Source organism: Cyprinodon tularosa, unplaced genomic scaffold (genome assembly GCF_016077235.1).
Source record: "Cyprinodon tularosa strain WSP-4 unplaced genomic scaffold, ASM1607723v1 ctg280, whole genome shotgun sequence".
NCBI lineage: Eukaryota > Metazoa > Chordata > Actinopteri > Cyprinodontiformes > Cyprinodontidae > Cyprinodon > Cyprinodon tularosa.
In genome coordinates, this window is record NW_024038986.1 from 543546 (window position 1) to 615634 (window position 72089).

Below are 72089 nucleotides of genomic sequence, written 5' to 3' on the forward strand. Positions count from 1 at the left end.
GCAGGTGGGAGTGTAGGTGGTCTCCCCCAAGCACTCTCTTCACAGTGCATATGCACATACAGCTGCAACACACACAGGAACACTGCTTGCATGTGCTGCTGCCGTTTCACTCCTTACTAAGCTGCTAACATTGATTTGATCTGAGGAAGTCTGCTGTTTTCCTGCCGGTTTATGTGTGATCCCCTACTGTGGGACTTTTCTTTCTTGTCTTTATCATGTTAGTATCCAGGACACTCTCAGTTGAGTTTACTGTAGACAAGCATTTATTTTTCTATCTCAGTCTGAAGACAGCATCTTTTTAAGGCGCTGTTAACTTTCTCTTGTGCTGTGACTAAGAGCAAGAGCAACACTCCCATCCCAGTGGCGTTCTGAAACAACGATGCGGTTCCTGTCTCTTTCAAAGTATCTTCATTCATCTGTTTGAAATGCGACAATGTTCTGAGAGCCAGTTGAGGAAAAGCTTAAGCGAAAACCTGACCGTCATCAGCGTAACCAGTTGCTGTTCTTCTTGATTCAGTCACAAAAGCCTGATAACTTGCTCGTAAACTCAGGTCTAACGGTTTCACACTTTTAGCATTTTTTCCTTCTGCATATACAAGGCATACACATATTGAAACTATAAAATTTTGATGCATTAAACCACATAAACTTCTTCAGTTTTTTTGTTGTTGTTGTTGTTGTTTTTGTTTTTTTTGTTTTACATTAGTTATAGACTGAGAAACAGGAATGCATTACAGTTGGGTGTAATACATTTAAAGCTGCAGTCTGTAACATTGAGAAGAGAGCAGACTTCGACTGAAAATTTGAAGAAAAACAGGTTTCACGCCACTCCCCCACCCTCTCTGCTTCACTCATGCCCCACCTCCAAGCTCCGGCCCTCTCAAAGCATCTGCGCGGCTACCGCATGCGACCAGAAGCGTCCAAGCAGCGTACGCGGCATGGAGTGTGAACCGGTAAGAGCGATAACACTCACCTCCAAGCAGCTAGATATAAGATGCTGGTTATACTGAAGTTTGCCGTGTAAGCAGTTGTCGGCAGGGGCAGTAAGGGCAGTTTCTCTTTCGCTGGTGGCTGTCGCTCCGGCATGACTTCCACGCGCGTCCTCCTGACTGTGGCAGCCGGGCGCTGCGGCAGGTTAAGCGGTTGGGGGGGGGGGGGGGGGGTGATTGGTACTCCTCTGGCTGTGATTGGTTGTTTTGACTCGTCCCGAATTATTATTTCCAGATTGAAATACAGGCAGTAGGGGGGACCAATTGAAGCAGTTTTTCACAGGTTACATATCACATGTACTGCTGTCTGGGCATAGGGACAGTTTTAGCCAATATGACAAAAAAGTGATTTTTAAAAACTTACAGAACTCAGCTTTAATCTTTGTGGTATAATTCTACCAGCTTTGCACATCTAGAAAGGTTTTTTTTTAATCCGGGATTGCCCTATTTTTAGCACAGTCCAGCTCACTCTCTCTGCAGAAGAAAAGCATCCCCACAGCATGATACTGCCTCCACCCAGTGGGGGCTCCAGATCAAATTTACCAGGGGACTAAGAGTGGGTTCAGTGTTCTTTCACGGAGGCACAGAGCATAGAGAAACATAAAAAAAAGCGCAATGCTTCATCGTTAAATAGATTAAGTGAGCCACAAAGCCAAATTTCCTCTTGAAACTTTTGAGCTGCAGATTGCAGACCCCTGGATTATCAGAGGAAAAATGTCTATCTCCAATTGGCTGTAGCTAAATGTGCAACTCACTGATTTTCAAATCATTGTTAAAGTTGTAGGGAAATCATATTTAAATGTCAAAACATTCTGGCTTAAACATGTATATAAATGTACTCTTTATCAGACGATAATTTCCCAAAAAAAAATTCCTTAAAATCTGTGGGTTTTTTTTCGTTTTCTTAGTCAGGCCAGTTAGTTATATGTTAGCTTCTACACATAAATTCGGCCAATCATATATCAACGGTCATCTGTCAATCAAAATTTTTTCGGTCATAGCATCTTGATTCTTATGTCGCAGCTAATATACGCAACGGTTGAAATAAGAAATAAGAATCATTAATTACTAAACCGTTGAGTTATGTCCCAGTGCTACGACACAAACTCTCCTCCTCTTGCATGTTTCCGCTGTCCATAGCGTTTCTTGACAGTGTCGTTTCAAATACCCCATTTACACTACCCTTGAAAAACCGATCCATGCCGAGACCGTCCGAGCTTGGATCAATTAACCAGGTCGAGCTCGGTTCTGACGACCGTTTACACATCACGCTATCTCTACTCCTCGCCTCCTAGTGACGATCTGCGGTATTACTACCAGTATTGAAGGAGGAAATCAAGCAGTTGGTGGCGGTAATGCACCGAAAGTTGTTTGCCAACCGCCATAAAACACAAGAAGAAGAAGACGAAGAAGGAGGGAATCAAGCAAATCAAAATGGCGGCGCCCGTCACAGTCAGAAAGTTGTGCTTGATTATTATTGCTGTACTTCAGTGTTATTATTTAAAATGCCATTATTTAAAATGTTGCGTGGAGAAGATTTTGATTGTTATTTATAGTTGTTGTTCTTCTTCTGTTTTGTGTTGGTTGGCAAGCAACTTCCGGAGGGGCATTACCGCCAACTACTGGAATGGAGTGTGAATCGCGATGTGCAGCAAGACGGAGATGAGGCGTTCTGCTCATGCACTCTTGTTATCAGAGAACCGAGCCAGGGAAAAATGGAGCCGAGCCCTCTTCTGGAATTGGTCTGCAGTTAGCTCAGTTCGGTTGTGTCTAGCTCGGTTCAGTTCAGTTTGCTTTCCATTTACACACGATAAGTTAACTCAGTTACTGAGCTTGGACCGGTCTCGGCACGGTTTTTCAAGGGTAGTGTAAATGGAGTACTGTATAAGTCACCAAGACATTTAGTGCTACTTGGTCCCAATGTAATTTCCCATTGGGAACCTACTAGCACTAAGTTGCTAACTGGTTAGCAAGATGCTTCAAAAAAATCGGCCACATCCAATCTTGCTAGCGAACCTTTCGCCACAACAACCCCTCCCTCTTGATAAATGACCAATCACATTCACTCTATTCACTCGTGTAGAGTCGTGCGCCACTCGGGAGGGTTCTGAAATGCAACGGTTAGAACAGCGGCTTCCCTACGACTTTAAGCAAAACTGTAAAAGTAAGAATTGAAATTAGTCCAAGCAAACAGTCAATTGTATGTTCCAGTGCATATTAGCATATGAAATTAATTTAATATTATGCCATCTGTTCAGTAGCCATAAAAAGGGGCCAGGGGCACTGGCATCTGTTGGGCCCTGTCTAGAAACGCCCATGCCTGTACAGGTGGATCCTGTTCACCAGATTTTTTCTGAGAAAGGTTCCACAGGATATTATTTCTAAGTACCAGAATAAAGGAAACTGGAAAAAAAGTGGACCACAACAAATTTTTATTTGTGAAAAAGCATTAGAAAAGTGTGTAAAATGAATGCACGTCATCTTGGATTGCAGCACCATTCCCAATTTGCTGTAGATTCCATAAACAATGTTCTCAGCATGATGTGTTCATTTTCTTTGTCATAAACAAATTACATCTATGTGACTCTGGATCAAACAGAGACTGAAGTGGACCCCAAAAGCTGCAGTAGTGCACTGTCACAGGGCAGAGAACTGGACTAATTTGTCAGTATTGCTTTTGTACAGTTTTTATAGCATTAGTCTGCAAAAATCCAGCCTGTAATTTACCAGCTGCTGCTTTTAATGCCAGCTCGTTAGTGAGAATGCTTCAAAATAAGAGGGAAGACAAACCTCTTTGAGAAACCATTCAATCAAAGTTGTGCAGCAGCTGCCAAAGTAGGCAAAGAGATCAAAGACGTCTGCAACGGCCCCACAGGAACATTGGCAAATGAATCTATCCCTTCCATTAATTGATCATCTTATCTCTGAAGTGGGAAACAGAGTGTTTGGCACTCCCACGAATAAAAGGCCAGCGTCTTATACAAGATACGCTGTCAGAATTATTCAGCCAAGTGTTTTGCAAGAGACGAAAACAGTGATGCCCGATCTGGATCATGCAGATGCTGAATTGAAGCTGTGGAATAAAGCTCATAATGAATACAACAAAAATGAGATTTGTCAACACTTAAAAGAATCAGTGCACTTTTCATTTGCACACCGTACGAAAAGCTTTTGTAATTACGCCACTCTCCACTGCCATAGTAGAGTGACAGCAGTGACAGCTGCAGGTAGGACACCTCTGCTCCCTCAATGGAAAAAAAACCCTTTTACAACTGCTAAAAGACCAAGGAGCAAAAAACGATTCAATTCAGTTTATTTATATAGCGCTAATTCACAACACATGTCATCTCAAGGCACTTTACATTTCACCAGATCATCCAGTCATATTGATTTTTCTGTCTAAGGAAAACCAATTGATTGCATTGACTGATTGACTTGAATGCAATCCCTCACACTAAGCATGATTGTAGAAACAGTGGAGAGGAAAAACTCCCTTTTAACAGGAAGAAACCTCCAGCAGAACCAGGCTCAGTGTGAGCGGCCATCTGCCGAGACCGACTGGGGTTCAAGGAGACAGAAGCAGAGATACAAAAGCATCTGTAAAAGGCAGCCGAGTCCAGGAAAAACACAGCCAGGCAGACGAGCTCCGAGCCAGCTCCCATGTTAGGGGCTGAAGAGAGCACATCCAGCCAGTCACAGTCAGAGAAAAACAGGACTACACTACACATTAACATCTATAAACAAAGATGTTAATGGCAGCAGCACAGCTGATATTTCTCTCCAGGATGGTGTCACAGCCAAACAAACGAGGCAAAGCTACTATGAGAAAAAGCAGAGAGAGCATAACGTTAGAAATTGAATGATGAAAAAGGGGTCCCTATATGTCCACATGCAGTCTAAGCCTATATCAACATAACTATAGAGATAGCTCAGGATAACCTGAGCCACTCTAACTATAAGCTTTATCAAAAAGGAAAGTTTTAGGCCTATCCTTAAAAGTAGACAGGGTGTCTGCCTCACGGACTAAAACTGGTAGTTGGTTCCACAGGAGAGAAGCCTGATAACTAAAAGATCTGCCTCCCATTCTACTTTTAGAAATTCTAGGAACCACTAGTAAACCTGCAGATTGAGAGCGAAGTGCTCTGTTTGGAACGTAAGGAACAATCGTATCTCTGATATAAGATGGAGCTTTGCCATTTAAGGCTTTATATGTGAGAAGGAGGATTTTAAATTCTATTCTGGATTTAACAGGAAGCCAATGAAGAGAAGCCAGGATAGGAGAGATATGATCTCTCTTTTTAATTTTCATCAGAACTCTGGCTGCAGCATTTTGGATCAGCTGAAGGCTTTTAACTACAGTTTGTGGACTTCCTGATAGTAAAGAATTACAATAGTCCAGCCTTGAAGTAACAAATGCATGGACTAGTTTCTCAGCATGACCCCTGGACAGGATATTTCTAATTTTTTGCAATATTCCACAGATGAATAAAGGAAATTCTAGAAATCTCTTTGATATGGGATTTAAATGACAGGTCCTGTCATTTAAATCCCATATAAACACCAAGATTTTTTACTTTATTACCTGAAATCAGTTTATTTAAAATTAAATGACTGACTAATTAGCTTCTTTCTCAAAGACTCTGCTCCAAAGACTATACCTTCTGTTTTGTCTGCACTCAGGAGCAGAAAGTTAAAAGTCATCCAGGTTTTTATGTCTTCAAGACATGCCTGTAATCTATGTAATGGGTTAGCTTCATTCTTCACAGATATAGCTGGGTATCATCAGCATAACAGTGGAAATTAATCCCATGCTGTCTAATAATTCTACCGATTGGGAGCATACATATATTAAAGAGCACTGATCCCTGTGGTACTCCACAGGTAACTCTTGAGCATGAGGAGGATTTCCATCAGTTAGATCGATTAGAACATAAATAATCATAAAAAATTATATCAAGACGGACTAAATTATATTGACCATGAACCACAAATTCATAACAATGAAACATGATAGAGGTCGTGTGATAATATGGGCTTGATTCCACATAGACAAGCATTAATAATTAGCTAATTTCAAAGGTCCCTCTTCAGTCAGATAAACCAAAACAAAAACATGATCATCAAACTCAAGCACCGAAGTTACTCTTTAGTACTAAAAAGTCAGAAAGAGCAGTTTAGAGGTCAGGTTATCTGAGTAAATCCAAACAAATCCCAGAGTTGAATTCATTCTCCCTCATTAAGCACTGGATTTACAGATTTTCCAGTGCGATGAGTTGGAAACTTTCATATTTACATATATTACTCAATGAATAAAGCCCACCACCTTTGAACATGCATACTTGCTTTTCAATTTGAATCGCCCTTTGATTCATTTTGTTTTTCCTCTCCTCAGTTTTCCGTTCCCACAAGTCGCCCATAACGAGACATGTTTACAACACGCACCTGTACTTCCCCCTCCAAATGAACAGCCCGAGCGCTATACTCTAGTCAATCAAACGGATAGCATAACCGCTTACCCCCCCATCACTCATAGCCTTGATCACAGGTACCCCGTGCTTTTAACCTCATCCATGCACAGCAGGAGCAGCGCATCAGGCTGATGCTTCGTGACTGTGGACCATTAAACCAGGCCTTTAAAAAGCCACATGCCGCCAACAGGTGCTTCTTCTCTGCATATACCAAACCTCTTTATTCCCTCATGCTCCTTCCCCCTTTCCCTTGCAAGCATGCCTCAGCCATTCACCAACATGTGTGTATCAATTAATAAGGATCACAGAGCAGAGCAATGGACTGAGGCCAATCATCTGCAGCCGCAAGCCGAACCCCATAAGTTAGCACGCTTGCTCAACCCGGTAAAAGTCATGCAGTTATACATGTCAGGGCTTTCTAATGTTCCCTGATTGCTTGGATGCAAAACAATAGATTTATAAAATTCTAATAACTTTGACGTCAATATTAGCAGCAACTTCATTTTGGGCTCAACTGTCTGTGTCAACCCACCTCAACCCTCAGTCCTTCCTCACAGACGTGACTTCCTGTTCTTCTGCGATAGTAAGGTTTTCACACAGGATGTTGGGGGGGGGGATAGGATGTTTGAGCACTGATCACATCCTGTAGTGGTGAGTTTCTGTGTGTGCCTCTCACCTTTATTCACCCAAAGGCACAAATGTTAGCCGACAAACGTAAATAGTGATAGAGGTAGAGATAGTGCCTAAGTTTCCTAACCTTTTTGTCAAACGCAGCTGACAGTTAACATTAGGAGGGTGTGTTGTTTTCTCACTATGACGTCAGTTTATTTTTTTATCTGCAGTTTTAGCCAAATCTTTTTTTTTTTTAAGATTATTGACTTTTGCCCTGATTGGACAAAAAAGGGGTTCATAATGGTTAATTGTAATTTGTCTCATTTTAACAGTTATGCTCTTTAATACTTTGTTTGAAGATCAAATGTGTAAAGTTTCATCTCTGAAGCTTGAGAAAACTGAAGATCTCACAATCTGAGTCTTAAAGTCGTAGGGAAAGGATTGTTCCAACCGTTGCATTTCCGATTTCTCCCTAGTGGTGCCTGACTTTACAGGAGTGAATAAAGTGAATTTGATTGGTCGATTATCAAGAGGGCGGGATTGTTGTAGTGGAAGGTCCGCAAGCAAGTTTGGTTGTGGCCGGTTTGTCGAAAGCATCTTGCTAACCAGTTAGCAACTTAGTGCTAGTAGGTTCCCAATGGGAAATTCCACTGGGACCAAGTAGCACTAAATTGGTGACTTAGAAACGACACTGTCAAGGAACGCTATGGAGAGAGGAAACATGCAAGAGGAGGAGAGTTTTGTGTCGGAGGTCATGGATGAGACTCATACATTTTTTATTTAGAGGAGGAAAGCGGGGATGAAGATGTTGTGGAAGAGGATGCCAGGGCGGCAGAAGCTTGGTTTAGTGTAGAAGGCTTACAACCGTACATGTTTGAGCCCTTGCCTCGCAACGCTGCCAGTTCTGTTAGCTCTACGCCTGCTGAAGACACAGACGTCCATCCCAGTGAACACTGGGACAGAACTCAATGGGAAAGGAATTATTCTTATTTCAACCGTTGCGTATATCAGCTGAGACATATAAATGAAGATGCTATGACTGAAAAAAAATTGATTGACAGATGACCATTGACATATGATTGGCCCAATTTAGGTGTTCAGGCTGACGTATAACTAACTGGCCTGCATAAGATAACGGAAAAAAAAAACAACACAGATTTTAGGATTCTTTCAAAAATACAAATTTTCTAACTTTTGGGACAATATGATCAAATAAAGAGCACATTTATATACATGTTTAAGCCAGAAAGATTTGACATTTAAATATGATTTCCCTACTACTTTAAATTCTGCAAAGTAAATTCAGGAAAGCAAATTTTGAACCATCCTGAGAAGTAAGGAATAATAAATAAGGAATAAGACTCTAAGGAAATCTAATTGTGTTAAATTTTGGAGCACTGAAACAGTGATATGTTTCATAAAGCTGGGGTGTCATCAAAGTCTAAGAAGTCGGTCATGAGCATCATTAGATGAATGGAAGTGTTGGAGACTGACTGTGTCTTTAGTTCTTTGATATGAATTAAAAATAAAGAAGTTTATTTTCATGGTTGTTTATACTCCAGCTAATGTTTGAGTTGGATGAGAACCCGTAACAACATCTAAATAGATACTGTCCCACCATTTTAGGTGACAGACAACAAATGATATAGTGTGCAATTCAGGTAGGCATGCAGTGAGACAGAACAAATTTAACTGTGGAAAAACAGCATCGTTTAAAACACACCAAAGCAGTGTGTTGGCAACTCATGCAAGGAAACAAAGCGACGTAGCAGCATGCGAGTCAATCCTGCGTTTTTTACATTTTACCCTCTGGAACCTGGTTTTAGGAATAATGGCTTTATGAATTCTCAAAAACACTCTATAGATTTGGATGCAACACCTAAACAACTTATAAAACTTAATACTAAATACCTAAGCTCATCTTTGTGTTGATTCTCTGTGGACTTTTAAATGTAGTCCGGTTACATACTATGGCTTTAAGAACCGCCAGAAGCCATAAGTTCATGTTAAAATGAAGGAATATGCCAAACATTTGTCCTGATCTTTTTCAAAATATCACTTCTATTTTAAAAATTAACATCCAAGATGTTAATTTTTTCTGACATAGCTAAAAATAAATTTTAAAATATGTTATTGAAACTAAAAAAAAAAATGAAGAAACATGTCCAAAAAGCTAAAGGAGAGAAATTAATTAATATTTTATTGAAAAAATTTTTTTTTTTCTTCATCTTTTTTTGTCTCCTTATTCAGTAACCATCAATGTTTATATTTTATTCCAAACTCTTATCATATCTGACCTTTATTGGCCTAAAATTATACTTTGTCTTGATCCTTTCAAACCTCATCTGAGAGTCACAGTAAACAGTAAACACAAAAAGAACTTATGTTTACAAACAAAAAGTGTAAACAAGGTGTAAAACTAATAAATAATATAATAATCTGGCATAATTTTACTGGAAATCATTTATATGCAACAGGAGAGAGATACAGGCATAAATTGTTAATAATCTGTAGAATATGGCAATCAGCCCATTATCCACCTGATTAATAGTCAATCACATCTTTTCAAAATAAGATATATACGCAGCAGCAGCTAATCGCCTGTGAGAGCTTCAGTCTGTCACTTAGATGATTTTCTTTAAATCTCTCTACATGTTAATACCACTCTAGTTATAGACCAGGGATCCAAGTCAAGTCTTAATTCTGACTCAAGTCAGTCTCAATCTCAGCTGCCATCTTTGGCAGTTAAACTGATCAGGATCCATTCTGCACTGATCAGTCAAAACACAGCAAGGGAACATTTTCTCTCTTGTTTTGCTGTCTTTTAGTGCTTTTCTTTTCTTTATTTATTTAGTTTTTTCTGTAATTGAGCCACCTTAGAATTTGAGAAATGTTACAACAGCTCTATTCAAACCTGGACTGAAATATTCTCTGCTTTATTGTGAAAGGATGTACAATACTACTAAAAACCAATAAAGACCGGGATTTGTTTCATCTTTTTTGCTGAATTCAGTATTGTGCATCATCATCATCTTTCTGGAGCTGCATTGCTTCACTTAGAATGTAGCAAACTAATAGCATAGCTATAGTTTGAGCTATTGTGATTTTTTTGGGTGAGGTTAGTTACATCCTAGTTCACTAATGGTGTGAGAAAACTGTCTGTGTAAAGGGGCTGGTAATGACGTGTGTTGTGACTTGCCGCTATATAAATAAACTCAACTGAACTGAATTAATAGAAGAATTCCCCTAGGAATACAGTATATTCTAGTATTTATTTTCTCCACTCTCTGAACCCTCCAGGGGTCTGGATCCACCAGCGACTTTCTAGAAAATCAACAATGGCTCTTCTTTACTTTGGCTAAAAATGATTAAGAGGCAGCTATTGTTTGGGAAAATGAAGTCTGAGTAATATGCTGGTTAGTATTTTCTCTGTTGACCAATTTCATTGAATTACCAAAATAAAATGACTAAATATAACAGAATTTTTTTATGTTTTAAGTGAGAAAAATATTTTTTTCTATGATTTCCTAAGATTTCAGCAACCCATTTAAAATTTATTCATTCTCTATTCAAACATTCTTTCCCCTTAATTTTAAACTTAAAAAAATCTTTAATATATATCTCTTTATAAAAAGTCACCTTATGTTTTACGCCGCTGAAAAAGTTTTATTAGCTGGATTGAAAGTAAATATGGCTCATTGGACTGTATAGGTTGCAGACCCCTGATCTACCCCAATTCAAACTCAGTTTCAATGATTCCAATTTTATCCTGCTAATGATACAATGTGAAGGAATGCGTTGGCTTCTTTTGTGTTTGCATGTTCTCTAAATGATGGTAGGTTATTTCGATGTACTGTGGCTCCATGCAATAGTCCATTAGCACAACTATTAGGATAAATCAACTGGAAACTGGTCTATTATATACCCAGGACAAGCCCTCTGCTACTGTTCAGATGTATAAAACAAAATACAGTCAAGTTCAACTGAATTTCTATTTGAAACACTCATTTGTATTTAAGTTATAATTGTTTATTAGACAGACCTGACATAGTGCTCTGTTTAAATAGCCCAACCAACAGTAACAAAGATGAGATGGGGAGGCACATGCACATTTAGTATGATTAGAATAATTCTAGTGAACTTTGTCTCTTTTTTTCCAACCACCAACAGTCCCACCTTCACTTTATCACACCTCCTTGTCAACAGTAACAAAGACAAATTTCCTCTGGTCTCTAACGTGTCACCATCGGTGGGAGTCACACAGGCTCCCCAGGACATGTCGACATCTTTTCGTTCATTTGAACCCTCTGAAGCGTTTGTCTGAACCCTGTTCATTTGTGGTGAAAAACTGTTTTGTAATCATCTGCACCTCATCCACCAACACCAGATTGCACACTGTACTGTTATCACTACGTGTTGGATACACTGTGTATGTTAACGCAGATTAACAGCAAGCCAAACTCAATTTTCATGAGCCAGGAAGATGAGCGTCTTGCTCCTTTATTACGGTCTTCTTACAATTTTGGACAATTGTGTGGGAAGCTCAATGAAAGCTTTGAGTGAAAAGCCATTGCTTTCGGAGGTTTTGGAAAAGATTGACAACACAGGAGGTGAAGTTTGCTCTGTAACAGGCAGGTTTTTTCTCTCTGTAAACACCACTTCCTTACCATTACAGCCTCTGCTACCCACAATGCAATGCTTCCTCAAGATTCGCCTTCAAAATAAAATACAGATAAACCAATACTGTAAAAGTTCTTCTTTTCAAACTAAATTATTAAGACATACCTCCAACTTCTAACCTTGGGCAGAACACTCCCCGCCTGGCATTACAGATGCCACTACTTTTTATCAGTCACTTCCGCTTCTAAGAGCATAACAACATCTGAGATGGGACGCAAATAAGTCTTAGAAACGCCCTGAGATGATGTCCTTACTTCCACCTTTCTGACTTTTCCATTATTTTTAGGAACATCTCATCTTCAAAGGATAGTGCACGCTGGTTATCGTTCTCTGTGCGCTCAAAAACCTTCTCTCCAAGCTTTTCTTCTGCTGTGTGAAGTTTTGAGCTGTGTTTAGGGAAGTTATTCTTGTGCTCCCCGCTGTAGCATGGTTTTTCTTTGAGGCTGATGCTGTTAGGACAAGGAGTAAAGAAAGATGGACGTCCGTTGGAGAGAATGTGCGTTTTGTAGACGTTGACAGTTGGCTTATGAGCGTTGAGACATACTTCCCCCACAATTACCCAACCTAGATCCAGGCACTGGGCAAAGGGAGCACTTGGGGGTCCATTTACTTGTTTTCTTGCTTTGTGGACTTGTATGATGTCTCTGCCCAGTAAAACTGCTATCTCAGCATCTGGATCATACTTTGGTATGAGAGGAGCGAGGTGTTTCAGATGAGCGTGGGCCAGAGCAACTTCGGGCGTAGGTATTTCATCCCTATTAAACACTATCTCATCACATTCAATGAGAGGAGGGAGGTCTAGACATGGGCCTCCACCTACTGGCTCTATTTGGAACCCAACTGCTTTCCTGCCACACATTTCAGTTAAACCAGCACACGTTCTCATGTGGTATGTCAGATGACTTCCCTTGATGTCAAATAGCTCAAAGAATTCGGGGCGAGCCAGCGAGCAATTACTCTGATCGTCAAGGATCACATACATCTTGACAGAGCATTCTGGTTGACCCTTAGGGAAAACTCGAACTAGACATACCTTAGAGCAAGAACGTGGGGGACAGCCTTCACCACAGATCTCCGTGCACCGTGACGTTACCTCGGGTGGCGTGCTATCTTGGAGCTGTAGCTCTGCGTCAGCTGTGCTTTCTGGCCGGGGTTGTTGAACCACATCAAAGTGCATGGCAGAGCAGTGTTTTTCACTTTGACACTCCTCACAACTGACTTTCATATCACAGTCCTTTATTGTGTGAACAGCTGCACTGAGTGTGCAGCTGTTCAGAGGATCTCCATCTGAAGTTAAGTTATTTTCTCTGTGATATCTCTGTATCTCAGTAACTCTAACTGACTACTTTAAAACATAGCACCTTCTGCTGCACTTTTCTACTGAGCACTTGTCAGTTTCACACGGTTTTATTTCTGATAGCAAGAAGTAGCTAGCCTAGGCTAGCGCTAGCTTAGCATTGCTATGGCTTCTCTCTCTCCCTCCCTTGACTCTTTTCCAACTCTTCCTTCTTCCTCTCCTCTCTCCTGCTCTCTGTGTCAGATGTTCAGTTATTCCTCTGCCTCCTTTAGTGATAATGGGATGTGTAATAAGTGTAGTATTTTTGTAGCTTTGGAGGCGAGGGTGTCAGAGTTAGAATCCAGGCTTCAGGCTGTTGAACATCCAGGAGTTAAAGTAGGCCCCCCACGTAGCTGTCCTCCAAAAGTGCCTGAGCAGCCAGGCGATTGGGTAACTGTACGCAGAAAGCGTAGTCGTGGATCTCTGCCCACTGGTCACCACCAACCCGTTCACGTTTCTAACCGGTTTTCCCCACTCAGTGACACACCCACTGAGAAGCCCACTCTGGTGATTGGCAGCTCCATAGTCAGAAACGTGGCATTAGAGACACCAGGGACCATAGTCAAATGTTTGCCGGGGGCCAGAACGGGCGACATCAAATCCTACCTGAAACTACTGGCTAAGGATAAGGTTAAATACAGTAAGATTGTTATTCACGCTGGTGGTAATGACACCCGGTTACGCCGATCGGAGGTCACTAAAATTAGTGTTGCTTCGGTGTGTAAGTTTGCCAAAAAAATGTCGGACTCCGTAATTTTCTCTGGTCCCCTCCCTGATCTGACCAGTGATGACATGTTTAGCCGCATGTCGTCATTCAACCGCTGGTTGTCTAGGTGGTGCCCTGAAAACAGGGCACCTGAAAACTTTTAGTTATCAGGCTCCTCTCCTGTGGAACCAACTACCAGTTTTAGTCCGTGAGGCAGACACCCTGTCTACTTTTAAGGCTAGGCTTAAAACTTTCATTTTTGATAAAGCTTATAGTTAGGGTGGCTCAGGTTATCCTGAGCTATCTCTATAGTTATGCTGCTATAGGCTTAGACTTTTGGAGGACATAGGGACCCCCATTTCATCATTCTGCTTCATTCTCTCTCTGTTCTCCTATTCTGCAGAATCTGTTAGTTCAATCTCTAACCTTCTGCTCTCTCTGCTTTTCCTCAGAGTAGCTTTGCCTCGTCTGTTCCTGTTTGGCTGTGACGTCATCCTGGAAAGAAACATCAGCTGTGCTGCTTCTATCAACACCCTTGTTAATAGATGTTGGAGATCGGCCTGTTTTCCAGTGTGGTCCTGTTTCTCTGACCGTGACTGAGTGGATGTGCTCTCTTCGTCCTCTGGCATGGGAGCTGCCTTGGAGCTCGTCTGCCTGGCTGTGTGTTTCCTGGACGGGGCCGCCTTTTACAGCTGCTTTTTGTATCTCTGCTTCTGTCTCCTTGAACCCCAGTCGGCCTCGGCAGATGGCCGCTCACACTGAGCCTGGTTCTGCTGGAGGTTTCTTCCTGTTAAAAGGGAGTTTTTCCTCTCCACTGTCGCTACAAGCATGCTTAGTGTGGGGGATTGTATTTGAGTCAATGAGTCAATGCAATCAACTGGTTTTCCTTAGATAGAAAACTTTGTATCAATTTGACTGTATGATCTGGTTGAACTGTAAAGTGCCTTGAGATGACATGTGTTGTGAATTTGGCGCTATATAAATAAACTGAATTGAATTGAGAACAACAACGAAAACATTGTCTGTGTTCTTTTAGTATGTTTCGTCTTTCTTGTATTGGTTTGATCCGGAAAGCTCTGCATTTCGCTAGAGGATGGGATTTCCTGTGGACTGGGCAATAACGAGTTAGATCGTCCTCTTTGGTACTAGGAAGAGTGGTTGTATTAACCTCTGTTCTGTTTACAGTTAGAGGTTTGTAGCCGATTTGTTTAAATGGTGGTCTCTCACCTCTGTTGAAAGGTTGGTTGCTGCATGTCACAAAACTTGGATCGTTTCTTGCTTTTGCTTCCTCTTGGACAAACTTCACAAAATATGAGAAGGGCGGGAATGTTACTTGATATTTTTGTTTGTATTTTGAGCCTGCTTGAAGCCATTTATCTTGCAAACTTGGAGGTAGCCTTTCCGCTATGGGCTTAACACCTCGTGGTGTGTCGAGGTAAGCGAGGCCTGGGAGATAAGTTTCGTTTTTAGCAACCTGAAGCTCTAGGAGCAAATCTCCTAGTTCCCTGAGTTTTATATTGTCTCTATTTGTAAGGCGAGGGAAGCTGTCTAGTTTTTTAAACAAAGCATTTTCTACTACTTCTGGTGTAGCATAACATTCTTCTAACCTGTCCCATGCTAACTGGAGGGCAGCTTTGGGGTTAGTGGTATAAACGGCTCTGATTCTCTTGACATGCTCTGAGGACTCTTTACCAAGCCATTTCACGAGGAGATCCAGCTCTTGACTACATGTGAGGTCAATGTCTTGAGTTGCATTCAAAAATGATGACTGCCATGCTCTAAAATTTTCAGGGGTGTCATCGAATTTAGAGAGCCCAGTTGTAATCAACTCTCTACGTGCTAGGAACTTAGCAAAGTCAGTCATAGGTGGGTAACTGTGGTGGGGATCATGGTAACTGTTTAGCCTGACATTGTCTCTTGGCGTGTCAAACGGTTCATCTTTTACATACATTTTCTTGAGCACCGGTGGAGAGAGAGTTTTAACAGATCTTCTTGGGCCGACTGATGATGTTTTTAATGCTGATTCGACGAGAGGCATTTCTTCCTTTGATGAATGTGATTTTAGCTGTTCTTGATGTTGCACGTACTCCATGGTTCGTTGTCTGACAACTTGTGGTGGGACTCCACTCTTTACACTCTCCTCCTTATTTTGTTCAGCAGCTGCGGCAGCTTCTAGAACCTCTGCTCTTGCCGTAGCAGCTGCGGCTTCCTTTTCTATTTCCAGCATTTTAAAATCATACTCTAGATTTGCTTGTTGCTTTTTAATTTCTATTTGTTTTTTATTGTAGGAAGCTTTTGCATTTTTGGCTTCGGCAGCGGCTCGTGCAAAAATGGCTGCTTCAAATACGCTGGACTTTGAGGACGACTTGTGGGATGAATGCTTAGAGCTAGAGTGTCTGGATCTTGAGCTAGCTTTAGATGATGCTTTAGCTTCAAAGTTAGACATTTCTTCTGCCTTTTCCTCATGAGCGTTATCCATCGCTGTGTCATATGTTTTATCCTCCACCAACTGCTGGTATGGCTTTTCACTGTACTGTTATCACTACGTGTTGGATACACTGTGTATGTTAACGCAGATTAACAGCAAGCCAAACTCAATTTTCATGAGCCAGGAAGATGACCGTCTTGCTCCTTTATTACGGTCTTCTTACAATTTTGGACAATTGTGTGGGAAGCTCAATGAAAGCTTTGAGTGAAAAGCCATTGCTTTCGGAGGTTTTGGAAAAGATTGACAACACAGGAGGCGAAGTTTGCTCTGTAACAGGCAGGTTTTTTCTCTCTGTAAACACCACTTCCTTACTATTACAGCCTCTGCTACCCACAATGCAATGCTTCCTCAAGATTCGCCTTCAAAATAAAATACAGATAAATCAATACTGTAAAAGTTCTTCTTTTCAAACTAAATTATTAAGACATACCTCCAACTTCTAACCTTGGGCAGAACACACACCATTGTCTGAAACTTGGGATTGCTTATGGATTTTATAAGACAAGGTTAATGCCATCTTTTCTTACTAGGCACATAACAACGGTATTTTTCCTTGATAGGTAGGAGATCTGACTCAGAAACCATAATATGTTCCACTGCACTAACAGCTTTCACAAAAAAATACGTTCATTTTAATTAGAAACAGAATTTTGGCACAAATGGCTTTGCTGAAGTTTTACAAAACAAATTAAGAAAAGCAACACGGGTCATTTTCAATGTCATTGGTTTTCTTATAGCAGTATCTTCACTAAGACCTTAGCCAAATGCAAATGTCAGCTTACATACTGTATCAGTGCTTGTGCAAATGAAGATGTTAAGTTTATATCCTACCTGAACATTTTGACACAACTATTGTAAAAAAAATAAATAAATAAATAAAAAGAAGCAAATCAAAAACTCCTTGTTGTGTAAAATATACATCCTGAACATTATTTGAGAATAAAAAAATGTTATTACAATTAAGAATTCTACAAGGTTTGGTGGAAAGAAGACACATTGCAGCGAAGAATTCCTCCTTTTTAAAATTATTTTTGCCGTTTAAAACCACTCAGACAGCAGATCATTGCTGGAGAAAGGAACATAAAGCAAACATTTGGCAATTTTTGCTAAACTGATACCTTTGCTTGCTACTGAGACTCAAGGCAGACACATACTCTGTTGTCTGTCGAGTTTGGAAGCTGAGGCAGAAGCAAATCTAGCAAAAACTGATATATTTTACGTCTTTAGATGGAGAGATAGAGCTCTGACTGTGGTGTCGTGGATGTTCTCTTCCCAACGACTTAAAAATTGAAGCTAAGTTTTATAAAAATTCAAAGTTCTCAAAAAGCAGAAAAGTCTTCAACCAGAAATCTAAAAAAAACAGGCAGAAGTTGCGGTCTTCCAGGTCCAGAGTGTTTTATTGAAAAACACAGAGCATACACACTGAGATGATCTCCGGAGAACAACTGAACATACAATGAAACAGCTTCCCTTTTATACATTTCAGGCTGTTGGGGGCTCCTCCCCCAAGCTCCTCCTTTCTTTTCATTATTTTAGATGCATTTTCTTCAGTTAAGTCTAATTAATTTTATCCTACCGGAGGAAAGTCCTTTTCAAAACATATTTTTTATATATTTAATTAAAAAACACTTTATTACAGGTCATGATTATATCTCTTATAAGTCATAATAACATATGTTGCCATTAAATCAAAAACACATCATATTCCAGTCATTATTATTTCAAAGTTTTCATTCAGTGATCATTGCAGAGCAAAGTTTTCATTCAGTGATTTATGATTATAGCATTTCACATTAAACATGGTTGGCATAATCTTGGTACTTAAACCTCCTGTGTTTCTATTCTTCAAGCATATGTCTCATGCATAGGCCTTATTTGGGCTCGGCTGTCTGTTTGCTGGACATCTGTGCACTCTTAACTTAGCCTCAGTGCAGAAGCCACTTTTAGCGGGACTTGCCAGACTCACTGTCTTGTTCTGATCTAAAGTTGCACTTAGAACCCTTAGAGCAGCATCTTACTCTGATCTAAAGTTGCACTTTGAGCAGCATGCCAGACCCTCTGTCTCTTTTCTGCAGCATACCAAACTTTTTTAGACTTTTAAAGCAAGACCTTTATTCAATGTGAAAGACATGTATATATTTTAATCATTGGTGCACATTAATTCCCTACAGTGGCAAGCCCAGCACACACATTTATACCTTACAGAATCCCAACACGCTCTCTCTCCCATGGAACCACCCCATCCCTGCATAAAGAACTTTCTCACACTCAAACATTGAAGCAACACAATTTCAGTTCATCAAGGACATTCCCTGTTAGGTTATTTATCTTTCACTGACCAGATAAACATTTCACAACAACCGTATTCTGTTCACGGCATGAGGGAGCTTTAAGCACCTTAGAGGGCATGTTATCTATATTTCACCCTTGTCTAGAGTATGGAGGCAACTGCTTTCTGTCAACCCTACCTTAAATATTCCAGCATGGAGGCTGGTACAAGATTTCTCCAACATTACTCCTATTTGGCTGAAGAAAGGCACAGTCTAATATTTCACCTCACACGTCCTTCAGGGTTGTTTACCACAGCTGTCTTATCTATTAGACGGAATAAACAGCTGACTGACATAACTTCAATCATTACAAGAAATCAGGAAAAATCAGGCACAAAAGCAAAACATGCAGATGGGAAGGAATGACTGCAGGCAAATGGAGACTTAATGTGCCACAGCCGCAAGAAAGGAAACAGGCCCACAGTAGTTCCTCTGCCAAAGTTCTATAAAGAAGGATAAATAGGAAAGAGATTAAGAAAAGACAGGAGGTCAGACAGCACTTGGACCCCAGGCTGGAACATTTAGCATAGTTTCCAATTTGAATTAACAGCATTTTTTTCCAATAGTGGCATTGTTACTGAGTGATGCCTGAACTCCATGGACAGCTTTAGTGAAAACAGAAGCAGGGTCATGTGTTCTGACAAAAACACCATTCAGTCAGAGGTGACTGTGTCGTGTTTCCTCAACATGATACCAGAGGGTTTCACAGGAATGTCAAGAACGTCTGCTTTAATGTAATCCCAGCTGCTTGCGCATTGCTAAGCGTTCCTATTGCCTCGGCATCATCCTGATTGTGTGTGGGTGGACAAATAAGCCCCCGGAATACTGTTTGGGCTGTAAATGCTGTGTTTAAAACAATCAATATCCACTCTGATTTACACACAACAAAAGAGTATGGAGTGTTTAAGAGGATTTGCTTGCAGCGCACGCACATTTATGTGTATGCGTGCACTTGCACAATAGGAGCCCTGATGTGGCGGGGTGAGTGTGCGTGAGCGGGTGTGTGGGCTGTAGGGCCACCCTCTGATCGTCTCCCTGGCAGCCACTGCACCAAAGTGCTCTCCGGGTGCTGGAGAGGCTTCCCAGAACACGAAGGAAAACACACACACATGTTACAACCTCCTTATCAGAGCTGACAGCATCTATTTCTTCTATACAGCCTTTATGCATCCCTGCAACTTTACGCCATGTGGATGTGTACACACATGGATGGCAGGATGCATGTGAGTGAATTTGCTCTCTCTCTCCGTTTCGCCCCCCCAGTGTTTGATGTGGTCTTTGGAGAGCAATGTTTAAAGAAATTCTTCTCCAGCTTTGAAGTTTCACCGTGTTTCCCGATCTCTCTCTGCACTGTTTCCTCTTTTATCTTCAGAGGGAGTGCCTGCCAGGAGGGAAACAGGCCAGTTTGGAACAAGATACTAACCCCACATCTTCTGTTTACCATGTGTTATACCCTCTTGTGCAGACATAATTATTTCTTGCAAGGTGTGCCCCACTATCACCACCTCCCAAAGATCTAGAAAAAATCAGACCGCTTCTTACAAAGAACTCCTTTATTTAAACGAAATACCTCCAAGAGACTTATTAAATAAAAACTGCATTGTGGTATGTCTGGTATGCTCTAACAGATATGCCAGGTGTCATCTTCCAGTACAAAGATCCACTTACTTCAAAGCTCTCATTTGTGGCTAATGACTCCCATCTCCACTTAGTCGTGCAAAAAAAAGAAGACAAAAAACACATTGACAAGTCGGGCTGACAGAACAAGGTGGAAAACACATCCTGCTAATGCAGACATGCACTTTATTCAGAGGCCAGAATGATGACACAGATGCTTGTTTTGGATAGGTTGGTGAGAGATTTTATGCATCATGTGAAACAGATGTTAGAACAGTGTGCTGACCGTTCTCTACTGAATGAAGCTGTGCAGATAACGTCCAAATACAACACAGTTGCAATAGCTAAATAAACTATCAGGCTATATTCAGGTAAGCTTGTAGCAAGGATTTTCATAATTTACATGGAGCAGATTTTCCTTCTAAGCAATTAACATATGTTGCAGTAGCTATCATGCTCAATAGAAATGGACTGATACACGTTTTGTTTTTTTTTTAGGCCGATGCCAACACTGGTTATAATTACCGCTACATATCAGGGATTAGTTAGACTTATCTACTTATCTTAATTATTATTTTTTTTATTAATGTTCAATACTTTTCAATATTAAAACCTAATTAAAATTATGTTTTAATCTCACTTTACCCCAATCTAATTATTCAAAATGTTTTAAACAAGTGTGCAATGGTAAACGTTACTGAAAACTTAAGGATTTCAACCTTTTAAGGCTTAATGTTTTTTTTTTTTTTTTAAATGTAACAATTATGCCTTTATTCGTGTTAGTCAGTGGTTTAAAATCCCAATAAAGACATAAAGATTACAGTTTCAATGAGACAATGCACTTCCTATGGTAGAAACTTAGAAAAATATATATCAAGAAACAGGTAGAGAAATAGCAGAGTTTAGTTCTGCAAAGATGCAAATGTATTTATGTTCCTTAGTTTAAACGCTTCTTGGTCTCCCTCTTGCTTTTGCATTTCCTTTTTCAAAGAGTTTCCACTTAGCAGCACCCAGATTCTGAGAACCAGAATTATCTGGTTTATCGGTTAACTCCCCATTCAATTTGTATCAACTTCTCTAATAACCTGTGATTTCTATATACTGTATTTTACTCATAACATTTTCTTTTCTTGTTTTTTTAAGTGCTTGAACAGTTCTTTCCTAGACTTTGTAAAATCCCTCAAAAGTTTTTCAACAGCCTGCTTTTTCTCTTATTGTTTGTGTCCATTCAATATACTTTAGCCATGAGAAAAATACCCAAGTTAATGGCATTATCCTTTCAGGACATTAACTGTCTACACAAGGTGAAGAATGTCAGGAAATACTTCCGTGAAAAGATCTGGGGAAAACAGATGTTGTGAAAGATCTATTTCATTTTGGTATTTCTATATGTTTGACAAAATTCTGTAAATAATTTTCTTTGTGACTGGGAACAAAGAGGATTTAAAGATCTGGTCTTGTTATCTAAGGGTGTAACAACTGCTACCTTTGGTCCACTTTAAACGGAACAGAGTTCCTTGACAACCTCGGTCCTGGATTTATGTGCAGGTGTGAATAAAGAACACCATGAAATTGGACCAAGCAAGTGGACCAGGCCTCACTTTATTAAGCCCCTGTCACACTTTGACTGGCAAAAACGCTGGCATATGTTGGATAAGTTACGAGCACGCAGAAGCACCATGAAACACGCTGGCAGACATTGACATACAACAAGTATTTTGAGAATGCTCAAAATTTTTTGACATATGCCAGCGTATTCCATACGTGGGCCATAAGTTACAGGTAAGTTATCTGATCGTTGACATACGTTAAGTGTAAGTTACTCATACGTCATAGCGTCTACCTTATCCAAAAGCAATGAGGTAACGTGCAAAACTTATGCGTAACTTACCAAGAACTTGTCTCAAATGCATATCAATGTATTTGATGTTTTCCAGACGACGCTAAACGTGTTTCTAACTTCCAGCTACTGCATAATGGCGTATTGGCAGTGTTTTGGTATAAAAGGGGTTCATAGGAGGAAACCATCAGTTCTTCTCCAGACTTCATGCCCATCATAGGGTGAGCCAGAAAGTGAGTGTGATGGATCCTCCCTGTGTTCACGCCAACGGCCAACAAACTTGCTAACAGACATGATGCTGAATCTGCTGCGCCTGCAACCCTTGTTTCTTATTCTTTTTTCCTTTTATTTATTGTTTTTCTGTTTGTTTTTTTGTTTGTTTTTTGTCGGGCAGTAAACAGCAGCTAGGGTAATGCCACAATAAAATCAATCTTTTTATGCAGGCCGGGTGCCTCTGTCCTCAGGACACTGGCTTGTGCAGCATTTCATGGGCACTATGCTGCCGTGCGTTATGCATTAGTTAGGCTGTCCTTTGATATAACTTCTGCACTCATTATGAATACGCTATGTATATGTCAAATGTTATTAAAATACCTAAAAAGTTCAGCGTATGCCAGCATTTTAGAAGAATCTGGGACGTAAGGCATAGGCTGGCTAAATCATCATGGTGTGACAGGGGCTTTAGGTGGCCGTGCTCTGCTTCCAAATTGACATTGGTGCTGTTAACTTTAGGTATGAATATAAACGGGCCTTGTACCAAATGCAGGAAGGACACGTTTTTTTGGTCTTTGCAAGCTTTCATAGAAATGAAAATAAATCCAAATCACACCTCTTCTAGCAATTGTCACGCATGTAGCTTTGGTATAAGTTATAGTTTGCTTTTAAAAAGTGAAATTGGAATAGAAACCAGACCTGATAAAATCAATAATAATAAAAAAAATATCCACGTTTGCTCAGGGGCCAAACAAGAGGACCAAGGGAGCTTCTGGTTTGAATACACCTTAATATGATTTAGAAAAGAAAACTATGGAAGTCTTCAACTGAGCTGATAAAGAAGCTTTTATTGAAGTTGGAATCCCATCTTTAAAATCCTTTTTATGAAGCAGAAGAAGTACCAATTACCAATTATTTTCTAACTTGCAGCTGGACCGTGGCTAGGCTGGATGTGACATAAATCCTAGGCTCTCGGTAAAATTTCAAAGTGACGGCAGCAATTATTGCAGAGATGTCTCCAGAAACTGGATGTAAAAATATTTACATCCTGTGTTTTACTTTAAAATGTAGGTTTTTTTATATTTTATATTTTCCGCTTTACATTTTAGTGGTATATTTTCTTCTCCTACCAAGAATATAGAATATTTAATGCGATGTGTAAACAGAGTCAGTTTATGTGTTAATTAATCTTAGTTTGTACATAGCTTTCTGTACATAGAGGCCCAGAGAACGTTAGTTTACAAAGGACTTTGTGAATACAAAGGAAAACAGTAAACAGGTCAGGCTGAAAGTTGTGTTGATATGAAGAGCAGGATAAATATATATAATAAAAACATCTAAACCTTTCAAATTCCTTGGGAGACATGTTTAACACTTTGTTCAAAAACTGGTAGAGCATGTTGCAAACATGACACAGATTTCCAATGACAGACAGCCAAGAGGGCCATAATAAATTTTACCATAACAAAAATGTAAAAAAAAAAGGTTAATGTTTTATTACATAAGATTAAAACCTTGATATGAAACCTGTAGTAAAATTAACTGTTCATTTTACATAAACCCAAACTGACCAATCAAGAGCTTTACTGTAGTTTCAACCTCTGTAAATGGAAAACCTTCTTCTTTTCTCTATACAGCTAGTTTGTAAGAGCAGAGAAGCTTTGTAAATGCATAACTATAAGAGGGCCAAGGCTGAGTGAGTGCTCACTTTTAAAATCAGACATAAAGCGCCCAATAAAAAAAGACAAATAACTGAGCTGCTGTATTACTCAGATAAAAGGGATGTTACCTTGGCAAACAAAAGGCACAAAACTACTCTCCGTGTATCACAGCCTCCAACATAATTGTGTTAATTCCTCGTCAAAAGGGGGAACAATGACATTCATAAACAACTAGGGCGCTACTGTTTCCGGAAGCGCTTACAAAGAGAGCCTCATGTCCACTTCAGGGGCCACTGCTATTGTAGTTAGTGAACCGCCCTCTCTAACCCGACATCACCCCTTACCCTCCCTCCATGGCAACAAAGACAGACAAACAGGAAGCAGCTGTTACCAGGGAAACAGCCAGAAGGTCTGCAGCGCTGCACGGCGGCAAAGTGTGAGCGAGGTAAGAAAAGAGAGGAAAATGTTCTGGGAAAAGCAACACCGTGGTGGTGGAATCTAATTAGACTGTGACCAAGGATAAAGAGGGATATTTACAGTTCCTATTGGCTAAATAAGAAATTCTGTCTTGGTTGTTTGTGCGTGTGCATATGTAAACACACTCCAATTTGCGCAAATACTAAAGGCTACCTGCGTCTAAGCCTGAGAATAGACTGACTGACGCACAGAATGACAGACAAGCTTTGGAGTCCTGGCAACCCTGCTATTTCTCTCTCCCGGCGCCCCCTCCTCTCGTCGCCCACCCCCACGCCTCCTTCTCATCTTGCATCCCTCTGTATCCACTCCGCCATCTCTCCTCCACGTCTGTCTTGTCCCTTGGCATAAAATGATTGCATATGGATTGTCACATAATCCGATTCTGTCACTTAGAATAGCTTTGCCTCCGCGGGGCCTCTCGTTTCCTCCACAATTTGAATTTTGATCACTTACCCAAATGAATTAATAGCAAGAGAAGCTCAGTGAGGAATTAGCTTTAATAGGAGCCGCCACGGCTTTCACCTGTTAAATGGCGTTAAAGTGGAAAGTCTGGTTTTTGGATCAGCTTTAAAGAACTTGTTTGTTTTTTTTTTTGCTCTTGGTCTTCACTCAGTGATGACACACCCAACCCCTCTGAACTAATTTTAAGGCCATCTGACTTTGATCTTGAGCCCAGAAAATAAAAAGGAATCAATCAAATGGTATAAATCTAGTCCCACAGGCATTGCCTCACGAAAGTCTTTATCACCCTTAAACTTATCTGCATTTCTCGCAGCAAAACAACAAACAACGGTTTTTCATAAAATTTTTGTGACAGGCAAAAACACAGCAGAGCATTATAATAAAGCTATAGTAAGTTTTAATCTAGTCTAAGTTTTCTATCTAAGAAGAAACAGAAAGGTAAACACTTTTACTCATTGTTGTCTCTCGTGATTTAATGTTTCCACATGTATCTATATTTAATATAAAATTAACTCTTTGCAGATTTTTTATCATTCACTTGGACCTCTGTTGCTTCTAGAAACAGTCCAAGAGCTAAAAGAGAAAAAAATAAACATTCAGCTGTTTTTTTTAAGGCGGTGAACAAAGTTTCCAACACGGCTGAGCCTGTAGGCAGCAGCTTGATACACATCTTGCTCATTTCACTACTAAACTGCTGCTCATTTACTGTTTGAAAGCTGTACAAAACGAAATTTTGCCAAAGGTTACTGGGACGGAACTCAATGGTAAAGTTAATGATTCTTATTTCAACCGTTGCGTATATTAGCTGCGACATATGAATAAAGATGCTGTGACCGAAAAAATTTGATTGACAGATGACCTTTGATATATGATTGGCTGAATTTAGGTGTTCAAGTTGACGTATAACTAACTGGCCTGCAGAAGATAATGGAAAAAGAAAAAAACAGATTTTAAGTCAGGATTTTTTTTTTTTATAGATATTTTCTAACTTTTGGGACAATATAGTCTGATAAAGAGTACATTTATATACATGTTTAAGCCAGAGTGATTTGACATTTAAATATTATTTCCCTAAGACTTTAAACTCTAACATACTGAAATGTGATGCATTCAGTTCAATTCAACTCAAAAATACTTTATTAGTCCCCAAAGGAAATTAAATGTTCCATAGGATTAACTCATATGTGTTCTAACCAGCTGTTATAGGTGTTGATAGCTGCTTCTTGTGGTAATGTCTCACCACAGGTAGGATATCTGTAGGTGTATACTGCTTCCATGAGCAGCATAAACTCTGCTGCGGTGTCATCAAACCATTGAGCTTTTATGCCATTCAGGCCCCATGTTTCCTGCTGGCTGCACTGGTATATTGCAAAGTTTGTGTAAGCCACACACCATGATGTCATTCACATCTTCTGGAAGTTTAAAGTTGAATTTTTTGCAAAAACAGCAAATCATACTAAGGAACTGAAACCAGTTTTTAACAAGAATACAAGCGGCAGAAAAAGAGGCCTAGCCAAATGAAAGAGTAGGATGTGTCTATTGTAGTTTACCAAAAGCTGTAAGGGGAAGCAGTTATCTGATCAGAGAAGCCTCCGGTGAAAAACGAACAATGCTTCCTTTAATATCCATCTCTACAGCGAATCATGGTGGTGGCATCATCATGCTGGTGGGAGGCTGTTGTTCAATAAAGACAAGAATATTGGTTAAAGTTTATAGGATTTAGCGTTTAAATTCATTCATTGGTACGATAAAAAACTTTCAGCTGTATCTCAAACCATAGGCTAAAAAAAACATAACATTCCCTTCTGATCTTTTTCCTACAACTTTATTAACTTTTTGTGGATGTATGGCATCACATGAAATCCCAATGAAACACACTATGGTTTGTGATTGCAGCACAGATAGTTGAGGGAAAAGTTAAATGTATTTAAATGTTAAGAACATCTAAGATTAAAAGAGCCTTGTCACATACTATGACTTTATGAACATTTACACCAGCAGCTGACTTGAAGGTTGCAAAGTCTTTCCAGTGAGATTGTGATAGCTCTGTTCCCTAAATATTTCTTATTAAATGTTTTTAGAAGATACAATAGTGCTCGTAGTAAGTGAAGATGGAGGGAATAGTAGAAAGTAATTCCCAGCAGAGGAAAAGAAAGAGGTAAAGTCTGAGACTAGGAGTGCAAAAACAAAAACAAAAAAATATGCTCTCCATGTTTGTGCTGTTCTCACTGCCAGCATCATTGAGGCTGTCAATCACAGCCAAGACCCCATAGGGCAGTGGCGGCTGGTGAAAAATATTTTTGGTGGGGCTGATATAGCCTAGTGTATGTCTCCAACTAATCCGGAATAAGAATTCAAATAAACAATTGGACAATACATACAATTTAACAGTAATATTTTAATTTACTATAGAATAACAGTAACAGTGATGATTTGGGTCACTGGGACGGGGTTCTTTGGCCTCCAAGAATCCAGGCATAGTCGGGTTACCGGTGTTGGTGATTTATTGTGCTCAAAAACTCAAAACAGGGTGCAAAAGAAACTAAACATATACAAGATACTCTGGGCCTCAGCCTCCCTCCAGTTACCAGCAATGTAACAAAGAAACAGAAAACAGAAATTGCCGCTTTTCTTCCCACAGCCCTCATTAAATAGTTTAAGCCCCTCACATCAGGCTCTCTTATTTCTGATTTCTTCTCATTAATCAGTTTTGTCCATATATTACCTCCACAAACAATTGATGTACAAAAACAAATAATTTTTACAACTTAATTCCTTTACACAGATTCATTGATTTATTCAATTACACCAAACTGGGTTTGAACCCAGCAAAGACGCAGCCAGACTGAAGATGACAAGTCCCCATAGCATAAACACGTACACACCCACACCCCCCACATACCCACACACACACACACACACGGCTAACCCCACTGAAATATTAAGTGTGCACCCTCAATATGCCAGCAGGTAACCAGGAACAGCTTGTGTGTTTTAAGTTCATGGAGCTACTGGGCTCAGCGCGAGTGTATTGGTCCTCACAAACACAGTATAACAGGAATGTGTGTGTGGCGCGCAAAGTTAGAGAGGTTGTTTTAAGCGACGAGGTGGATTCGTCACAGTCACAATAACCATGACATGAAATGTTCATATCCTACAACAGGGATGTTCTTCTGGCAAACGGGTAGATAAATAAGGATCTCACCGAATTTGGTGGAAGCTGCATCTCGTTCGTTACATTCGCCGTCTTCCCTCTAATTGTCTGCACCTGCGCTTGGGTGCAGAAGCCAGTTAAAGCGCAGTATTTTCAGCGCCCCAAGACCATAAAGTTCCGAGACGCTGATTGGCCATTAAATTCACCTAGCAATAGTACATGATTGACATATCCTCTGCAAATGTGGGGCTGTCTGATCAGCGCCCCCAGAACAGAGACGGTAGGAGTCTGTCTGTGGAAATCCACAAATGAATGACAGTAGATAGGGAAATGTAGTTTATATAATTTGTTTTGCTTATAGGTACACAGTCTAGAGAGTAAAACTGACATTTATGAGTTAATTTCTAAAAATATAATTTACATTTCTCTCTTCTTATCAGGGAGGGCGGTGCCCCAGCGCCCCCTATGGGCCGGCCGCCACTGCCATAGGGCCCACACCCACCTGCATATTCCTAGTCGGGCCAGCCAGACTGATACACAGTTTATTCATCTGGTAAAGAGCTGGTTCAACTGGATTTTAAAGGCGGGACTAAAGGGTTCAGTCTCATCAGGTTCTAAAAAATCAGATAAATACGGATGTGATTCAAAAACTCCAAGGGACGCATTCTGTTTTTGTAATTTGGTAGTTCCAGAAACATTTTAAGCTGTTAAAGAAACTCTCCAGTGACCAATTTCTGACATTTTTTGCCTAAAAAAGTCTGGAATACTCTGAGAAAACCTGGAATGTACATGGAAAACAGTCCAAAAAAAATCCAGCAGGAGTCCATGTTAGGATTCTTTTTTTAACCTTTATTTCACCAGGAAAAAAATCCCATTAAGATTAAAAACCTCTTTTTTAAAGGGAGTCCTGGCCAAGAGGCAGCTAATTTACATAATAAACAGAGATACATTAAATTAAATGACAGGTAGGCCTACATAAAAAAAAACATATCAAGTAAAACAATAACCTCAAATCTCATGACTTTCTACTTTTGCTGCAAGATGACAAAAATCTGTATATTACAGTTTTCCTTTGGCCTTTTTTTGCCGCACTTGATGGTAAAGTATTTCTGCTCAATGACAGACAGATGTTCTTTATCCATCAAACAATTTGTATTTAAACCCAAAGCATTTGACCTTTTTGTTCTAAAAGAAGAGGAATAAAGGTTCTAAATGTTCTTCTTGTTCTTGGCAAACTGTCTTGTTCTTCTCTTTGTATTTTTCCATTCTCTTACCCCCTCAAAAAGCAGTTTATCATTTGCTCCTTTTTTTTTTTACTCTCCGTTGTCTCATTAGAGTCTCCAAAGCTTTCACAACAGATTGAAAGGAAAATCCCAAAAAGGAGCAGCTCCCGGGGGCAAGAAGGCGAATGCGATGCACTTTGTGCTCTCAGCAGAGGAAACTGCTTTTCTCTGACTTCAGTCCTGCACAAAAATGAATCAAATATCCTGAGTCATCTCACAGGTCAACATATTTTCTTGGCAAGGCATGGCATTGGCAAATAAAAAACTACAACACAGTCTTTGGACATGTGCCTGAAGAACAACATTTCTTTCTATTTATGTTTTATATGCTAGAGAAAAAAAAAAAAAAAACAATAATTTTGTAGACCTTTAATATATGAAATTTTCAACAAGTGAATATTTATAACAATAACAAGCACCATAAAATAGAGCGTTCTGGTGATTTGTGCTTTAAACAGGATACCAGTTTACTCATTCTTTAGTTTTTGTCTTTTTTTACATTTACATGCTGTTTTGTTTCAACAAAGACTTTAATTATTAAAGGAAAACGCTGATGCAACTCAAATAAGAGTAAAAAAGGTACTGAACCCAGGCTTGATTACTGTCAGTGCTGGAGAATTAAACTGATCGTGTCTGAAAACATAAAACGGGCAGACGCATCTCATGTCCCAGTCAAAAAAAAAAAGATTAAAAAAAAGATTGATATTGACTTGTAGGGAAAAGGCCACACAAAACTTTTTATAAGACTTCTGAGATCTCACAGAACCACAGTGAGAGCAATAAATTACAAATGGAGAAAACGTGAGCCATTCATCTGGGAGGTCTGGAAATAATTCAGAATAAAACCAATCTAGAGGTTTGTGACCAAAAAAACCATACACATCAATTTCCTCTTTATCGAAAACCATTAAATTGGTCCAAAAGGAATATGGAAAGATTTTTTGTGGACCATTCAACTTACAGAGTATTCATGGCAAAAAAAAAAATGAAGTCAAACAACATGGAAAAGTGATGGTCCGCATCTGTTTTGTTGAAGATATCTGAACCGTGAATAATACTATCTACATTCTTTAGAGAATATCAGACATGCTTTAGTTTTGCAGAAGGTTGTTGATCTGAGGTACATCCACTTTTTGTCATGATGGTTTTTAAAGATCTCCCCCACATGCAGAGATTCACCCAGAGAGCCAGGGGAAAATTTAAAAGGTTTACTGAGAGGTTGACAAAAAACAGAGAGAGAGATTATATGCAGGGTTATCGCAGTGGGACTTCAGCGTCTGGTGAACCGGAACCAGAAACTGTTAGGGGAGATCACAAAGATCAGTTCAAGGCCCGTAGGGAAAATGACTGAGACTGGTGAATAACTGGAGAAGACTCACGTTAGGGAGAATTTTGGTTTCCTTTGGGTCCACTTTGTGGGGTTTAATCCAGAGATGAATGAACTCGTTGGAGGGGGGACAGGCAGAATTGCGTTGGGTTCAGAGGAGCAATGGAACGGACTGTCTCCGGGTTTTCCTGAAGTGGGCTTGAACAGATCTGGTGCAGGTTTCCCCTTGCTCAGCGTGACTCGAATTATTCCTTCCAAGGCGGGTAGAAGGACCAGGCTTATCCAGTGGATCAGGAGGGCATTCTACCGGAGAACAAAGACAAAGGCAAGGCTTAGACTAGAGTACCCAATACTGGCAAAAACTCTGGCGTCAAGGTGGTGACAGTCCGCAGCTCAAGTACTCCTCTGGTAATGACCCAACGAGCCGCAGGTGTGCAGGGAGGCCCAACGAGAACAGGGCACTGCCTGGTGGTGGGGAGAGGAAAAACACAGAAAAACAACCCACACAAACTGGAACCCTAACACTTTTGAATTAATCAAAATTAAACAAAATCTATTTTTTTTTTGGTGGCTTGGTAAAAGTCTGTCCAAAAATAAAGACAAATTCTACAAATAAAATTTGGAACAATATCATCCACAAGATGACCTTCTGTAGTAAATATGGTACTTCCTTGCAGTTAAGTTTAGGGTTCAGAAAGCAAAGCATGAACCCTTTATCTATGATATTCTCATAAAAATACCATACTGGCAGCACTATAGAAGGGAGAGACTAATGCAGACTACAGTGGTCAGATACTAAACACTGTTTGCAGCAGTGCAAGATAAACAATCCAGATAAAAATGGCTCTACAGGGCATTCTTTGGACAAGCTTTTTCTCCTTTCCGTATCAGAGTGAATCATTTTTCTGCAAATGTCAGAGTTCCTCAAAAACTGCAACCCCTGCTTTAGCCCAGACCCTGATCCACATTTCCCCTTTCTTCTCAACCTCTTTGCAATTCAGCAGTTCATATAAGTGAAGACTTTAGGCTATTTAGGAATATTAACCATGTAATATCTGATGTTAGAGACTTAAGCAAGTCTGAGTGTACTACTTCTCATTTTGCATTAACCCCACAACATGCTAGAAAGACTCAGTGAAAGTGCTGACATTTAAGGAAAGGGTTTAAAATGCAAAGCATCATTTTCTTTAAATATAAGCAAAATTTGAGGATTAAGAAACCATTTGTGATCATTCAAATTGAGGATAGTCCAGACTTTGACTTTGTGAAATGAAATAAAATGGTCCACATGAGTGCATGCAGCATCAATTAAGACAATGTAGGATGTTGAACGTGGAATATAAAACAAACAAAAGGCAAACTGAAGGGAAAATGGCACGTGGCATGATGTCATCGTTTATGAAGAGCTGCAGCTCACATGTACGCACAGAAAGACAAATTTTTTTTACATCTAATCTTAGTTTGATCTCCTAAATATTTATTTTGTTTGATGAAATAATGTATTTATGGAAGACATTAAGAGTGGCCTGGCACTCTGAATCATTTCCTTTCTATATAATTCAAACGTTAAAGGAATTTAACTTAAATAGAGCATTTCTTGTTATAACAACCACTAAAAATGCTTTTGCAGATACTTTCACCTAATTTCACCCACAGCTATGCTGATATGCAGATCAGATGGCAACCTGGTGATAAGTGCCTTGCTTGGGGGCACATAAACATGCTGGAGGGGAGAAACCCCTGAATCACACAGAAATCTCAGCGAATGCATGGCAAATATTTTAACACAATCACTCATTTTGGATCCTAAAGCAGCTAACCAATCCCAGACTATGACCCGACCCCCACTATGTTTTACTACCAGCCAGGGCTCAATGTTAACCATCGCCCGATCTCACGGGGCTAGTAGTTTGTATTGTTGGGAGAGTACAAATTTCATTGCATTTGCCCGCCGGGCAAGTGCAATGATCGCAAAAAAAAAAATTATCTATCACTCAAAATTACTTTAAAATCACAGACTGCGGGTGATTTGAAAAAGCCGGGTGATTTTGTGCCAGACGGCGTGATTTTTGTCCCCTTAGCGGTAATTTTGATGTAGTTACCAAAACGACAAACGGCTGCATTTATTTTGTCAGGGAATTGTCTTGGGATTTATCTTAAGTTTTTAACCTGTCAAGTTTTTTTTTTGAATTTTAACATTACAATTTATATTTTCCAAGCACACAGCAGTTTAAAGCAAAGTTTAGTTTGAAAAGAATGTGCAGGAAGGATTGAAAAGCATGTTAAAACGGTAATGTAGGCTTGAGTTCATTATCTGACACATGCATATACACACCGGGAACCTGGAAACTTAAAAAATACTGAATCACATTTAAAAACAAACATGTTTCATTGATATATATACAAAAATGAATATTAGGAACTATATTTATCAAATATTATACTGGGGAAGTAAAAATTGTTTCTGGGCAAATAGAATGTGAAAGTCACTTGCCCGAAGGGCAATTGGTAAAAATCCTTAACGTCAACCCCTGCCAGCATTTAGATATTTGTTCTAAACTGCTTCTGTAAATTTTCACCAGTTTGATGCAAGCCTTCTTAATCTGAAATATTTTTCCTTAAAGTCTTTGAGATCAAGGAAATGTGAAACAGCTTTGTTTTTGATGATGATGTTGTTTATATTGTTGATGTTGGCTTTGGTCTTCAGCCCTTGGTGCTAATTTCAGCCAGTACGTTGTTAAACTAGAAAAGCAGTCTGAGAGCGCAGATTATTCTTACAAAAAATCCTAAAAAAAAAAATCCTGCATCGTTATTATGATGTGGATCATCACCATTTAATGGATTGCTCCTTGAACTGATATGCACCATTATAAATATTTCATTAAAATTTTTTTGTTATCCTGTGCACAGACATACTCTGCAAAAACAATCTAGAAATGACTAAAAATATCTTAAATGAAGTGTATTTAGTCTTAATTTGTGTAGGTAAATAAGATGATCTGCCAATGGAATTAACATTTTTGCTCTTACAATAACATAATTAGATAATATGCACTTGAAATAAGACAATGCAATTGCTTTTTCCTATTTTACATTGTGTGTTCCATTGGCAAAGTGTCTCATTTACCTCCTAAATTCAAGAACAAATGCACTTAGTTTAAGAAAAATTGTCTAAATTTCGATTTTTTTACAAACATTGTAAAAAAACATAGCCTCCTTGGCAAAGGCAATGATGACTTTAACTTGGTGGAGGTTTGTTTTTGTTAAAAGGGAGTTTTCCTCTCCACCGTCGCTACAAGCATGGGTGATGTGAGGGATTGATTTTGAGTCGATGAGTCAATGCAATCAGCTGATTTTATTTCAATAGAAAACTTTGAACCAATCTGACTGGTTGATCTGGTTGAATTGTATCTAAATTGCATCGAGATGAAATATGTTTTGATTTGGTGCTATAAATGGCGCTATAAACTGAATTTAATTAAATGAATTATGACGGTTAAAGTGCTCTAAATACTGTTTGGTCATTCCACTGCAGGGAAAGTCTCCACCCTCTTCCATATTATATAGATGTTTGAAAGACTTAAAGAGGCTTTGGAAAAAGTAGAAAACAGCTGTGTTTTCTACTTCTTCACATAGCTTGCATTCTGTGCTGTGCACACACAGGGAGAAAAGACGCATGGAATATAAAAGCTCTGCGTCTAATTTCTTTGTGGAACATTTGTCCATCAAGCATAAACGAGCCTTTGGCCTACTTCATGTTGTCAGACTGGTTCTATTTGAGTGATCTTTTTGGCTTTTAAGATCTGGTATTAACCAGGCCTGGGTGTGATCAGTGAAATGAAACTTAAAGAGATAAGAACAGTAAGGTGTGAATTGCTATTTTTTTTTTACTTAAAGAAGTTAAGAAGAAAGGACCAGTTTTATGACTAAGGCAACAAAGCAAAAGCAGAATAAATCTCTAAGAGGGCAAAAAAATATATGTTTTCTTCTTGACTCCTACATAGTCTCAGCCACACATTTAAATCGCCTGACTTTAAGGGCTACTTCCGTTCGTTATCTAATTACCTTGAATCATTTTCCCTCTCAAGGAGTTGCCTGGTTTGACACACACACACCAGGAGTTCTCAAAAGCCGACTCATTAGTTTTGCAGCTACATACGTCAATGAGCAATGTTGCTCAATCATCTTGCAAACCACAACCGATGCAAGCTGTGATCTCAGCTATACGTGACCTATCATGGAAAAGGAGCTAAAAGTGTTTAAAACAGAATATATTTCTCCATCAGATGATTGAGGAGAGTGATAAGTTTGTGGTGAAAAGTCATGAGGTGTCCATGAGTGTTTATTTCCATTAGAATAAGGTAGGATTGAGGGTTGACTCAAGATACGTTTATCTGGAATTTTCCCATATTTCTTAAAAATACATTTTTTTTGTAATGATGCTATTATTGTGCATCAATCTTGTTGCAGGTAATCAAGTAATACAAATGTGTCCTTTTTATTTACTTTTTAACAATTTTGTTCTCCATAGTATAAATAATTTGATTAAAATACAGTTTGCGAGTCGTCATTTCTCTGGAAGGCGGTAGAATGATGAAGACACTGCATCGTTATCTCAACCGTTAACATATTTTCCACAAACACTGAACCTCACAACTCCCCAACACGCAAAGGTCATGAGTGGATCTGACCACAGCATGAGTTATTTTTGGTACCATCTGTGACCAAGTCTGCTAATAATAAGCCCAAAGGGAAGTGATGTCTCTGTGTTTAAGGCTCCAACGTCAGTATCAAGAGAATTTCGCAAAGGAAGCGGGACGAATGTCACGCGAATCGCAGGCGGGGTGACACATTGTACCTTCTATCAAAATCCATGCCTGGATCCTTCTCTCTAAAAAAACAAAAACAAAAAGAAAATCTCTCTGAATTTTTTTTGGCAAGCTGCTTTCTGAATGTTAGTGTTGAGCAATTATTTGCAGCAGGGCTTTAACAAATCCTGAGCATTATTAAAACTATGAATGTAAACAAGAATGACTTCTGTGACTCTCAGCAGATATAAACAGCATCCAAATGTCAGCGGTTATATTTGTGCAGCTGCCCACTCACCCATCAGGCAGGAAATCTTTGAGTTCCAGCCAGTCAGCCTCAATTAGATAGACAAAGCTTGAACTTCTTCACCGATCGTGAATCACAAATTGACATTAAAATAGCTCCACTGACATTATGAGACTGTGTTATGCATGAGTGACTTTTTGTTTACCGCTTTTCAGTTTTGTTCTAAGTAATAAGCTACCTGGCACTTCTTCTTTCTGTTTTTATTCCACTATTTATTGGTGCTCACACAATTTTCTGGTTTATAATTCACTTTAAAACATTTTCCAAAAAGAAACCTGTCCAGTTATCCTGCTGGAAGGTGAAACTTTACCGCAGTCTTCTGCAGATCTTGTAGGATTGCTCTGTAATTAGCTTTGTCTATCTGCCCATCCACCATGACCGGCTTCTTTGTCTCTGTAACGAACCTGCAGAAGAACATCATCATCCCCACACTATGATGCCTCCACCACCATGCCCCACTGCACTGCTGTGTGATGTGCATCGTTAATTTTTATCTGACCTTTAAATGTAAGCCAAAAAGCTCATTATCTAATTTAAGCTCCTTCTTCCAAGTATCTGATGTCTCCCCTGACTTGAAAAGAAAAAATGCAAATTGGTTTTGCGCTTTAGTTTTCTTTCAAAAAAATTTTTTTTATTTTTTTTGTGATTACACCATAGACCCAAGATTGTTGGACTTTATAACTATTAGTTTTTATTTAAACATATTGTCCCATATGAGCTGTGGAGGAGCAGTTTTTTTTAATTTTGTGAGTCAAAGCTTACCTTTACATCAGATATGACAAAACTCCCATGTGGGGTTCCCCAGGGGTCCATCTTAGGGCCCCATCTTTATCATATTTGCATGCTCCCTCTATCTCAGATCTTAATAAACAACAACATAGGTTACCATAATTATCCAGACGACACACAGCTGTACATTATGATGTCACCAGGTATCTATGGACCTATTCAACTTATTCTGGGTAAATGCCTTGAACTAATCAACCCATTTTCTTTTCAGGTAAATCAAAGCAAAGCTGAGGTATGTCTCAAGGTCTGCCTAAAAAGTGGATCAGTCAGCTGCAGATCCAAGATGCTGTTGCTAACATCCTCACTAAAACTAAGAAATTGGAGCACATCAGCCCAATTCTAAAGTCCTTAGAATGGCTTCCTGCATTTTAGAGAATAAACTTTAAGATACTTCTGTTTGTCTATGAATAGCTGAATGGCTTAGCTCCAAAATACATTACAGACATGTCAGTGAATCAATAACTGGCTTTAATCTACTATGCAGAACCAAAATCAGATCAACACTTAGAGAAGCAGCTTTTAGTTGTTATGCTCTTCTAATGTGGAAAAAATTCCCAGAAAGTTGTAAAAGCGTTTAAACCCCAAACGGCTTTGACTGAGGATTAAAAACCTATTAAAAACCTATTTGCACATTATCTTGCACATCTTTCTGAACATTATTAGTTTAAGTTGGTAGTCCAAGTTTATTTGCTTTTATTACTAATCTTTAAAGTATTTAGTTTGTATATAATTTCAGTACTAAAGTTATTAATCCTCATTTTTATAAGGATGAATAACGTAAGTTTATTATTTATCCTCATTAAATATTCAATCATCTTTATGCTACTGTGATGTAGGCTTCTCTGTGTTTTCCTATTTTTTGAATTTTCTTTCTGCCCAAATGTTCTATATAAATAAACTTGCTCCAGAATTACCACGGGCCTCCTAACTGCTGCTTTCATTAATGCTCCCAGTGCTGTGACAAAGACCTAGTGCTTTTACAGGAGATAAGCAGTTCCTATTCTTAAGGTTTTAATTTATAAAGACATTTAAAAAAAAAAAAAAAAACATTTTTTATTTTACTTCATATAGTTTTTTGTTGGTCTCACATTCAAATGACATACTATGAGGTTTGTGGTTTAACGTGACAAGATGTGAAAAGGGTTTATGAATAATAATAAAGATATTAAACTAAAAACTAGTTTCTTAGTTATGTCAATTTCCAGCGAACACACTCAGGCATTGTCTTAAATCTTTTGTGGTTTGTTGCAAGGAAAAACCGGCTCTACCTAAGCATAAAAATCACACTGCTATGAAAACAGAAGCATGTAAGAACAAACAGTGCTGTTGTAGACTTTGTGGTTTTAGCTTCTTTCTCAGTTGAGCAATTTCATTTCTGTTTTTTTGTTTAACACATTTAGATATTCTGCCACATTATAAAGTGTTTAGTGTGGGGAAAGTGCTGTATATCCAATTTCCCCCTTTTTTTTTTCAACAAAACCCAGAAAATTCATAGCATGATTAAAGTCTTGTTTCAGATTGGTGTGTTTTTAGTACTTTGGCCAACCACCCACAAATCTCTGTCTTTTTTTTTAGTTCCAAACTTGCTGGTTTCAGTTAATGCCAAAAGAAGGCTTATGCAAATCCACTTGCACAGCATTCAAACTTGTTGCAACCAGCAAGATGCTTTGCAGGTTTTCTTGTATCTCTGTTTGTTATGAAATTGTGCAACCATTTGGGGAAGTGAACATTGATGTTAAGGAATGAAGGAATAATGCAAAATAATTTCATCATCCACTATTAGCCAACGACTCTGTCAAAGTGTCATTGAAAAGAGAACAGTGCACACATCCACACGCCTTGCAAAAGTATCCAAACAATCTAAACTGCTTTGCATATTATCAGACAAAAAACCACAGACCATAATGTACTGGGAGGAAAGCTAATAAGATTGATCAACATAAGTATTCCACAATTCTGAAGGTTTCAAAAGTTTTTAAACTTTTGCTTCAGGAAAGAAAAACATCTGAATTGTGTGGAGTGTATTTTTTTTACCTCTCTTCCTTACTCCATATTATCTCCAAATAAAATCCAGAGCAACCAACTGCCTTTAAAAGTGATTAATAAAGAATGCCCCCCTCATTAATCTGATCCTTTTAGAGCAGGACATCATTTAGTTATGTTCTCCACAAATCATAATTTTATTGAAAAGGGACAGAGGAAAGAAACAAGAAGCATAATTTGCAAATAAATATGAAAGAAGTGGTGTTATGAAAACAAAACTTACCTTTATGCCCAACAGATGGTAGCTATACACAAACATATATAAGGGGCATCAATGAATGAAAACCTGTTAGAGAGTTCCAAAAACCTGGAAATAGGACAAAGTCTTACCTTTCAGCAGGAGGCTCAGACTTTAATACAATCAGGAATCCTGGAACAACCATCCTCCATCCGAAAGTGGCTAAAATATCAACCTTTAAAGATCATTTTATAAAGTTTTGACTGAAGAGGACTGAGTATATATGCACAGATTTTTAACAGAGATTTGTTTCCTTTTTCTGTCACTTTTCTATTATGCTGAACTACAAGATGAAGCTAAATATGTATGAAAAGGAGCAATTTACAGTCAGCAGCTACATTACATACGTTTTCTTAATTGTTGGAGCTAACTAGAGTGCTCTGAGAAAAAAATCAATGAGATACACCAGAAAAATCAAGTTAAAGATTTAGACGACAAACCTTATCTCTATGAGCATTAAAATACATGTAATACCTGAAATACCTGTGTCAGTCACTGTACATGTTTATGTCACATTTAATGTGAGATTGACGTTGAAGTCTGTCATAAAGAAATTAATCTATGTGGTTCTAATGTTTGTTAAAAATGTGATTCCCTCGTAGAAGTTACCACAATAAGAGAGGCGCTGTCTTATAAATCCAGATTCATTTTTAAAAATTAAACGAGTGGATGAGTGTCTCGGAAGGAACTGTGATAAAACAGACTGATTACTTATTCATACTGATGTGAAAGTTATGAGTGTGTGTCTCTGGTTTCCAGTATTTAACTGATATTTTTTTTTTTTTCAAATTTAAACTGACACAAACTGTATTTCTAAATTCATTTCCTGTGCTCTTGTAGACAGACGTTTCATCAAAAACATATTTTCCTTTAGGTTATGATTCAAAGCTGAATGCTTTGCTCTACGGTTGCATAGACACAAAACGGCCTTGTTAAAAAAATTGTTTTCAAATATAATTTTAAAGTTCCAGTACGAGGAAGAAAATAACCATGTCTTCTTGGTGCAGGGCAGTTTAAAAAACAAGTTCAAATTCAATTAACCACAATACATTTGATCAATAATTAGATAAATGTAGAAAACGATGCAGACTCACAAACAGGAAGCCTGTTTCATTGCATCAGGGTGTTGAATAGGCAGCAATCCCACCTCCTAAGCATAATCATGAAAACTGTTTCTCCTGAAGCTCAATTCAATTCAAATTTAAAAATACCTTATTGAACCTGAAGGGAGATGGAGTCACTGTCCTTGCTGTGTTTGTTGAAAGCAGTAAAGTGCTAGATTTAGCCATGCAGGTGCTCGATTTAGGCCTGTGAAAGAGCTGTGTTTGCACAGCAACCATAAATGTTAACTTGGATCATAGAATCCTAGCGAGACACAGTATTAGCTTTTTCTTCGTTTTGTTTCTGGTCTTTCTGGCTTGTAAGATGGCCTGGTTTCCACTGTCAGCACATGCATTCATCACTGTACAGCAGGGTCAAAGTTGAAATGTGTCTGACTTTGTGTTTGTGTGTGAGTTTGCAAAAAGGTTTGCTTGCAGTTTGCTTGACGTAGCATTAAACTGCTATTGCATGGTGCAAGCCATTGAAAACAATGGGTTTCAAAGCAAAGCAGTGAGCTCGAAAGGACAGTAGGAGCTAAGACCATACCATACCAACTTTATTTATGAAGCACTTTATGCACCGGACAGGACCAAAGTGCTGTACACAATCATAAAATACAAGTAAATACAAGTAAAACCTCTCAAATTGTGCCAAAAGCCAAGGAAAAAAGATGAGTCTTAAGAAGGGACTTAAAAACAGCGAGAGAAGAGGCCTATCTTATGCTCAGAGGCAGATCATTCCACAGCTTAGGAGCTGCCACAGAAAAAGCACGGTCTCCTTTGAGCTTGCATTTTGACTTTGGGACCCTCAGAAGCAAGCTAAGACTTGGTCTCCGGTACAAAAAACTAAAATCCCAGCTCAAACATTGACTGTGCATCCAGTTGAAAGCCCGTCCTGGAGAGAGGAGCATTTGATGCCCATTATAGATGTACATCTTGTATCTTAAATTATTTCATGCAAACTCATTATTGATCTACATCAGAACCAAATTAGGTGCAGAATTAGACCGTTTCATCAAAGAGTTTTTAAGGCCATAGCACTTGAAGGTAACTCAAAGCTTTATTGAAATGTTAAAGACTTTAACATAATCAGAAGTGCGTGATATATCCACTTGTCTTTATTTGTTAGTTAATTTAAAGCAGTTTTTTTATATAGTGTCAATCCACAGCATATGTCATCTCAAGGCACTTTACAGAGGCAATGCAATCAGAATGATAAGGAAACCAGTCAATTGCATCCAGTCATTTACTTGCAGGACATGCTCCTCATAGTTGAGCTTGCGACGACGATTTTCGCCTGCATCTTGTGGTTGACTCTTCAGCAATCCTTCACACCCAGCATGCATGACATTGGAGAGGAAAAACTCCCTTTTGAAAAGAAGAAACCTCTAGCAGAACCAGGTGCAGTGAACCAGCCTCATGCCGAGGAGATAGACGGAGACACACAGAAAGAAGAAGAGATACAAAAAGTAAATGATAACTAGCTCCACATATGAGCCTTATCCAGGAAAGACACAGCCAGGCAGACGAGCTCCGAGCCAATTCTCTTCTCAGAGAATGAGTAACTACAGTAATACCACTTCGTGAATGGCTGCCTGTTTACAGTGACCTCTTGTTTCGTGAAGACATACATTGGTTTTGATTTGATGATGAATAAGGGATGATGAATGACTTCTTATTGAAGATGGAGGCTAAGATGTAGAGCTGGTAACCTAGAGCAGCTGACCTGCTGGAAACTACACAACTTTTTAACCGCTAACAGATTCTCACCTCTGATGACAAGCTGCATTTTTTTCAAACTAAAAGTAGAGACGCAGCATGTGCACACAGGTACGAGACGGCTGTGCTGTTGTTTATAGCTGTCCCCACAGCAACACATATGACTAGTACTGTAGACAGTTTTGTCTAGACAAGGCAGTGGAAGAGCTGCCATATAAAAATATATCCTGATGCTGGTTTGAAAATCATTCAATCTCTCACTGGAGAATTTTGTACCAATAAGCCACGGCCCAGGTAGAGGGAAGACACCTCTGACGTCTCTGTCTTAGGAGAGAAATGCAACAGTTCTTGTAGTTGTACTGTCTGGAAGCTCTTCGAGCAATGAGCTCATACTTCTTGGTAACTTGGCTGTGGTTACTCTACTTGGGCATCTTTTCTGATATACTTTTTCCCTCTAAAACGATCCATTGATTCTGCAATCTGTGAAGAATCACAATTTTTAGCAAAGAGCTTTTGTCCTTTACTCTCTTATTTGGTAGACAGTGAAAAGACACCATTCTTATAGGCCAAAATATAAAATTTCTGTGTAAAAAAACTAACAAAAACCCTTACCCCTAACAAACAATTCACTTTTTGATGCCTTAAAATAATCAAGTTTAAACAATCTAACTGAATGATATAAAAACCTTCTTTTTTTTTACTGATATATGCCTCAAATCACATGAAATAACTTGTTGTCTGAGCATAAATCTGTATCCGATATTTAAACATGTTACAGGCCATTGTAGTTCTTAATTTAGTTTCAATCTGTGTGTGGCCCACATTTTCTGAGCCAATAAAAAAACTCCAGCCTCCTCTCCCTTCCTCTGAGAGGTTGTCGACCCAGTCAGTGTCTCTGTTGTTCATGACTGACCCAGAGGACCACACAGCTATCAGGCCACCGCGTTGATAATGCCAGACCACCAGAGAACTTGAAGGGAGTGAGGAATAAAATCAGTGAAAGTCAATGAAAACGAGCAACGCAGAGGGTGGTGCAGCTGAACATATATCAAATCTAGATAGAGTCAAAGGGGGAAACCCAACATGAATCTAGTACCGTAACCACCGTAGTTTCAGGATAGGAGGTGAATGCATAGCACCCTTGCAGGAGAAAAAGTTAGAGTTACTACTAGTCAATGTAGTCCAATGAAAATGTTAATTTTGATTGGAAATATGTATATTAAATAAAAATTGTGTACGTTTAAAGCAATGTAGGTACATATTAAGTAAACAAATACACTACTGATAGTATTTTTCATTCATATTATGAATCACATTTAATTTGTATCTGTGAGAAACTGAGTATGTTTGAGTCGCTGATGAGTCGTAAGCTGCTGCTCTGTGACTGGCTCTAGATGAGTCAAAGGTAAAAACCCAGGGTTTGGTGGTCCTTGGCTTTAACTTGGGGCCCCTGTGAGGGGCCTCTGAGCAGGATACAGGAAAGTTGGAATAACTCCTCTGGAATCTGTTTGGATCTTTAATGTAATAAAGATTTTTTCCAGGCAATAACTCGACACCTGACTCACTAAGAAGCTGCAGAGATTTGATCAAGCTTGCAGTAAACATTTGTTGCCTCAATTTCTGTTTGATTGTAGATTTAAGATAGATTTATCCTGATTTTCATTAATATAAATTTATTTGATAAAATGTAATCGCTTGAATATGAATGTATAGTCTAGAATTAATTGTGTGTTGTTGTATGTCTTTTTTTGTTTGTTTAATATGTTGTCATTCAATAGATGTCTAAAAAATGTTTTCAGTACAAATATAGATTTTTTTTTTTTATCCCTTTGCTAATGGGATTTTAGTTTAACAATAAGCAGGATCATGTTCAGTCATGGCAGTTTATCTGACTCTCAAGAGGCAATAAAAGGCATATAATGTCTTAAAATACAGGCATATTTCATGTTAAAGTGCATTAAATAGCTAAAACTGCAAAACATATGAGAATAAAGTTATAGCGCCACAGTAGTTTGCAAATGAAATGAAGAGAAAAAGAGTTTTACAATTACGTTTTTACAAGTGCAATCTGCCCTTTTTAATACTTCCATCTGAGCCTCCAACAATAACGCTGAAGTGGACCAATAAAAAAAATGATCTGGCCTCCCTGCTGTAAGCAGTCCTGGATTCCTAGATTCTATAAGTCTGGCAGTATCTTTAGTATCAGTTAAACCAGAAAGCAAATGGCTAATCACAACTAGGGGTGTACATAATAATCGTTTTGTATCGATGCATCTATCCAACAGCCGACGATCCGATGCATCGAAACGTCCGCAAGAGAATCGATTCATGCTTTTTTTTTTCTCCGGTCTTTTTTTATCCATTTGCTCCTGGGCGTAATTCTCCCTCCCGTGCTGCGGTGTCGCTAAACCTATTTTGCCCTCCTACCTCACTTCCTGGTTATACTCTTACAGCAGTGTGTTGCAGTAAGCTTGACACAGACATTTTTTATTTATGCCCAATATTGAAGCGTGGTCTAGCGAGTTTAGTCCGACGACGGAGGGACATGAGGACCAAAAAGAGCGGAGATCCAGGTGGAAAAATGGTCCGAGCGTTCTCGCGCACCTCACTCTTCTAGAGGGTCAAACTTCACGAGTTGTTTTCCGCAATTTGCGATCAGCTACAATTTGGGAGAGGTGTAGCGGAGCGTCTGTGGAGGGGGCGGGGACGTCTGCAGCTGAGGTGTTGCATTGCACTCATTGCACTGATTTTGTGCAGTATTTTTTGATGCAAGGCCTTTCAGAATCTATAACGCAGGGGCATTATTATTTTTCAGTGAATGAGGTTTTAATAGGAATAGGTGGAGTAAAACTTTTCTACTTCTGTTATTTGCTGTTGTTTCTAAATAAAAAAAATGCATAACAATATTACAGCTTTCATTGATTTATTTCAAATTTTAAACATTTTCCAGCAAGTAAGGTGTAAAAAAAAAAAAAAAAAAAAAAAAAAAAAAAAAGAAAAATGAACCAATTAATAGATTCAAATCATATCGTGGTGTATTCTTGAGTATCGGAAATAATCGAATCGTTGGGTCAGGAAATCGATACTGAATCAAATCGCTATGATGGATGTGATTTACACCCCTAATCACAACCAACTCATGATTTGACTAAAAGTTTTTTCATTTTCAAGCCAGGTTAATTTTTTTTAATAAAGTTTATAGGCATTTTCTACCACAACAAGTTATTTCAAAAAGGCAAAATCCATGAAGGGGGAATTGTCTTTAATGACACCCAGTATCCATTTTGTTATTCATCAAGAAATAAGACTGCTAATAGCTGTCTATAGCATTGAGTTCAACATGCAGTTACATTTGTTACAGGAAGTTTTATTTGTAGATCAATACAAACAGCATGTTTTCATGTCTGTCTTCTTCCTCAGGGGATGTGTGTTTTGTGCATGAAAGGGGTTTGGGCATGGTTACACAAACTCATCCAGACAGGAAGGAAGTAATAAAATAAGATAGCTGATTGGGGAGATAGGTGAACAGGCAGATAAGATGTTATAACTCTTCGGAGGAAACGTAGGTAGTCTTGAGAGGAAGAAAGCGTTACGTAAAGATTGTTTTTTTTTACACTTCTTATTAACTGCGAAATCACAAGGTTCTGCGTTAATGACCTTAACATACACAGATATTAAAATCATTATAGCAATCATGTGGCTAACGCTCCTTCTCTTTTTTCCTCTTTTCTCGAATCCTCTGAATCAGCCACTCAAGACTGCAGCTGCCAGCTTCTTAATGGCTTCCAGATCTTCACATCTCTTCCTGCGATCATTCCCCCTCTTTTTCCCCGTCTCTGTGTTTCTCCGCTCCATCTCAGATGAACAGGCGGAAGTGGAAATCCGGCGAGCTCCAGCCAGTGAGTCAACTCACAAACCACCCATTTAAAAACAAAACAACCGAAAGGGTTTTGAAGGAGCATTAGATGTTGTTTTTCATAAATCACTTTGAGGGTTACTGGGGAAATTTAAAACGGAAGGCTTTTAATGAGTGAATAAGTGAAATGTGTGTGCTTATGCGCAGTAAGGAAACATACAGAGAACTGCGGTTGAAGGTGTTTACATTAACTGGATGACTGTTGGTTATTGGGGATGAAAAGGTTTTATAGTTTCAACCAAATGCAGAGTTACAAGCTGATGAAGGTGTGTTGAACAGGAAAAAAGACAGTAATTCAACTATATTACATACAATATATGTAGATGTATAATGATAAATAGTCTGTTAAAAATGTATTTAATTTATCTTGAGCCTGTATATCCCTGTCTGGTCTGTTCACCTGAACCATCTTTGGACTCCTGCTGGATTCTGCTTCTGATCTGTGCGTTTCTGTCTGAGCTGGTCGCCCGATGCATGGAACATTGAACCTGCCTTCATGCTCTGTGGAATCCTGGAACCCTGGATCTGTCGGTTCCTGTTTGGATTGGAACCCCTGATCGGGCTGAGGACTCCTGGATTCCAGAACTGTTCCTGTCTGATCTGTATTCCTGACTTGCATCGGATCCCTGCCTGCTCATTGGAACTGCTGCATCCGTATGCTCTGGATGGCCCAGGGCCACATCTCGTTGGCAGTGCATCGGCTGATGGACTGAGAGGATGGACTGAACTTTCAAACCTGTTAAGTGACTCACACAGACAATGATGTGTCAGATTATTGTGGTCACTTACCTGTGTTTCTCCTTCCAGGGTGTCAGTGATTCTGTTCTGTTATATTTTTGTTTAAATAAATGTTTTGAACTTCCCTACTGACTGTCTCACCTTGTCCATCTGTCCCGTTTTGGACAAATATGTTTGAGGCTCTATCTCTAAGCTATGTTTTTAATTTGGCAAACAAGTCAAAAAAAAGAGGGATCAAATGTGGGGTTCCTCAAGGTACCCTTCTTGGTTCACTGTTTAATCAATATCCATTTGTTTTCCCAGGTCAGATAATGAAGTTCCACATTACTTTTTAACTCCTGTCTTAATATGCTGATGACGAATATTTTTAAGTATGACCTCATGACCGCAGTCCATCATGGGTACCGAGTCAGTGCCGTCATTGAAGTAATGAGTGAAAGGAAAACAATTTCCTCTAATATAATCCTCCCATAAAGAGCAAATTATTGTAGCAGCAATCTGGGCAAATGTACACTGCAGACAAACAAAATAAGGTCCAGCTTGGTCAGGTTAACAATATGATACCCAGGGTGTCTGTGGGAATTTAACTGGGTACTTGCAGCCTTCTCAGAGGACAAGCACACTGCTCTAACCACTAGGCCAAGGCCAACATTCCCCAACAAAACAAGCCAACATGAAACTTCTCTCATTTAAAAGTCTAAAAGGATAAAAACATAATTAGTTCTGACTGTAGGTGAATAACAGTGACCAGAAGGCATCAAACTAAAACAGGGGGATAAAATGTGCCTCTGATCTTAGTCTATGATGTGACCAGATTTCTTTGTGACTCAACTCTCCCAGAATGAGGCCAGGTCTCATGGTAGAACGCCAAGGATTAATGTACATTAACAATATTGTTTAAATTGTTTTGTTTTTTTCTCACGGACAACCAAACTAATAGATAAAAGAAGGCACGAAGATTTCCAATATATGAGCAATACCAAACTCTTGGAATCCCCCTCAATGACACCAAGCAAATGGAGTTTGCTCAAAACATGTCTCTGCTGCCCTTTCTTAAGCAATGATATCTGTGTTCACATCCTCTGTTTGTCAAACACACTTCCCAATTACTTGTGATTATTGACAATCTGCTCCTCTTCACCATGTATGACACTAGATTTATGCCTATTTCAAAATTATGCTTTTTTATTGCTTATCTTTAAAAAGATCATGCAAACAGTCCCAAATACACAAGGTTATAAAGCAGCACTGAAATTGACTTAATGAAGTTAAAGCAAAAAATGAAACTAATAAATCTTCATAAAAGTCCATCATAACATCAGTCTACCTTATCTGACACAATAATGGAAAAACAGGTCTTCTAAAAACTCTTAAACTTTGTAGCTTAGATTCTAATAATAGAATAGAATAGAAAATCCCTTTATTGTCCCACAATGGGGAAATTCTGTTGTTTACAGCAGCAAAAACATTATAAAATGGTCTCACAAATGTGAACCTTAGAAAAATGTATAAGAATAACATAAAAGTGAAGAGTTAAAAATTAAACAAATAAAATACTATACTGTAAAGTCTTTTAACGGTATAAAGCTGTGCACCTGCAGAATAAATAACCAATATACAGCTATAGAAATGTTTACTTTAATGGATATTTGAAAATAGAGGCAACATCAGAGATGTGCAAAATGATAGCAGCATGTTATTTAACTAAGGTAGAAACTGTGCAAAATCAGCAGAAATGTAACAACTTATTATAATGGTGTCTATGCTGATCAATAGACAAAAAAATCAATCAGGCAGCTGCAGATCATACAAAAAGCTGCAGCTGCAGTACTGGTTAACAGCAAATAAAATGGCTTATCTTACATTAATTTAAAAACCACCGCCTAGCTCCCTCTTTTGAGAAGGTTTTCTGGTATTGGATGGGCATGATCGATCACATAATATGAGACTTATGGTAGATACACATAATTTTAGAACAATCTCTCTCCAATCTATAACTTATATTAAATACTCTTACACATCCTTCGGGTAAGGGATGCATAAAAAAATATCAGATGTTGATATTGCTATAATAGCTCTTAATTAATATATACCAATATCATCCAAATTGTTAATATCTCCCTACCTTTTAAAAATAGTGAGGCAAAAACATAAAACCACTGACTTTGCTTCAAATAGTTAAACAATCCACACTACAGTGCAGCAAAACTGCCTCTGTCACATGTCCTATATAAAATTAAATAGCCAACTTCCTAACTACTAAAGTACAAACAGGTGGTGCAACAAAATAGAAATGAACATTGATTATAATTTCTGTTCCAGTTTTACAGCAGCCAACATTTTACCAAACATTGGCTGCTATTGAAATAGATGTCAATATATCATGGATCCATACATTGAATAATTTTTCTTATTTTGAACCTTTTCTACCTTGAACTTGATCAAACTTGACTTTATCAAGTTTCTCCCTTGTCCCTTCTCCATTATGCTCTACAAATAAATTCACATAAAGCTTTTTCATAAGGTTAAATGGAGCTTAGGCAGAAGTTTAACTGAAGAAATGATTACTTACCATCATGTACCTCCGACACAAGCCAATCAGCTTTGAACCACGCCTCCATGAAACCCAATCAGCATCCATAGTTCATCTTAAAAGGTCTCCAATCCACTAGTTAGTCTGCTACCCCAAGCTCAGGCAGTGGTTGCGCTATGTCAGACGACCCTGATTCAGCCCACCTCCAGCCCCTTCTCCACCATCCTAAATAAAGCTTCATCAGAGTGTCTTTCTTCCCGGACTCTTACAGCGTTCCCTGTCTCATCTCAACCGGTCGTCCGGCAGAAGTCCGCCATGTTGAGCCTGGTTGAGAGTTTTTCCTCTCCACTGTCGCTTCAATGCTTGCTCATCATTGACAGGTTCATGCAACCTGTGTTTTCCAAGCTGGACTTCCATCTTCCAGATCTGAGTGAAACTCTAGTATCAACTCACGCAGCCTACTTCAACAATCTTCACTCCACCAGTTTCAGGCCTGGGGAGAACATACCTATTCTTTACTCCTTTTTACGCATATTAAAGCAAAATTCAGAACTAATGTTTCCTGCTGAGGTCTGAGCACCAGAGACTAAGTTAATTGTATCAAAATTATTTTTATTGTCTTTTCTTTCCGTGTGAATTTTTCAGATTGAATTAAGTTAATATGTTAGGCAATATTAGGATATTCTGCATAATATAAACAAGTGAAGAGAAGTTAGACCACAACCATCATCTGTTATTGATTTATTAAATAAATTAAATAGTGGTCAAGGGCAACAAGTTGGTATTAACTTAAATTTAAAGCAACTTTAGATTGAAGACTTTCACTTGTAGACTAGTACAGCATAAGAACTAAGCACTTCTTTTCTATTTTTGGTTCTGGGTATGCAGAGTAGAGTTGATCATAAGATAAGATAAGTTGTCTGGAAAGACTATGAACCTAAAAGTCTGTCATGTATTTTGGAGCAAAGCCATTCAGGGAATTATAAACTAACAGCAGTTTTTTAAAGTTCGTTCTCTGAGATGCAGGAACTTCAAAACTGGGGTCATGTGTTCTACTTTCTTACAGTAGTTTTGTTGAGGATGCAGGCAGCAGCATTCTGGATCAGCTGCAGCTGTTTCATTGACTTTTTAAGTAGAGCTGTGATGATTTTATTGCAGAAGTCAGTTCTACTTAAGCTTAAGATTTCCAGCAGACGTCCTGCAAGTAAGGCTGTGTACCACCCTTTGATCTCTACTTTGGCCAAAAATTATTACAGTATTTTAAGTGCAATTTGTCTTCAATTGTACTCAATGCATAGTTAAACCTTCATGGCAGCAAAAAGCACATCAATAAATAAAGTCTGACAGAGGATTTGGAGCAAATGCAGCCCTTTGTTCACATCCAAACTATCGGGTAGAACAGGCACGTCTGCTGTGTTTTGATTTATTCATGTACTGACACAACATAAGCAGATCACACCATAAAGCTGCTGAAGGTAGCAGCCTCAGCACTGCTTCATATCAAGTGTTAAATGACATTTTAATGGCAACAAGCATCGTTGTGAAGAAAGCTAGTTTTTACAACTGCTTTGATTAGTCACTGTGAGTCACCAGCGGCAGAGGCAGCAGCATTAAGGCCTCGTGTGTCAAACATCCACACTGGTACAAAGCGCTCAGTGAGACTGAGGTCCATCAATCACTTGAGGTCACTGCGGTCCAGCTGGTTGGACAGTGGATGGCTGCCCTGTTGTTGGACTTTGTTATGCGGTGGTAGGTGACATCATCCTTTGTGGAGCCTGTCATTAAAGAGTTATAAATATCCCCAATGTGTGTTTGAGAGGGACAGATGAAGCAATTGGGAGGAGAGAAGCTTGGACCCCCAGAGCTAAGAGGCCCCTAATAGGAGGTCTGAGAGGGTTATTATGGAGTTCAAAGGGCCCATTGGGGAAAGTACCTGACCACAAATCAGTCAGCAGAGCAGATTGTCATATTGTCACACAAAAGTTGGCATAAAAATAGGAGGGAAAAAGTCAAACTGTAAAGTTGGTGGTTTTTTTAATGAGAATTTAAGCACTTTCCATTATGGTTTGCTCTCTAAAACTGCTGTAAAAGCTCCCACATTTGAGCACTGTCATCACTTTACAAGCATTCGTCAGCATGTTGTCGCACAAAATGAAGCTGCCAACAGCCAGACTCCTCAAACACATCCACTGACTCACTGCACTCGCTCCCGTACGACCCGATCACTTAAAACAACTGTTTAACGCTGTCACACCTGCAAGAACAAACCTGAGTGGCAAAACGAGGGTGTGAGCAAGCAGAAGTTCAAGTTGTTGCTTGCTTTTTTTTCTTGTTTTGTTGTTAAGGTCTTGTTATCTGCTCTAGTTTCAAAGCAGGCATCTCTTAGCAGCAGGGGTGTGGGGGGGCCGCATGTTCGGGTAACAGCCGCGCAGACAGCTGGGACCCTGCCTACAACCAGCAGCGTGGGGACCCTTGTCAATGGGATCATTGAAATCTGATGTCGGGGTATTCAAGCTGATAACATGAGGGGGAGTGCTGGTAGAAAAGAAAAAGTGATGAGTCACTAAACTTCCCAAAATTCCCCATCCTCCCCCACCTTCCTGGTTTACTGGAAATGGAATGCTGTTTTTTTCCCCCTCCTGTCGCAGACGTTCATCTTCTTGACAGGCTGCAGGGTCAAGGCCTGAGTTAATGTTAATGTTTGTCTGAGGGATTGTTTCATCCTTCCCTGTAGGAGCCGATATGCCGAACAGGACTAATTATGTTAGGCAGGCAGTTGAAACTTTGTTTGCATTGCGGGGGGAGAGGGTGAATTAGTGGGCACTTGCTTGTGCAACAGATGAGCATTTGTTCTGCATCATAACTAAGGCTGTTAGCACAACACTGCTTTATACAGGTCAGGTTGGGATTAGCCAAAAGCCCCATTTGTTCATAGTTAATCTAAATGTGATTATGAGATCAATGAAATTAGTTTTAGGCATTAATTTACCTAATGGGCATTAAAATTGGAAAACTCGTCCCAATAACTTGCAGAATTATTATTTGTTTTTATGTTTTATGACCAACCAAAAATTTCAGTATATTTATTTTAACTATCAGTTAGACCAACACAATTAGTGCATAGTTATTATTTTGCAAGTGAAAGGATTTTAGGAAGGAAATTAAATTTTGTTTCCCAAATATAAATCTGAAAAGTGAGGTAAGAAAATATTTAAGCCTCTCTTCTCCCCACCCACAAATAAAACGAAATGAAACCCACTGCCTTTAGAAGCCCAACCTTTTAATAAATAGATTGAACAAAACAAGTTGAATCCCAAAAATGGAGCCTAGGCTGAAGTTCAATTGAAGAAACTCATTACTTACACTGACCCACCTCCAACACAGGCCAATCAGCTTTGAACAACACCCCCACTAAAGCGAGTCAGCATCCAGAGTTCATCTTAAAACAGTCTCCAAAATCCACATCTCAGTCTGCTACCCAAGCGCAGGCATTCGTTACGCTATGTCAGACTTTGACTCAGACGACCCTGATTCAACCCACCTCCAACCCCTTCTCCACAATCGCAACTAAAGCTTCATCATAGTACCATTACTCCCGGACTCTTACTTTGTTGCTTTTCAAATCTAAAACCGGTCCGACTGAAGTCCACCATACTGAACCTTTTTCTGCCCGAGGTTTCTTACCAAAGGGGAGTTTTCCTCCCCACTGTCGCTTCATGCTTGCACATCAATGGACAGTTTCATGTAACCTGTGTTTTCCAAGCTGTGCCTCCATCTCCCCCATCAATTTCAGTCCTGGGGGGAAACATCTCTGTTCTGTACTCTTGTTCATGCATACCAAAGCAAAATTCAGCACTAATGTTTCCTGTCGAGGTCTGACTGCCAAAGACTAAAGTAATTGTGTCAAGAAATTCTTCTAATTGTCTTTCTTTCTGTGCGAGTTTTTCAGATTGAACTGAATTAACTCCTTTTCATGGCAGCTCATCTGGAATCCCAATGATGCTTAAGAGATGTAAACTCAGGATGGGAGAATCTGTCTTTGTATTTTACCTGCAGCATCCACTGCTGTGATTGGGAGGAAAAGCATGTGTCAGTGATCAGATTGGCCTAGTTATACTCTGATGAGCAATAAAGATAAGTGCAGTTTGCACTAATTTTGATTTATTGATGTACATCTGTATATGAACCACAGTTTAAGTCTATGAATGTATAGAAGGCAGACATATGTTGCTATAAGTAGTGCGGGAGACTTGGATCCAGTGACTTGGGATCATGTCTGACCCTAAACTCAATCTACCCTGACAGTCAAAAGTAACCGCATCAGGTCAGGACCCGTAAAACCAACCTGGGCTAAGATCTTTTTTATATAACAGCCCTACACTGACGCAGATCTGGATTATAGGTCTGGAACGAATCTGGGCCACAAGCAGGCCACAGATTCTATAAAGCTACTTCACTACGGCCAGGTTGGGACACAGATACTGAGGATTTATTTTATGATTAGGCTTATTTGGCCCAGGCACAGGCCGGTCCAGTAACTGGAGTCACAAAATACAGCCTTGTTCCAGTCGATAAGAATAATAATAATAATGATATAAAAATAACAGTATAATAACAGTTTGTTAGACTTAAACTTAAGTCTAAGTCTAAGTTAGATTTAAGCTGCTTCTTAAGAGACTTATTTTGATGTAAAACAAAACAACATCTACTATGGTTTAAAAAAGGAAAACCTGCAATGATGAAAACTACAAAGGAACCATAATATCAAACCCCCTATACCCCTATTTATGACAGTTTCAGTGTCCTTCACTCCATTAGTCTGAAACAGTTGGTCAAAGCCAAGGAAAGCAACATGCAATAAAAGGAAACCTCAACAACTTAGCTTGAACTGAACTGTATACAACTATTTTCTGTCACAAATATCTTTTAGTGAGGAGCTTTTAACATAAAACCCATTTAAAAAAAGATTTTACCAAAACCAAAAAAGAACTTCAAAGTGGCTTTAATTTAAGGCAGCTTAATGAGTTAGCTTAAGCACTCATCCCTTGTAAATTTTGTGACTCAAAATGAGGTCAACCATTTGGTTCATCTGGCAGTTAAAGGGTTAAATAAGAAACCTATTATCCACTACAAACCATTATTCCAGCAGTGTGTGGGTACACTGCCACCACAAAGCCATGGCTCATTGCTTTGCAGACAGTAAACTCAGAATATTTGCTAGTTTCATTAACAACACGGGCACATTTACACACTGAAAAAAAGAATGCAATCTTTTTTGGCATTTACTTAATCCTATTTAGTTACTTTAACACAATTGTTTTATGTCCTACCATGCTAACATGAAAAATTTTGGTAAATTGTGCAGCAATGTCTATAACTGTCCATTATCTCTTCTCAAATAAAAGTTAAAGCCATTTCCTTAATCTTTGTGATATTCCTGGTATATTTAAGTCATTCCTCAAGCTGCTCAAATTCTTCCAGAGACACAGGTGGAAAAGATATTTCCTCTGGCATTTCAGCAGAAGGACCCGGATAGACCCTGGGTTGGATCTTGCTAAAACCTTGTGTACTGGTGTAGGGAATCTGTGGACATTTGCAGGAGAACTAAGGATGTTTTTAATTTACCATTTTAATTGTATTTTTTAAATTTAGTATCAGTATGTGTGCATTAATAAATATGCTTTACCTGCCCTGCTGTTAGGAACTGAACGTGGACTCGAAATCAGTTTAACAACAATAAAGGAAGAAAAAGAGAGAGCATATCTTTACAATTTTTGTTTTACATCAACAGCAATTTGACCAGAGATGTGTTTGCTGCTAAAATTGAACTTTAGGCAGTTTATAAATTTAAAAACTGAAAGGTAGGCCCATTCAAATAAAAAAAAAAACTGAAAGGTCGACCCAATCATACAGTCCTGGATCAGATCAGGGCCAATGCTTTTTGTACGTGTTGAGGAGGGCTTGTGATCCCAGCCCAGGATGGTTCTAGTGCAGATCTGAACACTGTTTTTAACTGTTATGTGGATATGACGACACATAAAGAGATGAGGTCTGGATAACGATTTTAGATTTCATAAAATCATGAAAGACTTAGGGCATGACTTGAACTTTCACATCACTGACCAATGACTGCAACTGGAAGCTAAAATGATGCGGATGTTGCAGACGCTTTAAGCATAAATGAAGCTTTACAGTGGAGGAAAAAAGCCCCAAAGAGCGCAACTGACTGCAAATTCTCCCACTTAGAAATATGAGAAAGGTCTGTATCACTTTAATAATAGGTACACGTCAACTGTGATGGACAAAACAAGAAAAAACATCCAGGAAATTGCATTGTTGGATTTTTAAAGAATTATTAGTAAATTATGGTAGCTAATAAGTTGGTCATCCACCAACAACAAAGATTTTTGGTCCTTACAGACCAGTGACTTCTTCATTAAGAAGCTCTACTGTCCTCCATTCATTTGCTGTATTAATGGTACCTGTTTAAACTCGTTTTCTCAACTGAAGACACCTGTCAACAGCTTTAAATAGTCAGAATTCAAACTCAATCATGGTCCAGACCAAAAGACTGTAGGTCTCTGCACCAGGCAGAGAAGTAAGCTTGGTGTGAGTAAATCAACTGTTGGAGCAATTAAGAATATACAAGATCATTGATTATCTCCTGGGGGCCCACATATGATCTAATCTCTGGAGTCCCAAAACTACACAGAGGGACCTGATGATTGACCTGCAGAGACCAAAATAACAAAGGCTACCATCAGTAACGCACTACAAACCCAGAGGGAGTCAGATTCTGCATTGCCAGGCATGTCCCCCTTCTGAAGGCAGTACACGTCCAAGCCCGTCCAGAGAGCACATTGATAATCTACAGGATGTTGAGGAGAATATCTTGTGGAGTGATGAAACCAAAAAATAATTTTTTGGCACAAACTCACACTTGTGTTTGGAGGAAGAACAGGGTGTGGAAATGTGATGCTTTGGAGAAGTTTTTCTGCAGTGGGGACAGGTTGACTGATCCGTGTTAACCCTTTATAGGGGCAGGTTACCGTTTTTGATCACTTGCATACCCTTTACGAATGGAGCCCCCTGCCCCTCAGTAAAGTCTAAAAGCACAAGATCTATATCCAGCCATTCAGCAAAGATCCTGCTTCATGGCTGTACATCTTATTTTGACATTTCACCAATTAGATGATGATGAATTATATTACCTATCTATTAATTTGGGGAAAAAAAGTTAACAAGTGAAGAAAAAAGGTAAAAAGCTAATTGCAAACCTAAAAAGTAAAGTTAAAATGTTCATAAGCCTAGTTAACAATTATATTTAGGTTTATAAACTAAAAATTTTCAGTCCAATATCAGCATTAATGCTTCTATAGTTATGTTGTACCAAATAAATTGTGTTTCTTTTGCTCTCAGAGTGTTTTTCATGAATTTCTTATAGAAGCACTTTTGTAATTTTTCCTAATATATTCATGCAAGTTGGCGTTGAAAATAAATTTTGCCATCAAAATATCCATATTTTTTGAATTTTACAAAGGTAATAAGGTCTTGTCCTGGATTACAATAATACTATTGAAATCTGGATTTTCAAAGTATTGGTATTAGTATTAGTATAAGTATTTCAAAGAGCGCCCTATAAAGGGTTAAGGGAAGAATAAACGAGGCCATGTATTGTGAGATTTAAGCCAAAACCTTCTTCCAAAAAACAATGTAGATATTCTGCCAATTTTAAAATACTAATTTGTGCCATTGCCATGTTTCCATCAAACAAGGAATGCAATTAAAATTGCACGTGAATGTGATGGTTCTTGTGATAAATCTTAAAGAACAACATGCCAGCGGCAGATGTAAACAATTGATATGTTTTTATATTTCATCCATTGTGTGCATTGTTACAAACTAAGACAAAAAACACCCAGTCTCCTCCTGAATCCAAATATGCTGCACCACCATCCTCTAATTACTTCTGGTCTTCTTCCACTTTTTACGAGGCAGTAAATTCCAGGTGCAGATCATGTGACCCATGCAATGCGAAAAGAGTGTTTCCAATTATGCAAATGTAAGAATTTTGATATGAATAAAAAAACCACATCATCAAAGCCTAAAGACTTTTTGCCTAAATTTGAAACTGAGTTTCCTTTTAGCAAATGCATTTTTGTCATAATTTGCACAATTTGAGTGTTAATGGAAATGCAGCTAAAGAGAGCATCGAAGGTGGAACATGACTGGCTCTTTCAGCATGAAAATAATTCCAAACACACCACTCAGACAACACAGGAGACAATGTAGGAGAAGCTCCTTGAAAAGTATTTCAAGGTTCTGGAGAGACCTATCCTGTCTCAATAATTTTAATCCCATAGAAAATATGTAGAAGAAGTTGAAAGTCAGTGTTGCCCAGCAACAGTCACGAAACTTCACTTCTCTAGAGGATATCTGCATGAAGGAAAGAGCCAGCATACCAGGTACTCTGTGAGGAAATCTGAGCTCTGTCAATACCGACAAAGATCATGATACAAAGTATAGAGTTTGCCTTTTGTTTTTATTGACCAAGAACCTATTGTACACAAATAAGCTCTTTAAAAATCCTCCAATATGATTTGCTGGATTTATTTCTCCTCATTTTGTCTCAAAAAAGTACAGACCTCTTCACTCTTTGGACCAACAGAGCTCGAGTAAACCCTTTTTAACCCCATCTTATGTTTCAAAACTCTGCATATTCTTCCTTTAAGTAAACTTTTACATTCACACAGAAGCAAGATCAGGACTGGTTCTTAATTGCAAACCAAAAAAATGTGGAACAAAAGCCATTGTGACTCAGAGAACGGTATGCTTTGCCAGGGGCCGCCCTCAAAAAACAGCCATATCAAAACCCTATGAGATAAAAATAAAAATGTTTGTTTTCACAGGTTTCAAGATGATCACTCTAGATAACCGTAGAAGTGACGCAAGATTATTTGGATCATACTCAAATTTAAACTTACACAGAAAATTATGAATCAAAGTGTAATACTGTACAGCGACTGTGATTCATGTTAGCTTAACTAAGTTTGGGTTTTTTGCTCAGTCATTTTACCAAAAAGCCTGGGAAATATCAGGCTGTGACTAAGGTGTAGACATAAAGACTTTAGATTATAGATAGTTGGAATGGGTTCATTCACACGGTAAAAAATGTCCCTTATTCTAACTTAATAATTATTGTATGTGCATAATAACAGTCTGTGTTTTCAGCCTAAAGCTAGACAAAGTCATTGTATTCTAGCTGGCAGACAGAATAGAATAGAATAGAATAGAATAGAATAGAATAGAATAGAATAGAATAGAATAGAATAGAATAGAATAGAATAGAATAGAATAGAATAATTTCTCTCAATGGAGAAATTAATTTGTGACTTCCGCTCTCATAAACAAACAGGAGGTGCACAAAGGAGGAAATGGTGCATGAATTATAAACAGTGCATCCAGATATATATAGTGGATGGTAAAAAATAGAGGAGAGATTTAAGGTATATATACAGTATATGCTGTATCTATATACAGTATCTTATGTACAGTAAAGTGGTGGCAGATAAAGTGCAGTTTCTGGTTTGTTAAAAAGATAAATGTCATAACTGACGTAACTGAAACAGGGGAAGGGTCTTATAGTACAGGATTATTGCACAGATTACTGTACACGGTATAAAGTAGTTATTGCATGCAGGAGGAGAAATGGGCTTGTGCATGCCCTCAAACACGTTTGATAGACGTTCCCTCTCTGGAGCAGGTACAGGGTTGTGCATGTGCATTTTTCTTTAAGGTGGATCTTTTACTTAAAGGCGGGTCTTTTCAAAAATTCGCAAAAATCCTCCACTATACCTTTAATTTTGGAGTCCTAGTTTTCTGTCATGTTATGAGTTATTAACTCATTATTATTATTTAATTATTGATTCTTATTCACTTTAATTCATGCTTATTAATTATTTAATCACCACTGGATTGTATGACTTAGAAAGCTTTTATTGTGATTGTTTTTTACAGCTTTCAGAACATTTCCATTCCATTTAGTGCAGCAGTGATCAAATGTAAACAGTGTGGGAGTAAAAGCATTGTGCAAAAAATGGAAAAAATAATATGGAAGTTCAGATCATTAATACAGTACTGTTGGCTAGGTGTTATCAATGTGATGCAGCATCTGTGACATGATTTAGAGTTTTCTCTACAGTTCCGCTGTCTGATGGTGGTAGTGATGAAGCTGTTTCAGAACCTGCTGGACCTGCATCCAATGCTTCGAAGCCTCTATCCAGAGGGCAGCAGGGAGAACAGTCCATGGTGGGGGTGTGAGGGGTCACTGATGATGTTACGGGATCGGGACACACGGCGCTGGGATGAAATGTCTTTAATGGAGGGAAGAGGAGCCCTGATGATCTTCTCTGCTGTTCTCACCACTCTTCTCACCTTCTTCCAGTCTGAGACGCTGCAGCCTCCACACCACACAGTGAGACAGCTGGTCAGAACGCTCTCTATGGTGTTTCTCTAGAAGGAGGTGAGGATGGGTGGAGGCAGGTGGGCTCGACTCATCCTCTGCAGGAAGAACAAGCGCTTTTGCTGTTCTTCCTGAGCTGTTGATGAGCAGTCTTCAAGTCCTTGACTTCATTTCCCGAAGTTAAAGATGATCTCCTTCGTCTTCTCCTCATTCAGGATCAGGCTGTTATCTCTGCACCAGTCCACCAGCTTCTCCACCTCCTCTTTGTAGTCGTTGTCATCCCTGATGAGGCCCACCACCGTGGTGTCGTCTACAAACTCCACGATGTGATTAGTGGTGAACCTGGAGGCGCAGTCGTGTGTCATAAGGGTAAACAACAGGGGGCTCAGGACGCAGCCCTGAGGGGAGCCTGTGCTTACTGTAGGGTGTTTTTTTCTTTCATGTCTTTTTTTCTATGTTAGTCTGTTTAAATAATTTCCTTCTGAAATGTGCTAAAGTTGTAGCCGTTCTAAATGTCCCCACTTTCCTCAATGGGCCCTTGGCTGGTCCTTGACTGGTTCTTGACTGGTCCTTGGCCGCTCCTTGGCTGGTCCTTGGCTGGTCCCCTACAGAAAATATTCTTTCTGTCATGATTTGTGAACATTAAGATCTAAAGAGAAGCCCGTTCTCCTGGTCAGACTCTGTAATTCAGTGAAAGAGTGGAGCCAGAGTAAAAAATTATTCATGTCCAGGAGAAGGAGGGGTTCACTACTGTTGCTGGAAGTTAGCTGCCATTCGGCTGGCGTTTGACTGGGAAGGGCCATTTTTAATGGCTGCTACTGTATATATGTAGAGCTTGCTTTGCCTAATATGCTATGTATATATTTATGATAACCATTTAGTAACAATATTTAGCCATAAGAGCCCGAAATCAGTAAACACTTCAGATCTCTATTAAGTTTCATTGAACTCCTCTTTAAAAATTCAGATTTTTACATTCAGATTAATCAGCTCTTTAATGAAAAATCCCAGTTCTTAGTGCTTTCTTTGCATGAATTTAACTGGTTTGAGTTGGTCATGGATAATTTTAAAGACAGGTGTTTTTTTATACAGTTAGTTTATTGACGAATAATATCTAAAACACATCCAGTCGTCTATTGAATTGATAAATGTAAGTTATTTATGTTTTAAATTAAAAAACTTCTGATGAAGTGAGGCTGTGTGTGTAGCAGCAGAAGACACGTGTGTAAACATCAAATGTAAACAGAGACTTCCGATAAAGCACTGTGGTCAGGCTGACCTAAGGTTAGTGCTAATAATAGGATGGATTCAAAAATCATATTCAGTAACTTCATAAGAAAAATCTCTTTTTTTAACTTAACTTTGATGCAGAGTTGATCTAGAATTTTTAAATCTAACATGAACTTTTTGGCCATCTTTATCTTGTGATGCCTTTATGACCTCTCATTAATATTGAGCCATCTGTTCAAGTTCAGGTGTTCATGAAGTCAGTAGTTTGTGATGTTTTTTTATCTCTTACAGCTGCTGCATGTGATGTTGTAATAACATGAAACACCCTGTCAGCCTGTTAGTCATGTTGCACAGAAGTTCAATCCAAGGGCACACAGTATCTAGTAGAAGTTTTCCATCCCTTTAACCTTTTCTCATTTAATAATTGTCTGAATTTATACCACCTTTCTGATATATTTGTTTGGGATTCTGTCTGATAAAGTAAAACATAATCAGAAAGTAGAACAAAAGAATAATGTTTTATTTACAGCTAAAAAAGTGTTTTCTAAAATAGTTTGTAGAGCTATCAATTACGGTGGTTGAGGGGTGTAAATGGTATGGGAACACATGGTTTGACAGCAACTTCAAAACGTCCTCAAAACTCAGAGTATGAGGATCAGTAAACTTTGAGGACCAGTAAGTTTGAGACCAGTAAACTCAAATGTTAGACTAGAAAATATAGCAATGAGACTAACACAAAAACACATGAATTGGATAAAAGGCTGCATGTAGTACAAACAGCTATAATGTAGCTGATATCACAGAAAACAGAGAGCTGCAAAGTAGAAACATGCAGCAAACACAAAAGCAACCTCTGTCCTTTCTCCAGAAATCTATCCCCTCACCATGATGCCACTACTACCATGCCTCACCATAAGGATGGTGTGAGAAGACTTCAATTTTTTTGCTCAGTTATTCTTCTTTTTCTTCATATACCTGTCATTGTGTTACTCATGACACACATTTACTAGATTTGAAATGATCCATTCACAGATAGACTCATACAGCCTAGAAGCGTTTACTTTGTAATGAGAAGTTGTCAAATAATAAAACATTAATTTGAAAAGGCATTTCCAAGGAAGGCATGCTAAATATGCAGCCGACCAAAAAGTTGGGAGTGAGGGAAAAAGTGCGATTGCAGAACTTCTGGATAAATTACAGGAGCACAAAGATGGATTGAAGAAGTGGATCGCATCTCCAAAGAATGCTGAAAGTTTGGTTGCAATCATGGAAAACCGTTCACAGATTGAACAGGGAGCGCTCTTATGAAGGTATGTGAATTTTCGTATTTTCTTTTCCCCAAATCCTCAAAATAATAATAACACCAAGGAACGCTGGTGATGTGGATGTGATATTTCGAGGTTTGAGAGCAACGCTCTGATAGATGTTAGTTCCTGCTTGGTTCCTCATGACTCAATCAACTTCTTCCAATAGAAACACGTCAAACATAGAAACATTCATTTATTGGGTTTCTATAATTTCATTATTGCAAAAAAACCTAATAAATACAAACTGCAAGCTGAAGGCCAGTGAAGCGGTGAACTCCACGCGGTGAGAGTGTTCACTGCTCCTCCCTCATCTCGTGCTTCTATGGAATTTAACTTGAAGCACCTGAATATTGTACAGCAGAGTAATCAAATGATGTGACATTTGCTCCAGGATAAACATTTTAAGGCTTATATAAGACTTTTACATTTCTGCGTCTCCAGACAGATTTGTTTTTTTGGTCTAATATGGCTCTTTGAATATTTTGGGTTGTCGAACCCTGGTCTAAAACATGCAGGGCAGTGTGCCCTGAGGACAAGGGTAGAAAACAGTTTTAGAGTACATGCATGTATGCTGGGGGCAGTGGATGTATATAAAAATCTGAAAAACAATCTACATTTGCATTGAAGAAATTTAGGGTATAAATATCAAGACTTTGTTAAAAAGATTGTTTTGCTAAAACAAACTGTTGTTAAATCAGCATGATATCTGACTTTAGTCCACAGATACACCTGAAAAAACTTTGTAATAAGCAGAGGGGTCATTTGTTTCCATTTGGGGCTTCATGATTAGTTACATAGTTAGATTAAAGACACTACAGGACAAATGAAATGTCCACTTTTGACAACTGACTTTTGATTACATTTTCTTTTCCCCCTTGCTTCATCTCAACCCATTGAAAATTTTACTTCTCAGTTTAATTTTGTGGTGATTTCTATTTACTTATTTATGTTATTCTTACTACTCTCTCTTTTTTACAATTGTCTATATACTTTTTTATTCACATGTTTGTGTACGGTAGGAAGGAAGGATGTGGGTTATTACTGATCTGTAACATAATCTTGTAGGATTGGGGAGGGCAGGCGAAGGGAGGGAATGAGTGGTTGTTTTTGTAAAAACTTTTCATTGTTTGTACTTGACCTTGTCACGTGAATAAATAAATATAAATAAAAAGGAAGGGGATCTTCTGGCACTTTGCGTTTAAGGAGAGCTCCTGCAGCCACTATGCTGGGAGGGGTTACAAGTTGACCCTGAAAAGAAATGAGTTGAAAGGTCATGAGAGTTACCGTTTCAACAAGACTCTAATCCTGCATGACATCTCCATTTTCAAGCACCTCTCAAACATGACCTTTACCCACTCTCCTGTAATTATCTCTCAAACCACAGCTGCTATCGCTCTTTGTAGCAACAACGTGTGACAACTTCATACCATTTTACTGTGTTTACCTTACGATACCATCTCCACTTCAAAAGACTCCTAAGAGAACTCCTCTTAGCCCCTCAATCACCGACTGATCCTGCAGAGATCAGAGACGCCGAGGACTCAACAAGTTCAAGTTCACGCTGGATGATGGATCTTTAAGAAATGAGACAACGTGTGGGGTCAGCAGCTTTCTCTTATGTATTCATCAGCTCTCTGTCTTTGAGGTTTGATTGTTTGATGGCAGTTGGTCCATCCTATCGGCCTCATTCTCTTTGAGTGGTTGTCTAAAGGGATCAGACTTCACTGAAGGGTTCTCTAAAACTTTGTGCTGATTGTGCAGATCTGGGGAGCAGCAAATTAAGAGAGAGGTTCATTCGGGCATGCACTGTATGGTTGGTTTGATTCCATGCAAATGACCACATGCTTGCATTTCCTAACTAAACCTCTGATGCTTGAAGCGTGACGAAAAAATGTTAATTCTGGTGAAGGGTTTAGTCATTCCTTATTTCCTACTTAGTCAACCAGTTAAATAAATAAAAAAAATGCTTTCTAACATAAATACTGATAGACAATATATTAAATGCATCATAACAAAAGAGGAAACGGCGTCAAAGAAAAACTGCCTTTATTTCCAAATTCTTTACAGTGAGAATCAAACTTCTGCAGACAGATTACTAAAGTGAGTAATGTCTAGAGCACTTGGTAAAAATTGGTTTAATAAGTTAGAAATGGTTGTAATAATTTCTACATTTAAAAAAATATTTTTCCTTTTGAACCACAAGGCCATGGAAGGAAAGAAGAAATGTGATTTGGTTTTTAAAATTATATTTCATTTTCACGTAGGTGAGACTCAGATCTTTTTTTTTCTGCAGTTTAGGAATATTTTAATGATGAATAATATATGCAAATGAGTTTGTGCATTGATTTTCAATGAGATCATTTCTGCAATTGTTTTCCTATTATACAGATTATTGTAAAATTTGTATGTATTTCCTTGAAATTTTTATTTACTTCATGACTAAGAAATATGACAAAAATGACATCTTTTCAAAAATTTTTAAAATAATCATCTGAAAAGGATGGCATGTATTTGTAACCAGCAGCTCTGAGTGAATTATTTGCAGAACCATTATTTGCAGCGTTTTTTTTTTTTTTTAGAGCACATCTTTTGCAGCTTTTCACTGATTAGATGAAGGGCATCTATGAACAATACTCTTTTTTTTTGCATGTCATGCTTAGTAAAATGTAGGTCTGACCTTTGAGTTGAAAGTCTGAGACATAAATATGCTTTATCTAAACCAGAAGTTCACAGATTTTATTGTTTATGTAATTTTCATGTTTATGTAGACAATATTTTATGATTGGATTTATTGGATTTTGGATTTATGTACGGTATTTGGATTTATCCAGGTGTAGCTGAATGCACCATTAAGTAATGAATTAAATACTAAAATATTATTGAGAAAAGATTTATTCATTTAAAAGAATGAATGCAATTTCTTCACTTTATATTTACAAGTAATGGTATGTAAGGCTTAACCCTCTGATGCATGAATTATGAAAGCCTTGATCAAGATCTTTTTCTCAAGGTTTTTTCTTATTCTTAGGACATGAAAAAAAAAATGTTTAACTTTTTTTTTCCAAAAATATTATTGTTTCATGAAGTTACAGATATGTCCACTGGAGTGGACTATGCGCACATGAGAACTCAATATAAAATATTATGAATTTATAAAAAAAAAAATAATGATCTAGTATTATGTTGTAAAAAATGCAGACCATCGATTCATTTTATGCTTTGAAAAATATTTCAACATGTTTTGTTTAATTTTTTTACATTATAAAGGCACAATGTTAAGAACCGAATAAGGAAACCAATGACACTCATATCTTACTGAAGTGACTGAAATTCCTCAGGATCTGCTGCTGCCTTGAATGTCTCCTGAAGTTTACTTAGGAAGGGTCTTACAATGGGGAGCCTATATGTGTTTGCTGGGCGGTAAGGTTTCACTATAGAAACCATAGAATTAAAGAGATATTTACTTTGTAGTAGCTGTCCACTACAGTGACCACTATGCACCAGAGGGTTAAGGTTAGGGTTAGTATTTTGCATTCTTTTGGGGGGGGTAACAACCTGAAATGTTTGGCCTCCACTCCAGCCTCAATTCTCATACATCTTCTAGCAGATTTTCTTTAAGAATAGACTTGAATTTAGCTTCATACATGGTCATATAGACACTACACCAGCTCATCTGTGTTAAATGAAGAGGATTAACCTCACGACATAATGCAGCCACCACCATGTTTCACCAGGGAAAGTTCTGCATGATCAATTTTTATGGTTTTTCAGCACAACTTGTGTTGTGCACAGAAGCCAGAATTTGAATTCTGGGTTCATCTAATGCAAGTGCCTTTACTCACAAGTTTGTTGTGTCATCTATGTGGCTTGTGGAAAAATGCTCAATCAGTTTTGTGGAGAATATAATGCAAACCAATCCATTCCACCATTACACCCTTTGGGTTGAAATTTGATAAAAATGTAAAATGTTGAGTCATGAATACTTTTGTAAGTGCCGTATGTGTCTCTGTATAATGCTGAGTCTGTCTAACTGAAGATATTTTTATGTGAATGAGGATGGACAAAAGCCTCCCTTCTCCTCTGTTTCCCATCTCCCAGTCCTCCCCCATCCCTCCCTCTCAGCAGCAATGAGGTTATCAGTAGCTAACAGTGAGGCCAGATGTAGGAGTGTTGATTGCGGTGGACAGGTCCAGTAAACAGTTCCCACATGATGCTGAGTCGAGTTAACTGTCAGTCGGCGTAAAGGGTCAGGGCTTCACTCGAGCCACACTGGTTGACAGCCCACACTGTGCCCTCAAAAGCCTGGCTGTGTAATTAAGGCCGTTAGGGATGGGCATCAATTAAAATGGGCTGGCTAGAGAGCATTGGGTGAGGGAATAAAACGCCTATGTGCAGATTGTGTGCACACTTGAGGGATAAGTTAGTTGTGCAAGGGTGAAGGTGTGGTTGGCATTTACAGCACGTGTTACTTAGCACCTGGACTCACACCCATCAAACGGTCAAGAAATCATGCTAGGATAGGCAATGTGGTATGAGCATGCTGACTGAAACTATCACTCCACCAGTGTAAAATATGTTTATAGGAATCTCGTATAAATGGTATTTAAGTGCTAAAAAAAAACAGGTTATTTTCCTGATTCCAGTTTGATTTGTTTTCATAAATCCTTATATAATATTTTGATTATACAATATTTTTATGATCTGAGTTTAAATGTGACTGATCTTTTCTTGCTATAGGTCAGTTAGGTTTGTCAAAAATACAAGTACCAGTATATAGACAGGAATTATAGTTACATTTACTTCATTAAATGGTAGAGAAAAATGTACCTTATTGAGAAGTATTCCTATACGATACTTTTTACTTTTACTGAAGTAGTTTTAATTGTAAGAATGTAAGGGTGCTGCTACTCTTACCTGAGTACATTTTCTGTTTACTCTACACACCACAAGTAATGTGAGAATCAGGTTAAAAAGCAGTAAACGCTACGCATTGTCGCTTGAAGTTTCTCATCCTTTACTTATATATGCATTTCCTATTGGTTACCTAAAGATTTAAATTAAATGCAGGTTTATTTCAGAGAAATTGATGCTGCACAAATCTGTTATGTTGTTATTAAGTTAATTGGGTTTTTATTTAATTTCTTACTTTGAAATACCAATGTTTGCACATAACTGTCTGATAACAATATCTTAAACATTAAATCAGGTGTTATGAGCAAACCATTACTCTTGTTTGAGTAAAGATTTGGGGTACTTTGCCCACCTTTACATCATGACTATGGATTGTGTGAAACAGTTTTGTTAACAGTTCGGTTAAATTTTGGCCTCTTCCCTCCACAGAGAGTCCAGATTGCAGACTACCTTTCTCAGATAAATGTTCCTCTAAAGGCTGATATATACTCAGAAACCAGGTCGCCTGCATGTGTGTTGCAGAGAATGCTAATAAGCCCCCGCCCATACCGCAGAAACTCTAGTGCACCTCTCCAAACTGTCCGCAGACAGTGCTGCAAACAGGAGGCCTCTGATTGGTCAAATCTACATCCGCTCTACACTATGCGTATTTTCTGTTTGGTACCTTACCGGCTTGTTTTGTTTGTATGACCGCCATTGTGGAAAACAACTCATGAAGATGGACCAGCTAGAAGAGCGAGGCGCGTGAGAATGCTGGGGCCCTTTTTCCACCTGTCGTTGTTTTGGTTCTGTTCAAGTTTTATCTCTGACTTTTCGCTGGTCTTATTTCCATTCTTGTGTTCTAGTTATTTTTGATTGTATTTGAGTTCTTAGATATTTCTTCATTGCTCTCCCATGTCAGTCTCCTTTTCCCTAGCTCCCTTCTTGCCTCCCCTGTTCACACCTGCTCCCAATCTGCTAATTAGCCTGGCCTTGTTTCTCTCTCCCATATAGTCTCCTCCTATTCAGTCACTCTTTGCTGGTTTATTGTCACTTCATTGGCCCCTTCTTGTGAGTATTCCTGGTTCTCAGTTTTTGTGGATTTTGTGGAGTTATGTTTTGGAATTTTGCTTCTGTTGAACTTTTGGTTTAAAACTTGAAGAAACCACATCAGCCTTTGTGTCTGCATTTGGGTCCTGTCAAACCTCCACCGTGACACCATCTAGATCCCTGCTCTTCTTCGGCCTCATGTCCCTCCGTTGTCGCACAAACTTGCCCCTACTTCTCCACCGCCTCAGCTGTATCTAGACCCACAGCTAGTTGGTGATTGTACCTCTGTGATTGTGGTGTGGAATAACATAGCACAGATTGTGCTTCAAAATTGTGCATAAATCAAAAATATCTGCAACAAGCTCACTGCGACACACTGCTGCGGGGAGTATATCCAGCCCTTAAAGGAATAGTACACCCAAAACATGATTAGCCTTCATTTTCTACTCACCCCCATGCTGAACAACACTCTAGAGTACTTTTTTGATATCTCAAATGCATCTGGAGATCTGGGAGGCTTCTTGCTGTCTGCTGACATTCAAATAATGGAGGTCTATGGTCCACAAAAAACGTGTCAATATTCCTCCATACTGCTCGTCCAATGTATTCCAAGTGTCCTGAGTGGGTAGCATCCATAATTTACTCGAAACGAAGTCATTTAGAATGTTTTTAGAGCATAAACAGTAGTGTATAGGATTTCCTAAAAGCGTGTTCACGAGTCTACGGAAACCGCGGCAGACCAAACCAGACGAAAGTACGCATTCAGCTCGGCAAATAACTCATGCTCTTCCTCAACACTGAAGTCCTCAGACATTTTTCTTTCGTTGTTTCTTTCTTTGCACAGGTAAACAGCAAATTTCTTCTTCTACGCTTGCATTATCGGCAGAGCAGACGCTGAATGCGCACTTTCATCTGGTTTGGTCTGCCGCGGTTTCCGTAGACTCGTGAACGCGCTTTTAGGAAATCCTATACACTACTGTTTATGCTCTAAAAACATTCTAAATGACTTCGTTTCGAGTAAATTATGGACGCTACCCACTCAGGGCACTTGGAATACATTGGACGAGCAGTATGGAGGAATATTGACACGTTTTTTGTGGACCTTTCTGCTTCGGGCACCATAGACCTCCATTATTTGAATGTCAGCAGACAGCAAGAAGCCTCCCAGATCTCCAGATGCATTTGAGATATCAAAAAAGTACTCCAGAGTGTTGTTCAGCATGGGGGTGAGTAGAACATGAAGGCTAATCATGTTTTGGGTGTACTATTCCTTTAAGGCGACGTTCCTTCAACCTCTCTCTAGGCAGCCGCAGTCTTTCCTTCAGACCTAAACATCTGTCTGGATTGGTCATGCTGTAACTACTTTTTGCCATCAAGGATGAATAAACTAAACATATCATCAACCTCAAAACATTGACTTCTTCTATATAAGCCATCTTGTAACTAACTGAATTCCCATTTGCCCAAGCTTGAACTTCCTGTCTGATGTTTTTGAAATTTTTGTTTTAATTAGCTCAGGCTGCTTTATTTTATGAACTCTCCAATCCCACCAGTAGCAAAAAACAACACATTCAATAGCACACTGTTTCTTACCATATGTTAATGATGAAAAGTTGTACTAAGGCTTACATGCTTCACCTTTTTCTTCCGCATTTATTACTTTAGTTCTAAGGTCCCTTTGCGGGAATAAGTCTGCATCTGCCAAACTGCAAACCCATTTCTCTTGCCTCTCTATGGTTCAACCTCCATTCCTCCAGTTTTGGTCTCTGGGGGAAAGACATCTCCAACATCTACCTGAGCCTCAAAGAACTATATTCCTTCATGTCAATAAAACTTTCTAATTGCTGCCTTTTCTCTGTATGAGTCTCTCCAGGTCAGAATGCCAATGAGGATATTTGACATCCAAACTTAGCCAAGTTTGTTTGCAAGCATTGATAACTTGCTGAAGTGACCTTGGTATAATAAAGCAGGTAAAAAACATTCAGGACACATCTGTAATCAGGCTTTTTATGGGACTGAGTAAAGGCTTCTTCCTTGCAGAGTGGCCTTTCAGCCCATGTGGGTACAAGAGTTGGTTTACTATGGATAATTACACTCTCTTACATAGATTTAATCAGCATTTAAGAATCGTACGTGAATTTAAGGCAGACTTTTGAAAGTCCACAAAGTCTTCCTGATATTCTTCCCGATTTGTTTGGATATTTTTCTGTAAATAAACCTTTTAGAAGCTTGCAAAGACATTCAAAACCTAGACCTCTGAGTTGAAAGGCAGTAATGTAAAAAAAAAAAATCTGTGTTATTACTTTAAAGTTAAGGCAATGCCTAAATAAGGGGGTGAATTAGAAATTGTTTTAAGTGACCTTAAACAGGAAAAGGGAACATTAAAAAGATTAGATGTCTCGCTATGCAGTGGATGTGAACATATGGTTTCATCTGCATTCCTTGACAGTTCAATATGCCAGTTAGGCCTGAATAAATAATGTATTAACATCTCTCTTCATTTCTGTCTTTGATTGCCGGCTTTACTGGGAAAACAGGACCTCCTGCAAGCCTAGACTTGCAAAACACACACCCTGCCATATTCAGTCCTGCCAACAACTTCCAGACCAGGCCACAGTGTTCTGCACACTCAGCGTGCGTTCAGGACACAGCATACTTTAAAAATGGGTGTTGTCACTGTGCTTTGAAAAAAAAAGTATGCAAGGTGGAGGTTATATTGACCTGGCTTGCTGCACACTCGGCTATTGTTCCACTTGATGGTGGGTGTGTGAGGTGCGTTTGTGAACATGCACTGGGAGGAGCAGGCTTAAGCGTGTTCCTCTAACTGGTTATTAGCAGTCAGCTGTAATTATTGGATTCATAACCACTAAATGACACTGTGTCCGAGAGCCTTTTAGCCTCTCTTTAAGAGGTTATATCAGCAGGTGTTGTCTAATACATACCTGACGACAGTCATGAAGGTATGAGCTGCCTTTGTGGTTTTAAGATAAACAAACATATACTTGCACGCATCAAAGTGACTTTTAAAAGTGAAAAACAAAAGGTTTTGCCGGCTCATTATGTTAGTTGTAGAAAAATGTCTCTAATTTAGTTGTACCAAATACAGCTGCTATCCGATGTTACAAAAGATTTTTTTTTTGCTGTTACCATACATATATAAACCATATATTAGTAGCAGGAGGACATGCTAACTGCCCCACTATTAGGTCAGCAATGTCTCTTCTCAGGCCTATATTCAGTCTCCAAGGTAACCAACTGGTGGCAGTTTCCACTAGACCCATTATTTTGTTGTCTGGACAAAGGTTAGACATTGTGTCGTGTTGGATTCAGGAGAGCTGCTCAGGAGATGATAATAGCAAAAAAAGATGAAAATTCATGCCTCCTTTTCCTGCATTTCATCCCATTTGGGTTATTTTTCATTGTAGCCAAAGGAAAATATAGAGATTTTTTTACCTATTCGATCATGTTTAGTTCAAATTCTAATGCTAACTGGGGGCATAATTTATTTATATAATGTATGAATACAGGAGGATAACTATGAAAGGAGCAAAGTCACGTAACATGGCTGTACTAAAATGTCAAAAAACATTTAATCCTGATAAACTTAAGTTATATACACCAAGTAAATCCTCCACAGAGCATCAAGGAAAAAGCAAATTACTATCTAACAGGAATGGGGAAAAGGCATTGGATTATGAACAAGTCAATACATTTACAACTATTTAAAGGCGTTTGACTGTAGAGACTAAGACTAGCATTGCCAATGCTAGAGCCAGTATAAATGAGGACGCTTTTAAACCATTCATCAACTCTGCAGTGAAATCGCAATTCCTCAGCAGCTTTAGCTCCCATTTTAGTGAATACCAATGTCTATACTTTACTCCAAACACTACATGAGTCTTATCCAACTTGGAATAACTTTTTTGTTGTTGTTGTTTTGTATTTATCACAATACACAAAGTAATCTCTGTACCTAAGCTTCTTTGGTATGCTTCGCACAATAAAAAAGTATTTACTAAATACAAGTTCACTGTGTGAGTAAAACAAAATGTAATCAATACAATTCAGCTTATTTACATAGCTCCAGTTCCCAACGTATTTAATCTCAAGGAACTTTGCAGAGACAATTCAATCGAGTCATACAGTCAGACTGGTTAAAAGTTCTCCTTGGAAACCCAGCTAATTACGTTCAGCTATTAACTTCACAGGAGGCGCTCACACTGAACATGCATGCAGCAACAGTGGAGAGGAAAAACTCCCTTTTAACAGGAAGAAACCAGCAGCAGAACCAGGCTAAGTGCAACGGCCATCTGCCA

At 38.7% G+C, this 72089-nt stretch overlaps 1 long non-coding RNA gene across 1 annotated transcript; it reads left to right on the plus strand.

Moving 5' to 3' along the window:
• Window positions 1–24273: 24273 nt before the first annotated feature.
• On the plus strand, window positions 24274–46263 carry LOC119786843. The gene is made up of 3 exons (XR_005281243.1): window positions 24274–24385; window positions 45396–45546; window positions 46023–46263. It is a non-coding gene; the product is annotated as an uncharacterized LOC119786843 (long non-coding RNA).
• The last annotated feature ends 25826 nt before the right edge of the window (window positions 46264–72089 follow it).